Here is a 72,089-nt window from a genome sequence, read left to right on the forward strand (position 1 = left end):
GAAAACCTGAGTAATCTTATCCTCTTTCCACATAGGTGTTTTCTAAGAAACAAACCTCGTTAGGGTTCCAGTGGAAAGGCAGCCATTCTATTTGTGATCTCCAAAGACAGAATGTGAAAGACTTTTCTCTAATATAGTTCAATTTCTTAATGCAAAGATGCCAATATTCTGTTTGTTGAAGCATAGGCCTGTGTGATTTCTGGGAGTGAGAGGTGGAAAGAGAGGATAGGAGACTGAACTGTTCATTTATCTTACTCTCCCCATTACCAGCCAGGACGACACCATCTCTCATACTTGGTCTCCTGGCATTCCAAACATCTGGGATTCTGAGCGATAAATCTATGTATTTCTCTTCAGTGTTCTTCTCAGTTGGTACTTTAGGGTTTGCCTTCCCTACTTTGCCAAATCAGTTATCACACTTTTGTTTTCTCTTTTCCAAACATTTGTTGGAATCTTTTGTCTACATCTAACTTCTGTCCTGTTTTCTTTGTTCTTGTGGGTTTAAACATTTTTCCATTTTGTTGTGGTTGTTGTTACTCTTATTATCATTATTATTTAATTTAGATCATAGGAAAAAAATGAAAAACTAATGCGGACTACCATTTAAAATATAATTTTAGTGCATTTATTATATTATTTATTTTTTAAAAGCCAGGCACTTATAAAAAGGTTATAATGTTCTTTTTACAGAGGAAAGGCAATATGAAAAATAACTATAAGGAAATGCAACAAAACAGTGATAACATATGGAGAGCTGAAGTGCAGAGAAACCATTTGAAAGAGTTTATGAAAGTCCCACTAACCAGCTACTGTTAAAATTTTATTTTCCACCTCCAACTGCAAAGGAGAGACTAGTAAATGCAATATTTTAGTGGAGTCACCATAAATAATGTCAAGTCTCTATTACTAAGGAAGAAAGGAACAATAGGTACAACCAGCAGACTCTGTCATAAGTATATACTGTGCATCCAGCTCTGCGCTGTATATGAGGAGTAAAAAAGAAATATGATACATTATTTATATCCTCAATAAGTTGTGGAAATTAGGTTAAAAATCCACAAAGAAAAACAAAAACAAAAACAAAAAACCCAAACCAGGAAAATAAGTGTCTGATACCATTTTATAAAATATATACAGGAATGCTTAAGGCATAAAGAAAATAAATGTTGGATGAAAATAATCAGGTCAGAATTCTTGAAAAATATGAGTCATGAAACAAGACCTAAAAAGTTCCTCAGAATAAAACTTCATTTTCTGAAGAATTAAGAATACCTAGCTGTTCTCTAACTTTACTTACACACACACACACACACACACACACACACACACACACACACACAAATGTGCTTAATCCATTTTGTCCTTTGTAAAAATTGAAAACAATTTTAACTAAAACTTTATAATAGAAATACGTCTCCTTGACTTATTCATTTCAATAGTTCAAATGTCAAATCTTTTTAGTTGCTTTAATTAATTTATTCCATGTATTGCAAAAAATAAATAAAAGTAAGATTGCTTTCACTAAAAATAATATAATATAGGGGTGATAGAGAGTATTTAAATTATCCAATAGGGTCTTTAAAAAATTGTCAGGACCAAAATATGTAGATTGTTTCTTTTGTTTTCCTCCCCTATCCTTTGAGCAGTTTGTCAGTTTATACTAACCTCTTCATTGCATGCAGTGTATATTTCTATGTCTGTATTTTCTTCGTTTTGTATTATAATTCTCTAATGAATCTATTTCCCTTACTAGATTATGCTATATTTATAGGAAAAGACTAGAAAATCACAGAGAAGGGGGAGAGAGAGAGAGAGAGAGAGAGAGAGAGAGAGAGAGAGAGAGAAAGAAGAGAAAGGAATGGGAGGGGAGGGGAGGGGAGGGGAGGGGAGGGAAGGGAAGGGAAGGGAAGGGAAGGGAAGGGAAGAGAAGAGAAGAGAAGAGAAGAGAAGAGAAGAGAAGAGAAGAGAAGAGAAGAGAAGAGAAGAGAAGAGAAGAGAGAAGAGAAGAAAGAAGGGAGGAAAGGAAGGAGGGAGGGAGAGAAACAAGAAAGCAGCTCCTGGGAAATTAGACAGTTAGACTTCTGTTTTTAGGAGAAATGATCTGATTCCGCAGAGATATCTTGCTCTTGTCACCCCATTCCAAATCATCAAATAATTGTTGACGACAGTTTGATTTGAATTGAAGGGATCTAAAACAGTTAAATGAGATACTGAATAGAAGTGTTTATTCTCTCACTCTAGAAGTAAGAGAGAATAAACCTTACCAGTATGGAAAGCATTTCCTCTGAGATCAGGAATAAGACAAGGATGGCCACTCTTACCCCTGTTATTCAACATAGTATTGGAAGTCCTAGCCAGAGCAATTAGTCAAGGGAAAGAAATAAAAGGCATCCAAATTGGGAATGAAGAGCTAAAATTGTCACTTTTTGTAGATGACATGATTCTTTATCTAAATAAACCTAAAGACTCCACCAAAAAACTATTAGAAACAATAAACATACAGTAAATATAGTATGCAATGTATATTTCTATGTCTGCATGCTCTTCATTGCAGGATACAAAATTAGTGTACAAAAATCCATTGTATTCCTATATACTAACAATGAAATTTCAGAAAAAAAAATGAAAGAAAACAATTCCCTTTGCAATTGCACAAAAAGAATAAATACCTAGGAATAAACTTAACAAAAGAATTGAAGGTCCTACACACTGAAAACTACAAGATTTTAAAAGAAATTGAAGAAGACACAAAGAAATGAAAAGATATCCTGTGTTCATGGATTGGAATAATTAACATAGTTAAAATGATCATATTACCCAATGCAATACACAGATTTAATGCAATCCTCATCAAAAGTCCTATGGCATTTTTTTTAAAGAAAGAGAACAACAACAACAAAAATCAACAAATTCATATGAAACCACAGAAGACCCCCAAAAGCTCAAGAAATCCAGAGAAAAAAGAGCAAAGCTGGAAGTATCACACTCCCTGACTTCAAATTATACAAAAAGTGACAATACTGAAAATAGCATGGTATTGGCAGAAAAACAGATACACAGACCAATGGAATAAAATTGAGAGCCCAGAAATAAACCTATATATGTGGGCAAATAATTTTCAACAAAGGAGCCAAAAGCAACAACAGAGAAACAGAAGTCTTTTCAATAAATGATGCCGGGAAAATTGAAAAGCCATATGCAAAAGAATGAAACTGGACTGCTATCTGTCACCATATACCAAAATTAACTCAAAATGGATCAAAGACCTAAACACAAACCTGAAACAATAAATTGCACAAAAGAAAGCATAGGTACTAAACTTATGGATCTTGATTTTAGAGAGGATTTTATGAATTTGACCTCAAAGGCAAAGGAAGTAAAAGATAAAAATAAATAAATAAATGAATGGGACTATATCAAACTAAAAAGTTTCCTCATGCAAAAGAAACAATCAACAAAAAGACAATGAACCAAATTGGAGAAGATATTTGCAAACAACTTCTCTGATAAGGGGTTAATATCCAAAATATATGAAGAACACATACAATTCAACAACAACAACAACAAAAATCCAATTGAAAATGAGCAGAAGAACTGAATAGACATACAAAGAGACATTCAAAAGGCCAACAAATATAGGAAAAGATGCTCAACTTCATTAGCTATTAGGGAAATGCACATCGACCATGATGAGATTCCACCATACACCTCTTAGAATGGCTATTATCAACAAGACAAATAATAACAAGTTTTGGAGAGGATGTGAAGAAAAAGGAACCCTCATACACTGCTGGTAGGAATGTAAATTGGTACAATTACTATGGAAAACAGTATGGCGGTTCCTCAAAAAATTAAGACTAGAGCTACCACATGACCCAGCAATGCCTCTTCTGGGTATCTACCCCAAAAATTTGAAAACACTTATTCATAAACATATACATACCCCAATGTTCATTGCAGCGTTATTCATGGTGCCCAAAATATAGAAAGCGCTGAAGTGTCCTTTGGTAGATGATTGGATAAAGAAGATGTGCTACATATATACAATGGAATATTACTCAGTGATAAGAAAAGATGAAATACTGCCACTTGTGACAACATAGATGGATCTTGAGAATATCATGCTAAGCAAAATAAGTCAGATAGAAAAAGTCAAAACCCTATGATTTCACTCATATATGGTATATAAAACTGAAATCAACAAACAAACAAGACAAATAAACAAAAACTCAGACACAGACAGCAACACGGTGGTTACCAGAGGGAAAGGGGGATGGGTGAGAGGTAGAAAAGGGTAAAGGGGATCAAGTATATGGTTACAAAAGGAGATTTGACTTTGGGTGGTGAATACACAATGCAATATACAGATGATGTATTATAGTACACTTGAAACCTATATAATTTTATTAGCCAATGTCACCTCAATAAATTTAATACATTTTTAAAAAGTAATTAAAAATGATAAAGATCAACATTAAATTGTTAAAAATTAAAATAAGTAGTCCCTATTGAATGAAATGTATGAGATAGTTGAATTTTAGAGACTACTCCTTAAAATTATTAAGTTAGGGATCATTAAATATATCACCTATTCTGATTTTGCTGTTCTGACAAACTAACTTTTCCTTCAGGGAGACTTGTGACTCCATAAATATTTCATGGCATTCTTTACATCTTCATTTCTCAGAGTGTAGATGAGTGGGTTTAGCATTGGGGTGATGGTGGTATAAAACACAGACACAGCCTTATCCAGTGGAAAAGTAGTGGATGGACGGAGATAAATAAAGATACAAGGGACAAAGAAGAAAGTTACTACAGTGAAATGAGACCCACAGGTAGAGAGAGCCTTGCGCCGGCTCTCTGCAGACCGCTTCCGAAGACTAAATAGAATGACTGTGTAGGAGGCCAGAAGCATGAGGAAACACCCCAGGGAAATGAGACCACTATTGGCAACCACCAACATATTTACCAGGGTAGTATCAGCACAGGCAAGTTTTAGGACTGGGTGGACATCACAGAAGTAGTGGTCAATGACCTGAGCATTGCAGAAGGGCAGCTGGAAGGTCGGGAGGGTCTGCACCAAGGAATGGCCCAGGGCTCCTACCCAGGACAGTGATGCCAGCACAATACAAGCATTGGCACTCATGATCGTAGTATAACGGAGAGGTTGACATATGGCAGCATAACGGTCAAAAGCCATGACAGTCAAAATAAAAATCTCAGCACTACCAAAAAAGTGGAAGGTAAACATCTGAGTTACACAGCCCCAATAGGAAATAGTCTTTTTCTGAGAAACAAAGTCTGCAATCATCTTGGGTGCCGTGGCTGAGGAATAGGCAATATCCACAAAGGACAAGTTACTGAGGAAGAAATACATGGGTGTATGGAGCCGGGCAACAGAAAGGACTGTAAGCAAAATGAGCAGATTTCCTGCCATGATCACGACATAGAAGAGGAGGAATAGGGCAAAGAACATCAGCTGCATTCCAGGATCTTGGGAAAGACCTAGGAATATAAACTCAGTGACATTGTTGACCACTTCCATGGGGACCCAAGCAGGACTGGTGGGGTGGCTCTGGTTCTCTGCAAAAATAAATAAATGTTATAAACCATTGTAAGCATGGTAAGTGATTTTGTGTTATATTAGACTTATAGTTCATTTCTTCCAAAAAAGAATCTAGAGATTATGAGTTTTTTTCTATTGGGTTTAATTTTTTTCCTAATCCTCCTTCCCTCCCTCTTTCCTTCCCTCCCTCCTTCCCTCTTATATATTAGAAATTCTCCTTGGGATGAAAAAACTTAAATCAATTATTAAATAAATTAATGTTTGAAGCTAGAGATAAAAGCAACATGTTAGAATTTGAGATCTAATGTTTAAAATTCCTAGCTGAATCTATTTAATATAATATGTACAGATCAACTTTAGAAGAATAACATTCTACTTAATCAAGTAAGAAAGAATCCATTTCCAGTTTCTAAATTAAGTTGGAAGTTTGATACAATTAAAAAGTAAGTCATTTTTAGTGACTGAGAACAACATATGCAGTAACTTCCTGCTTACCAAAAATCTATGCTTATTAACCAGCGTTAGAGGAGTTTGATTCCTAAGCTTGACCTGCATGTGAAAATTCAACTTTGCTTGCCATGAGGAGTGGTCAAACTACACAGAGAAATATTTTTTCCTATGTTGCTCCAAAGAGTTGGAAAGTGTAAGGATTATTGAAATCTCTATTATCCTCAATGAATATTCTTTGAAAAAGCCCCAGATAACACTCCATCCTTATAAACATAAATAAGAATTAGGAATAGAATTTTCCATACAGATGATATTATAAATGATAGTCAAAAAATAAATGTCTGATAGAGTTTTACAAAATATATACAGGAATGCCTAAGGCATACAGAGAAAACTATTGGATAAAAATAATCAGGGAAGAATTCTTGAAAGAGATGAATCATGAGGCAAGATCTAAAGAGTTTCTCAGAATAAAAATGGCTTTTCTGAATCATGCAAATTACCAGTTATTTTCATCTTTATTAAGAGCATCTCCTTTCTGCATGGATAGTGGAAAGAACACTGCTCAGAAGCTGAATGATTTAAGTTTGAACACCCTCAACAACCAGTAACTTTGGCAAAATTTATTTATTTCCTCTGAATCTCAGTTTTTCTCATCTACAGGATGGATGATAAAGTTATTTACCTCACCAAGCTATTACATAAATAAAATGAGATCATCAATGTAACTTTTTTGTATTCATGAAGCATTTGCTTTATAACTTGAATCTATGAAGTGGGATCACTCTAATATGTAGAATGTGTAATTTGATCTGGTCAGCTATTATATAAAAGTTAAATAGACAATTAATAGAAAATATTGAAATTCATACATAATTTTAGTATCTGCCCATTTTCATTGCAGAGATACTGTTAATAGTTAACATTTATTAAGCACTTTACTATGTACATGTACAGGAATGTATACTAAACTATTAGCATATGTTACTTCATCTATCCTCCCAGCAATATTATAATTCTTATCTCCATTTTACAGAGCAGAAAAGTTTGAAGAGGTTAGGCAAATCAACCAATATAACATAGTGAAGGGTCGGTTATTTGAATTGTTGCATTCTGATTCCAGAGTCCATGAAATGCACAACCCCATAAATAAATGAAATATAGATAGATAAAATGACAAATAGAAAGATGATAGCTAGGTAGACAAACAGATTAGATAGATGATTGATAGATGATAGATGGTGATGATGATAGATAGATGATAGATAGATAGATAGATAGATAGATAGATAGATAGATAGATAGATAGATAAATAGACAGATAGATAAAGTCATTAAAAAGTACATTTAAAAAATCAATTGCTTCTTATGTGTGAAGTCCTTTGATTGGAGGATATGATCCATGTCCTTCAATCTTTGAATATTCTGTAACACTATAACAGTAAAGCCAAATTATGCTCAGTTATCACAAATTGGTAAAATTATACGGGTTGAAAAAATATTTAGATAATAATAGAAAACACTTACATTGTACTTACTATGTGCCATGTGTTGTTCTAAGTGGTAATAACTCATTTAATTCTCATAACAATCTTAGGAGCTAGCCTATCATCATTATACCCAATGTAGAGATGAGGAAACTGGAGCACAGAGAGAATAATCTGCCCAAGGTCATAGAGCTAATGATTGGCAGAGGTGGTATTTGGACTTGGCAATGGGACTTCAAAATGTATTTTCTTAATGAATGTGCATACTGCTGAGTCTGAGGGCATCAATGTCACCATTCCTCCTTTCCCATTTGAAAGGATTAAACCTTCTGCAATAACCAAAAGATTCCATTTCTGCTAATCATGAAGAGTATGGCTTATTTTTTTAACTAGGTCCAGTACTTAGAGTCAAAGACTACAATTGCAACTAGCAAAATCATCACAACATACACAGTTTGTGCCAACTTTGCTCAAATTAAACTTATAATAAGAATACAACAACAAGTGATGTGTGTTGACAATCAAATAGAGGAGAGCCACACATAAACTCATAATCACAGCTCTCTGACATTAAAGTAAAGAAGTACAAAAGAATCAAGGACGCCTTTCCAGAGAAGGTCATCAATGAGCGGAATGTTGAAAGGTGAGTTAGAGTTAACCAGAAGATAAAGAGGATTTCAGGGTGTGGGCACAGAAGAGTGGACAGGGCAAGGAGGACCTTCCAGAACTAGTGATGACATATATGGAGAAAAGGGATGTAAATCATCATAGCATCCTCTATGGGGAATGCCAACAGGTTGATATGATTCAGCACAGAATCTATGAAGGGCAGTGTCAGGAAATAAGGCTAAAAAGGAAGAATTGCTCATATCATAAAGAGTCTTATGAGTTAAGTTAAGGAGTTGGATTTATATTGATTGATTTGGGGGATCATGAAGAAAAGTTTATGCCTGAGGCTGGAGGGCAACAGCAATGGGAGACAGTGGAGAGTACTTGTTAAAAAGAAGCCTGAAACCCAGTTTGCTAGGTTCAAATTCTAGCTCTACTGCTTGCTAACTACCATTATGACTTCAAGAAAATTACTTAACTTTCCTTGGCCTCAGTTTTTTCAAGTATAAAATGTAAGTAAGAATAGTACATGGTGAAGGGATTAAGAAGTACAAACTGGTAGATACAAAGTAGTCACAGGGATATAAAGTACAGCATAGGGAATATAGTTAATAATATGGTAGTAACTATGTATAGTGCCAGGTGGGTACTAGACTAGTCAGGGGGATCACTTCGTAAATTACATCAATGTCTAACCACTACGCTGTTTACCTGAAACTAATAAAAAATAATATTGAATGTCAACTGTAATTGATTAATTAATTATTTTAAATATCAAAAAAAGAATAGTGCATACCATGTAAGTTTTGTAAATATTAAATGTGTGTTACATAGAAAGCACCTGGCACACTGTAAGTAAATGTGTAATTTTCATTGTCCATCTAAGTGATTGCAGAACACGCTACCTGGAAGGAGAGAGCAAAGCCTGGATAGGAATCATCTTAGGATACTAATCTCTTACCATGTTCATTTCCTAATTCCCATTTATATGTATTTCTATGCTTGTCAAAATCTTAGAAAATGCATCTACTGTTGACTCCCACACTCTCAAATATATTCTTTGACTGGAGTAGTAACAGAGTATAGTCCATATCTTCGCATGGCTTTCTTTAAGACTTCAAGCAAGGACACATAATGATGTTTGGGCAGCTGCTGTATTATTCCTGAATGGTGATGATCTAAACTTTATCTAGGATCCCTCTCTGGGGCCCACAAAATTAATCCAAGTCTAAGAGCCAAGATCTTTCTACTATCTTCACTGGGACAAAGAGCTTGACTCTCAGCTCTGCCTCTTACAGGCTGTGTGATATTAACACAATTTTCCTCACTTCTATTAACCTCCAAGTCCTCCCCTGTGAGACAGTAAGGACAGCCATGGTAAGGATCAAATTGATTAATGGACATAAAAGCAATAAGTGATCTGCAAATCTAACTCATGATCATTTTAGTGGTAGAATTTCAAAAGCATTAGCATCTTACATGTGAACTCTGTAGACCAGAGCCTCCATGGAACGGATTATCTCCGCTGGTCCTTCCAGGTTCTTAAGTCGAATTTGATCTCTCTAGGTTAATACCAAAGAATATGTATATACTAGTTATAATGGAATTGATACTGTTAAATAAATAAGTTTGCTCCTTTATTTAACACCATAGCCCATCTAAATTATTTCAAATCGAACAAATAAGAAAACTGCAGCTCCTTGAAATCCTCTGGGAAAAAGATTTAGTCTTAGTTTCTCCTGTGAGTGATTTGCAAAGGGCAGAGATCAAACGTTCTGGATTTCATTCCTAACAGCTAGCTTCACAGCAAGCTCTTTGTGCAATAGTGTCTGAGCAAGTAAAGTCTGGAGAAAATCTGCAAATAAGTTATTGTAACAAAATGTAGACTACATTTCACACAGCACCAATATTTATTTATCTTTTCACATAAGAAATATTTATTGAGCATATTCTCTGTGCCTGGTATTGTGCTATCAATATAAAAAGATGAATAAAACCCTATTCCTCATATAAAGCCATTCATTTTAGAGTAATACCTTTAAATAACCTCCTCAAATCCCCTTAGATTTATGTAAAGTTCTACATTTATATGGGTAAAAAGGATCTTAGCGATCACTTGACTTTATTCCATTCATTTTATTGTTGATGAAAAAATGAAGTGCAGAGAGGAATTGAATTATCTAAGTTTCACTGTTAGTGGTAAAGTTAGGATTAAATTCCAATTGAAATAATATTGATACACACTTTAAACTGTGACAAACTACTTCCTGAATTACTTAATGGAATTACTAGAACAGACGTTGTAAAGCAAGTGAAAGATTTGAAAATTCCTCTTCATCCTTGAAGAAGATTTGAATCAATAAAAATTGCCCTTTTCTCTTTTACCAGTTGTTAATTTGTCATTCCAGTTGGAAAACTTACTCCAGCTGTCTTCTTGAAAGTGTTCCCACGACGTGGATTTGGACAACCTGAGATCTTCTTGGATCAATAAAACTTTCTGAGATAGAAATGTGATCTATATCCAGATATTCACACTAAAAAAAATGAGCTCTGTATGGTGATACTTCTTTTATGTACATGCCACATTTCACAGAAAGGATAACACCTACAACCTCAGAAGTGGTCCTGAGTTTGTTCATCTCTCTCTCTCTCTCTCTCTCTCTCTCTCTCTCTCTCTCTCAGGATTTTATGAGTTTATAGCCATGCCATGTCTTCCGATCTAGCTCTGCAAGAATTTCTGTGCTGCCAAGAAACCTGCTGCCAAGAAACCATCAGCAATCTGCCTCATTACAACCCTGAGGGAATTACTAGGCCAGTGATTCAGAGCCACTGGAGGGTACTGTTAGGCAGAGGAAGTGCAAGTGTAATCCCCACTAGATAATTCCTTGTAAAAAGTATATTAAAGGCTACTTGGTAAGTAACTAGTTAATAAATATTGAGGCCATTTCTACAGTTTTGCACAATTTACTTGAGAAGAGAGAGGGTGATGCTCAGTATCATTTTATTAAATCACTAACCCAACAACAAAATATTTGTTTACAAAACTATTAAATATTTTACTTCATTTTAAAATTTGCTGAAGCTCAAGTTAGCAAGCAAAATATTTAATTTAGTGGAGCTGTGAAGATACTGCCTCAGTCCTATTACATCAATGGGTTTCTACGAGATTTATGTGAAGAGGGCTTGACTGAAAATGAAGGTTACACCTCTGAAATTGAGTATAAAATTTACCACTGAATTACACTATAAACTTACAGGTCAAGCCTAAAATTCTGGGTGTTCGAATGGTACAACCATACAACAGGAAAAATATGGTAACCAAAATAATATTCACCTTGTTAGTAATTTTCTGAGGCAAAAAGGATTATGTTGCAGCGTAAAGTGCTTTCTGTTGTTGTTGGCAAGTTCATTGTTCTATGACTCTCTAGGTTATCAATAAAGGTGCTATTTAGACAAGGAAATGGCTACCGTGGCAGTCCTGGGTTCACTGGGTTCTCTACTCAAATTTCTTTTAAGATGAAGAACTATTTCACATGATTCTCCTTTTCTCTCTTTTTTCCTTATCTTGTTTTTTCCTTCTTTCCTTCTTTCTTTCTTTCCTTCCTCCCTTCCCTCAAAACTATATTTATCCAGACAGAACAAAGACAAACGCTGCATAATATCACTTATCCGTGGAATCTAAACAAGCCAAACTCGTAGCAACAGAGAGTAGAATGGTGGTTACCAGGGGCCGGGGGAAAGGAGAATTGGGGAGATGTTAAAGGGTACTCACTTACAACTAGAATATTAATAACTTCTGGAGATCCAATGCACAACATAGAGATTACAGTCAACAATACTGTATTACATACTTCAAAGTTGCTAAGAAACAAGATCTTAAATGTTCTCACCACAAAAATAAACAATAATCACGAGACATGATAGAGTTGTTAGTTAAAGCTTATGGTGGTAATCATATTGCAATATATAAATATCAAATCAACACTTTGTACACCTTAAACTTACACAATGTTATATGTAAATAATATCTCAATAAAAAATATTAAGCATTTATTCTTGGCTGGGCACTGTGCTGGATAGCCTAGATACAAAGACCAGTGAATAATGGGCAGCCCAATAAGTGAAAAGGAAAAGGGGTCAAATATATGGTGAAGGAAGGAGAACTGACTCTGAGTGGTGAACACACAACGCGATATACAGACGATGTATTATAGAAATGTACACTTGAAACATAATGTTACTAACCAATGTCACACCAATAAATTTAATTTAAAAAATTACAATATGGTAAGTGTTATGATGACTAAAGTATAGCATGCTATGAAAATTCACATAAAGATCAGTTAACAAGACTCTATAAGGACAGGATCAGAGATGACTTCCAAGAAGTTAATACTCCTAATCCGGTATTGAAGGTGAAAGTGGGTAATTCCAGCCGAGAAAGCAGCATGTTCAGAGGCATAAAGGTATGGGGAAACTGTAAATAGCTCAGAGGTTCATATAATGGGACAAACAGGGACAGTAAGTGGGGGCTAGGACTGAGACTTGGTCTCAGAACAAGCTTAGTCCCTAGAACGAGGCCCAGGATTTAGAACGATACTGTAGCAACGTCAATAATATGGGGATTCCTAGGTATTATCCTAGATTTTCTTATCCCCATTCACACCCCATTCTCCCACAGATTTCCATCATAATATTTGTACCAGAATGTGCAACAGGATAGAACTTACAGATGAAAACAGAGGAAGAGATGGGTAGGGATTGGAAGTCAAACAGTTATGCACTTAAGAGATAGGAACCAGACTGCACCCTATTTACATTATAGGTGTTACCATTTCCTCTAAGTAACAGAAGCTCACCCAGTGCTTGTATTTGTTTATGGAATAATTACAAAAAGCTTCTTAGGAACATAAAGAGCATAAGGACAATAAATCAATAACTAGCATGATAATACACCAAAAATAGATAACTTGGGTAAACCTAATCATTAAAGAAAAACTATTGAAGTATAAATATGGAGTTTAGTTAATACTGTATCAATATTGGTTCATTAATTGTGACAACGTACCAGAGTAATGTAAGACGTTAACAATAGGGGAAATGGTGTGAGGTATATAGAAACTTTCTGTACTATTTTGAAACTTTGCTGTAAATTTAAAACGATTGTAAATTTTTTTTAATTAAAGTTATTTAAATTTAAAAATTATGGCATAAAAGCCTTGAAAGCATGATGTTAACCTGAACATTACAATAAAAAACTTAAAATGTGGGGGTTTTTTTACATAAAAAATATTTTTGAGGATGTATATACTATCTCCTAATATGAAATGTCTTATATTGAGGCTGGCTTCAATATGAATGGGGGAGTTATTAGGGATTTTACTGTCACTAATGGTAGGGGTTTGCAGTCAAAAGCTCTAGCTCTGTGATTCTGTCCTTTGGTTTTCTAGGATCAAAAAACTGTACAATCTTCCTTCAGCCTTTATTTCCCTTTTAATTTAATGGAACAATTAGCAATAATGGTAACATAAGCAGTAAATATTTATTGAGTTCTGACCACAGGTAGACACACTTGCTGATTAGAGCTTTACAAGCATCACTTTGTTTAGTTTTCCTGAGAAGCCTATGAGGCAGATATAATCATTGTCCTCATTTTACAGTCAAAGGGGTATCAGAGGTTCAGTCACTTGCCCTCAGGTAACTGGTGGAGTTGAACCATGATGAGGTTATCTGACTCCAGAGTCCACTCTTCTGACCTCTCTGTCTACTCCCCCCAGTCATCTGGGCTCACATGTTCATAAAATACTATTCACCTGCCTCTAGTGGATATTGAGAGACTTTATAATTAGGTATTTGGGTTAGCTATTGATGCTTGGGGAAACACCCAAGTGGCAGATGTCTACCACATTTCCAGGAACATAAGAGGCACTCAGCAAATAGCTGTTAAATTAATGAATAGATAATACATTAATAACGAATTAATGAATTAATAATGAATGAAAACATCCAAAAATCCCTAGTAGTTATTTATTTGAGGAATATCTTCTAGGAAATGCTTTCTCTAAATTAGGGATAAATATTGTGATAACATGCTGACTTCTCTCCAATAATGCTTCCTACAGTAGTTTCTAGGACCCTTAGAGGGAGAAATATGGCAATGGGAAAACCTTCTACTTCTAAAAACTCCCACTAAGTGACTCCTTATAAAACTATATTGAAAGTCACTTGGTAAATAACTAGTTACCAAATATTCAGGCCATTTTCACACAGTTTTGTACTATTGGGGCAAGGGAAGGGGAAGGGTGGTATTCAGTATCACTGTATTGGATCACTAACCCAGCAACAGCAACAAATAAAACCCTACTTCTCCTTGTTATTATTGGCCATCTTACTATTTTCTTACTATATTTCCCTTACTATTATTGGTCCATTGACAACGTGTAGCTTGTAGCTAGACTATAAATGTACAGCCTTAGTTCCCGTGTGTTCTGCAAACATGAAGTCAATAATCTTCTCATGATTCCATAAATCAGACTTTCCTCTGTCTCCTTCCAGTTATTTCAGTAGCCCAAAGGACCACAAGAGCTGGAAAGAAGGGGCAGACCCACCCGCGTATCTGTGGGACTCAGAGCAAGAATACTAACGGAGCCCATGTACCCTATCTCTAAAAGCTATAAATCAAGGTAACACAATTTAAATGCTCTCTCTAAAACAAAGCTTTAAAACATACTCAGAGATTAATGTTCTCATACTCTTGTAATCACTGGAAGTCCAGTTTCAAATTTAAAATCCTCAGACTCCTTCCTTGAAATACACACCAGACATAACAGTGTGGGAAGAGCAAGCTTTGGCCCTCAGTTCTCAGCCTGCCTCTTCTGCTTCCAAACCCCAACATAAGAGGTCTGTCATGTAAGAATGTGGACTCTGTAGCCCAGGCATCCAGACTCTGTCCACACAATGTACACACAGTGCCCCTCAGGCAAAGGTGCACACACAGTGGTATGGTCCAATCTCAGGAGGATGGGCCCAGGGAAGAGGCTCAGGCAGACCCTGGAAGTGGGCTCAGAGCATTTGAGCAGGGAACGCTGTAGATACTATCAATAACATACAGTCTGAGAAACAGAAAGATTAGCAGCTTATTAATAAAGGGAATTTTAATATAGATAGTTGATTTAATATAGATAATTGATCATTTTAATATAGATGATTTAATATAGATAATTGATTTAATATAGATAATTGAGATAACTTTAATATAGATAATTGATTAAGCAAGTATCAGAGGAAAGAAAAGGCAAAAGGGAATATACAAAATTCATACTTTTCTGAATATTATGCTACCAATCCCAGCTATCAACAAGACATTTAAAATGATTTCCCAAGATCTTAAATTTGGCTATGAAAGGGGGATATTAGAAAAAGGGGGTGTTCAGCCAACTGATGAAAAAAGAAAGCCTGGAGCTTCATGTTCCCACGATGTGCCTGGCTGACTCTCGGCACCATTTACCTTCTTGTCAACCCACACACTACCCTCTGTCTGGCAGTCTCCTCCTGTCTGCTCTTCTGCATATTCACTGTAGGCAATGGATCGCTGTGGAAATGTTGTACAGTGAAGGAAAGAGGAGAGTGTGATGTGTATGTTCCAGGGATGCCATTCTCAACCTCGCTCATCCTATTAAGAAATCATCCAAGTGGTTGCCTTGTTCCTGGTCTGAGTCCTTCTGTAGTAGTACATATATACATATATACATACATACATATATACATACATACATACATATATGTATACATACATACATACACACATACATGTATACACACTGTTGCTTAAACATAAACTCACTAACTGCCAACACAAAAATGAAAATCCTTTCCTTATTCCAATGTAAAGAAAGCTCTTAGATGATGAGAAAGTATTACAAATTTCCTAGTACATCCTACTATTAGGTGGAATTTTAGACATTTTTTTTCCCTGAGGTATGTTTTCAGCTAAGTAATCAGAAAGGTCTCTCCATAGCAATTGATTAGGAAATAAAGTGAACAAATATAAAAATATTCCTGGAAGTCCATCATTATATTATTATTTGGGAAATAAAATAAATATCGTTCCATAGCCATAAAGTTGCAAAGAACCTTATATCAGAAATCAGGAACCTTAAAAATAAATGTTTACATGAATTTTTTAGGGATGTCCTAGTTTTGGAGCTCCTATGCAAGTATAGTTGAAACTAAGCAATTAGTCTATATACTCATATTTGGGATAAATACTCTTTTTGGGGAGAAAAAATTATTAGCCTAATCTTAATTACCTAAAGTTACTAGTTTTCTTCACTGAATACTTTTTCTCAGTGATCTTGGGGAAGTCACTCAAATCTGCGTTCATTTCTGAAAATGAAGTTGAATCATATTACCTACTCCTCAAAGCACCTTTGAGACTGAGAGGTAATAACTATGAGAACCTCAAGGACAGGTACCAGGTCGGGAAATGCCTTAAAACAGAGCTCATTTCTTTCTGTTTTTCTTTACAGTTCAGAGCTCTTAAACATTATAATCAGGCGAGCCAGCTTATCAACTTGCCCCCACTATAATGTCACTCAAAGAAAAACTCAAGGGGAAATGGGATGCCTCTTCTCCAGCAGCATCTACAGCAGAACACTAAGGTCTGACATCACCCAGCTCTCCCAGACTTCCTTTTCTTCACACAGAAACTTTGCTAAGGGCATATGTTCATTCAAATGAGTTATTCAACTGCATTTCTAAAATTTGGCATGAGACAGAACACAATTCCTGGGTGAGCACTCATACACATGATTAGTGATGTTTTCAGGCTTCATTAGGGACAGGACGAGAGGGAGTCACACAGCTTCAAAAGAGGCTCAGACGAGACATCAGCAGAAACTTCCTGACACCAGGAATTTAAACCCTGGAGGAGCAGGACACAAAAGGAGATGTAATATCTCTTCTCATTTGAATAGAGTTTAAAAGTGAAATGAATTGAATAAAGGAAGACTACTAACAGACAAAGGAGAGAAGAGTTGATCTTTCAAGGTGTCCTCTTGACTCTAGTACTCAATTAATTACTGTTACCATTTGTGGGACAGTGAACACTCCTGAGTTCCCTGCTTACTGTTTAACACCCGAGAAAGTCACTTATGGCTCACATCAAGAGCAAGGCATTATAATTTTTATGCTGGCTTCTCTTTTATATCAAAGTCACCAAATTGGTTTTCATGCAGGAACTCAGGTACAGAATGAGTTGAGTGTCCCAAGAAAGAGTATATTTTCTAAATCACCTCTTCCTGCTCATCCTTTAACATAGCAGCAAGATGCCATATGCTTTCCTCAGCTTCTTCATGGCTGTCTTCATATCAGCATTTCTGAGTGTGTAGATGAGGGGGTTCAACATAGGCGTGACCACTGTGTAAAAGACGGAGACTACCTTATCCACAGGGAAGCTGCAGAAAGGCCTCAGGTAGATGAATACACACGGCACAAAGATCAGGCTGACCACTGTTAAGTGGGAGGCACAGGTAGAGAGTGCCTTGCTCTGGCCCTGGCGGAAGCGAGTTCTCAGCGTGATGAGGATGACAGCATAAGAGAAGAGCAAGACCAAGAAACAGACAAGAGACAGCAGACCACTGTTTGAGACCATCAGCACCTCTACCACATAGGTGTCCATGCAGGCCAGCTTGATGACCTGTGGGACGTCACAATAGAAGTTATCCAGTTCATTGGGACCACAGAAGGGCAGCTGGATGACCAGTGTGACTTGTGTGATAGAGTGGATGAAACCCCCACACCAGCAGGCAAAAACCAACTGAAAGCACAACTGGCGGTTCATGACTGTCAGGTAATGCAAAGGATTACATATGGCAACGTACCTATCGTAGGCCATAACTGTCAGCAGAAACATCTCACTGGCTCCCAGAAAGTGCAGGAAGTAAATCTGGGCCAGGCATCCTGAAAAAGAGATGACCTTGCCCTGCAGTAGGAAATCCCCTAACATCTTGGGCACAGTGACACAGCTCAGGCATAGGTCAATGAAGGACAGATGGCTCAAAAAATAGTACATAGGAGATTGGAGTAGGTGAGCATCAGCTTGCACTGTTACCACTATCAAGAGGTTTCCCAGAACAATAGTCATGTAAAACACCAAAAATATTAAGAAGAGAAATAGCTGCAGCTCCCAAGAAGATGATAGGCCCAGAAGAACGAATTCTGTCACCTCAGAATCATTTTCTTTTTTCATCAAGTCGAGAATACCAAGTGACCTGGAAAAAGAATTAAATTGGAACAAGAGAGATTTAAGTTAACCAGAGAGTAAGGGAAGAGGGGATGGTAGAAATGGGAAAAGGGGATCAAATATATGGTGTTGGAAGGAGAACTGACTCTGGGTGGTGAACATACAATGCAATAGATAGATGATGTTTTATAGAATTGTACACTTGAAACCTGTCACCCCAACAAATTTAACAAAAATTGTTTTAAAGTTTGATGTAATGTTTAAAAAAGAGAGATTTAAATCAGACGAAAAGCAAAAAAAAAAAAAAAAAGTTATCAGATTTTGACCTGGTGTTCATAGAATCATTTTCCAAGGTTAAAAAAATACTTAAGCAAGTTCTGTGAGGTAGGAAATGTATGTTCTTGTATAAATAGAGCAAGGAACATCATTTTGTATCTCTTCCAACTGTTTATTCCTGTAATGCTTGTAAATTTCATTTACAACAAACTAGAAAGGGAGACAACGACCTGGCATAAGGTGATGAGAACATGAGAATCATTCCAATTTTTAATAGACAGAATTATATTCTTTAAAGAGTTCTGCAATGAAGCATCTAGATCCAATGCCCAGCTCTACCACTCACCAACGCAGTAACCTCAGGCAAGCTATTAAACATGAGTTTTATTCTTTGTTTATTCAATCTAATATAGGGATACTAATATCTCCCAAAGTTATTTTGAGAAGCCGTAGTATACTATGAACAATATACATTTACACACAAAAATGACTAAATCCCTCAAAGTAAGGGAATATTTCTTATTTATCTTTGTACTCACACCACAATGCTTACTGCCTAATAATTTATCAAATTGAAGGAAGACTATATAGTGCTGTGAATTGCTATATTGTACAAAGGTTAGTAGTTGTAAATGTATATGTTAGAAAATAAATTATTTAGGAAGGATTGAAAAGAAACTCATGTTCTTTGTCTTTATTTTTTATCCCAGGCGACAGAGGTTTTAAAGTTTGTAGAGATTGGATAAGAGGAAATAAAACTTTTACCTTTATTTTTTTTCTTTAAAAAAATGTTTTTATCATATTAATTTCAGGCATACAAAACAACATAATGATCAGACATTTACACCCCTCACAAAGTGATAATACCCCCCAAGTCCAATACTCCTCTGACATCGTAGCTGTTACAGTGCCATTGGCTATATTTCGTATGCTATACATTACCTCCCGTGACTATTATACCGAGGGTGCCAAAAAATTTTATACACATTTTAAGAAAGGAAAAAAACTATTAAAATTGTAATACTTAATATATATCAATAACAAAAGATGAATACAAGTTAAATGTGACTTCTGCAGTTACAAGAGGTGTTCAAAGTGGTTACCCTCAGCGTTCAGACACTTCTGATTACGGTGAACTACTGCTTGAGCAATGTTGACCAAAGTGTCCACATGTATACATTTTACATATATATATATATATATATATACACACACACACACACACACACACACACATACATACATATATGTATGTATATATATAATTATATGTATATAATTATAATCGACATACAATATTATTCCACTTGAGCTTCAGGTGTACAGCACAGTGATCAGGCATCTACAGTCTATGACGTGATCCCCCTGATAAGTCCGGTACACATCTGGCACCCTACATGATCTTTACAACATTGTTTATTATATTCCCCATACTGTATTCCCCAAAGAAATCCAAAACACTAATTCAAAAAAATATATGCACCCCTATGTTTATTGTAGTGCTATTCACAATAGCCAAGCTATGGAAACAACAAAACTGCCCACCAATACACAATTGGATGAAGAAATTGTGGCACATTTATACAATGGAGTATTACTCTGCTCTAAAAAACAATGAAATCTTACCATTTGCAACAACATGGATGGACCTAGAGGATATTATGTCAAGTGAAATAAGTCAGCTGAGAAAGAAAAATACCATATGATCTCACTTATATGTGGAATTTAAAATATTTACCTTTAAAATTTAGGGAAGCATCAATCTCAGGATAAGACGTGCCTGAAATATACTAAACATTACCAAAAGAATAGACCAAGGGCAATGATTTATATCATTACAGCATGCACAAAAGAGGCTCACCCTGACTCATTTTGTAGGAAAGGATAATAAGAGAAATCAGAATTATACTGTTGTTGGGCTTTTCAGCAGCCATAGGTACACTTAAGATAAATAAAAGATACACAAAGGTGTTGTGTTATACATTTCTCCTGTTTTACACTTGCATTCACCCCCAGCATTGAGTGGAAAATCATGAAACACAAATAAAAGCTCAGGAAACATTGATACATTCTTTTCCATTAATGTGATTAAGAATTAGCAGATGCTGTCTATCCAAATTAGGACATCCTCAATCTAGAACGAGCTCTAGGCACGATATGAAGTGAGACAAAATTTGTGTTATTCTGTCCTCATTCCTAGTTACCTACTCCATGTTGTACTTGGTTCTCTCGAATCATTCAGAGAAAGTTATCTGGTAGTTATTCATGTTAGCTGTCAAGGATTTACATAGGCAATGCAGAAAAATGCTGAATTTCAAAAGGAAAATTTCTTAATACCAAGAAATTTCCCTCTACACAATATTTCAAGATAAGCAAACAGGAGAGAGATTTTGGGGCCAGAAACATTTGAATGTCCCTTTCATACTACATATGTGACCACTCTCTTCACCAGGTTATAGAGCCAGGATATGAAAATCTTTATGGAAAGATCCAATGCAGCATGACGGGAAGATGATAAAATCAAACTCTTTAAATAATCAAGGGCTATTTGTGGATAGTGGGGCAACTACTCTCTAGTTTTTCTAAGCAGGGAACCAGAGAGATGTGTGTAGAAAATCCTAAGAAAGGGAGTAAAGTTTTCCTCATGAGAGTTGTTGCAGATTTTTTTCAAATAGACCATACTATGTTTTGCTATTTTGTCTATTTATTTTTGTCTATGTTGAACTAAAAGCATTCACAAAAGGAGAAACAACAATGATGGACATTTTGTAGTTGGAGATTAAGTGCCATGTAAACTTCTTTTGAAGTTATCTAGTGTGTTTTCTAATTTTTTCTGAAATACCAAGAAATAGACACCATTCATTGGAGATGGTGCCCATCAGGGTATTTCCCATTGAGAAGGGCATAATCTTTCTGTTCTAAACATATTTAGCTTTGTTTGAAATATTACACTTTAAATTGCATTTGGGGGAAGTGAAGAAGATTTAGCAAAAAGCAATTGAAATAATTTAACAAATGGAAAATTGGACACAGGAGGGACTGTGATAGAACCAGGTAGTCTTAAGACAACAATGCATGAATCCAGTGCCTTCTGTTATATAAAGTTGATCCTGTCTTATCCAAACCTTGTAACCACCTTCCAAGAAGCCGACAGTCCTAGAATTCCCTGATGCTATGGAAATTTCATTGTTTTGTGAATGCTTCTAAGTGTATAAACCTCAAACAACAAAATTACAATGGTTTCTTAAATTTAAAAATGATGAATGTTAGAGTATATACAGAAAAAATTACAGACAACAGAAGGTATAAAAATGGTTTCAGAGACAGAAAGAGGAGCAAGGGAGATGAATGGAGCTTTGAATAAATATATCCAAGAAACTTACATCATTGCTTGTCAAGAGCTATGTGGGTTTGAGGAAGGAATATGTTTCCCTGCTATTCATCCCACAAGCCCTTTCTTCATAATTTCAGGCCCAGCAAAATAAAAAATTCTCAGATGACCATCACAGTTGCCCCGTCTGTGCCCTAACTGTTTCCTTATAAATCAAGCCCTAATTGAGGACTGGCTGTATAGATTGGAAAAATATCTCGTCCCCAGGGCTCTAGCTGTGTCTGAGGCTTTTGCAGTCCTTACTGCTCAGCCTAATGAACGCTGGGATTCCCTGGGTTGCTGTTGATTGAGTTGTCTGAATCTCAGTTCTTGCTGGATAGCTGACCTTAGGCCTTGCATGTCCTGAAACAGTCAGACTTCATTTCATAACACCACCCACCCCTTTTGCCTACCTTGGATTGATGAATTTGAAACTACAAATCCTACCAATTTTCCATGTATCAGACTGTATCTGAGTAAAGCAATTCTCATTGGCTTTTAGCTTCCTGGAGTGGGCCAGGCCTAATGATAAATACCAAGTTATCACTGGAAGCTGGAGAAATGGAAACACTTCCTTCAAGGTATTATAGAGCCTTAATACAACAGCTGAGTCTCTTGGTGACACCTCAAGCAACTTACCTAATTGGTGCCTGTGAATGGGTCTTATATAGAAAAAACAGCTGTAGTCATTAATAATTGAATATTTTTTATAAATTGTTGCTGTCAAAGCATAATTTTTAAAATGTTATTAAACACAATTCTCAAACAAATAGATGATGAACAATGTCAAAAACTGCATTTAACTCTTTCATGAGAGACAGTAGGATGACAAAGCCAATTCAAAAGGGAATATAAAAATATGACTTTATATAATCAGAGTATAAAAAAGAACACTGAAATAAAAATTTTAAGTTATATGTAAACCAGCAGTTAATGTCCTGAAGGGAATACAACCTTAAACTTTGGGATTATCTTTTCTACCACACTAAAAAATAAATAACATCATTTAGCAGTTTTTTATTACATCTTATTATGTAACTGTATGATGTCTGAGAGCCCATAACTAGTAAATACTAAGTTAAACAAAATTAGATACCCCTATAGTTAGATGACTCTAAAATGGGATTTCTAAACAATATTTTAACATGACATTAAAAGGTCACATTTATACTTGGATTTCATTTAGGATAAAGACAGGAAGTACAGCCTAACACCAGAATAATATCAGTCATTTCTCTTTCTCAGAAGGAGTTCTCGTGGCAGTCCAGTTGTTAGAATTTTCCCTTTACCTACAAAGTGACAGCTCAGGGGAAAAGATGAGACATTCATAGGTGGGTGTAGGATCCACCTTGGTTTAGAAGAGTCAGGCCCCATAGGAGTCAATAACTCCTGTCACAACTCTATCAGCTTAGCTTTCAAGATTTCTGCTAGAGACATGCACAGCCACTGGAATTATTGCTCTCAGGAAAGCCCAAATTTATCACCTCTCACCAAGAATTCATAAGTCATTCATCATCTTACTCCAGACAAAACATTTACCAATCAATTCATTTTTACTTAAGAAATATTTTCTAGAATAGTTGATATACCACTATTAGATTTTCAAGGAACAGAGTTAGAAAATAACCAAAGATAAAAAAGAAAACCTCTTCAATAAATGGTGCTGGGAGAATTGGAAAGTCACATGCAGAAGAATGAAAACTAGACTGCTATCTGTCACCATGTACCAAAATTAACTAAAAATGGATCAAAGACCTAAATGTAAGACCTGAAACAATAAACTGCATGGAAGAAACATAAGTACTAAACTTATGGACCTTGGGTTCAAAGAGGATTTTATAAAGTTGACCTCAAAGACAAGGGAAGTAAAAGCTGAAATGAATGAATGGGGCTATATCAAACTAAAAAGCTTCCACACAGCAAAAGAAACCATCAACAAAATACAAATGCAACCAACAGAATGGGAGAATATTTTTGCAAACAACGCCTCCAATAAGGGGCTAATATCCAAAATATATAAGGAACTCATATAATACAACAATTAGAAAACAAACAACCCAATTAAAAACTGGACCGAGGACCTGAATAGACATTTCTCCAAAGAGGACATACACATGGCCAATAGACATATGAAAAGATGCTCAACATCACTAATCATCAGAGAAATGCAAATAAAAACCACAATGAGATATCACCTCACCCCAGTTAGAATGGCTATCATCAACAAGACAAATAGTAACAAGTGTTGGAGAGGCTGTGGAGAAAAAGGAACCCTCATACACTGTTGGTGGGAATGCAGACTGGTACAGCAGCTATGGAAGGCAGTGTGGAGGTTCCTCAAAAAATTACGAATAGAATTACCATATGACCCAGCAATCCCTCTCCTGGGTATCTACCCCAAAAATCTGAAAACATTTATACATAAAGACATGTGTGCTCCAATGTTCATTGCAGCTTTATTTACGGTGGCCAAGACATAGAAACAAGCCAAATGTCCTTCCATAGATGAATGGATAAAGAAGTTGTGGTATATATACACAATGGAATACTATTCGGCGGTAAGAAAAGATGAAATCGGACCATTTGTGACAACATGGATGGATCTTGAGAGTGTAATGCTGAGCGAAATAAGTCAGACAGAAAAAGCAGAGAACCATATGATTTCACTGATATGTGGTATGTAAACCAAAAACAACAAAAAAACAAGACAAACAAATGAGAAACAAAAACACATAGACACAGACAATAGTTTAGTAGTTACCAGAGGGTGAGGGGGGAGCGGGGTGGAAGATGACGGTAGGGGGAACAAATATATGTTGATGGAAGGAGAACTGACTCTGGGTGGTGAACACACAATGGGGTTTATAGATGATGTAATACAGAATTGTACACCTGAAATCTATGTAATTTTACTAACAACTGTCACCCCAATAAACTTTGAAAAACAAACAAACAAACAAACAAAAGAATTAGGAGTAATTACTTTCGATGTAAATGGATTAAATGCTGCAATCAAAAGACCTAGGGTGGCTGAACGGATAAGAAAACGAAACCCTTACATATATGTGTGCTATCTACAAGAGACTCACTTCAGATCAAAAGACACACAGAAACTGAAAGTAAAGGGATGGAAAAGGTATTTCATAAAAATGGATTTCAAAAAAACCTGGGGTTGCAATATTTATACCAGACGAAAAAGACTTTAAAACAAAGGCTATAACAAGAGACAAAGAAGTACTCAATAATCCCACTTCTGGATATTTATCTGAAGAAATCTAAGCACTACTCCCAAATGACATGTGCATCTATCTGTTCATTGCAGCATTATTTACAATAGTCAAGATATGGAGACAACCTGGGTATCCATCAATGAATGAATGGATAAAGAAGTGGTGGTACATATATACAATGGAATATTACCCAGCCATGAAAAAGAATGACATCTTGTCATTTGCAACAACACGGATGGACCTAGAGGGTATTGTGCTGAGTGGAATAAATCAGACAGAGAAAGACAAATGCTGTTTGATTTTATTTACATATGGAATCTAAAGAACAAGATGAATAAACAAAGAAAACAGAAATAAACTATAAATACAGAGAACATTTTGAGTGTTGCCAGATGGGAAAGAAGTTGGGGGGATGGGTGGAAAAGTAGAAGAAATTAAGAAGTACAAATTGGTAGTTACAAAATAGTCATGGGGATGTAAACTATAACATAAGGGGTATAGTCAATAATATTGTAATAACTGTATGGTGTCAGATGGGTACTAGATTTATTGGGGTGATCACCTCGTCAGTTAAATAAAAAAATGTCCAATCACTATGTTGTACACCTGAAACTAATATAATATTGTATGTCAACTGCAATTGAAAAATCAAAGAATATATTAAAGTCAAAAAAATCCTTTAAAAAAATGTTTCTTTAGTCTTGCATGAGGACTTCTGTACTGGAAAGACCACCTGGACTGTAGTTACAGCTCTGCCGCTTTTACTTCTATGACCTCAGGCAAGTCACTTAAATTCTTTGACATTCAATTGCTTCATAAGTAAAATAAGGCTATTGAGCCCATGTATATCACATGGCTAAGGATCAAATAAAAGTGTATGTTCAGGTCTTATTATTTTTGCATCAATACCATTTGTTTCTCCTCTAATCTACTTGGTACTAAGTAAATTGCTGCCTGGTTTTGGAAGTCGCCCATTCATAGCTAAGGGCTCCCCTTCAAAGAAATTAGAAAACTGAGCTAATCATCCACAGCAGAAGACTTGGAAAGTGTCACCATTTCTCTGTTGAGATCTCTTGCAAGTTGCAGGCTCTTCTTGCTGGTCTATCTGTTTCTTCCTCTACTGGTTTTCTCTCTGCAGGGAGGCCAACTGAGCACACAACTTGAGTTCCCTACTTAACAAAATGCTTTTGTCATATTGTAATCACAGAACAGTTTCTCCAGTATGTCCCAGATCATATTGTGTGTTGGGTGTATCAGAGGGCCCAGGTCTGGAATTGTTGGCTGTTGCAGGATTTGACACTCCTCCTCTTTCCCCTCTTTCCCTAGAAGTAGGAACAAGGTTGGAAAGACCTCTGTTCTCCTTCACTCTCCTCTCTCTTACTGCTGACCATGATGAGCCTTGGCTTGATGAACTGGCCTGGACTGCTCCCAATCACACCATATCAGACAGCTCCCTATTGCCTACCATCTCCTCTTACATCCCCTTCTGTTCCTGGGCCACAGGATTGCACCTTTTTGTATCGTGCTCCAATGTTAAAGACCTGCCTCAGACCCTAAGAGCAGTGCCGGGATATAGAGGCACTATGAGTCCAGGGCACAGTTCCTATCCTACCAGCTGATGCCTTTGAACGTCTCCCCACACTACAGTTTCTGAGACTACAGCTGGGCATTATAAGAATTACATCTGGAACATTTCAAGGATTGGACCATCTGCAGCATCTTTCCTTGAAGCATCATGCTCCCTGTTGTCGGAGTCTGTTTCTCTCTCCAGATACCCTGGAGCCCCTCAGATTCCTCAACACCCTTTCCTTCCATGGACACTGCCTGAACTATAGCCAGAACATCCAGTTGCCCATCAGCCTTAGTTGTCTAACCCTGACACGCAGCTGTCTGACAGAGCTACAGAAACTGCAAGGACTCTTCCCAAAACTTGTCCCTGATTCCTCTCCTACAACCAGCCCCAGCCCTTGGACCCCTTTCCCGGAGGTGCTGGATCTGTCTGCCAACCTGCAGCTGAGCAGGCCAAGCTCTGCATGGCTTCCAGCTTCATTCCCTGAGCTTGGATGACACCCCACTAGTGCATTAGACCTCCTAAGCTCAGAGCTGCTCCACTGGGACTGCCTCTCCCTTGTAGGAATGGGTTCAGAAACACTGCCTGGGAATGACTGGCTACTTTGAGTCTCGTGCACTTAACCTTGGAAGGAACCAAATCCAGAACTTACAGGATGGGGATCTCCTAAGCTGCAGTTCCCTGGAACTCCTCAGCCTTCCTGCCAATGCACCAGTTCAGTTACTTCCCTCCAGTTTCCTGAGTGCCCTGCCCCAGCTTCAGTGGTTCAATCTGTCAGTGAATAAGCTGGGCCCAACCTTGGTGTCCCAGAAAGGCTGGTCAGCTCAAATCTGAGCGTGCTAGATTTGTCCCACAGTGAACGATGCATTCTGCCCTGCAAGGCCTTCTTCTCTCTTCCTCCAGAGCTCTGGCTGAGTGGTAATATCTCCAACTTATTCAGTATGAGCCTGGAGGGACTGAGGTGGCTAAAGACCCTAGACTGTGTTGGAACCAAATTAAGATGCTACAGCCAAGTTGGCTCTCCTCTCTTCCTGCCCTCACCTCACTGAACCTCCTGGGCACCCATTTAGAGTGTATCACAGGCAGACAGCTCCAGGGTCCCCAGAATCTGAGTCATCTGCTGCTGGGTTCTTCTAAGACATGGAAGATCTATCCTCCCTGACCTCCAGTACTGCTCAGCTTGGAGGTACGGGCAGCCGCTTCCATGTTTAGGCAGCCACTCCCAGTGTTTAGGGTCCCCAGTGGAGAACACTTCTTGTTCTTGGAGAACCAACCTTACCTTACAAACTATGTTGCTGTATCTGGACAATACCACAGTCCATTTCCCTTCCCTGCGTCTTCTCTAGCGAGGCTGCAACCCCTACATCTTCTCTAGCCATCAGTACTGGAGACTCTTCCCACAGCTTCCTCTCCTGGGGCACTTGAACTTTTCTGGTCTGATCCTGAGGGTACAGAAAATCTGCATCTATTTGGATGCCCAGGCTGTGAGTGCTGGAGCTGGGAGATTTGGATTTCTTCTGCGAGCCAAGATCAGTGAAGCTGGAGATGTTACTGAAGGAGCTGCCTCAGTTATAGGTACTGGCAATGAGCGACCTGAACCTCAGGAGCCTCTCTGTCTCCTTCAGCTGCTGCTGCCCAAGTCCAAATGGGCCCTGGGGCTGGACAGCAGCCTCCAGGGACTACTCCCCCAGATGCCTCAATATGCTTATTTCTCAGATATCACCTTCATCAGCTAGTGTGAAGTTCTTGGGTGGGGCCTTGGGCAACACAGTCCCCAAACACCTCTCTGTATGTGCTGGAGAACTCCGTCTGCAAGGCCAAAGCCTGGGATTACTCCAAGACGCCATCGCTCTTCTTCCTTTCTGGTCACTGCCCACATGATCCTGAGTTTCTGGGCTTTCTAACAAGCTTCACTCTGGTGTTCCTGCTGACCTTCCTTGCATTGCTTGACTGTCCTAAACGGCCCTGGCTTCACCAGCTCCAGGCCCCATTTCCTGCCTGGTGGTGGAAATTGGGTGGGCATCGCCCCAGAAGCCAGTTCCATGATGATGTCTTTGTATCCTATTGAGGGCAGGACCGAGCCTGGGTACTGGAAGAACTGGTTCCCCCCTTGGTCAAGCCTCTTCTAGATGGCAAGGGTTTAAGGCTATGCCTGCCTGAGAGGGTCGTTGGGGTTGGGCAGGATAGAAAGGATGCCATGGCTGCCAGCATGGAGAGCAGCACAGGCACCCTCTGTGTACTCACCTCTCAGGTCCTGGGAAGTTCCTGGTGCAACCTAGAATTAAGGCTTGCCACCTACCGCTTGGTAGCCAAACCTGGGACTTCCGCTGCTTTTTCTGGAACCCATTGATCAGCAGCAGCTGCCCAGCTACCGCCACCTTGCCTGGTGGCTGCAGAAGGAGGACTATTTTGGTTTGTCCCAAGAGAGAGTTGAGTGGGATGACTTCTGTGAGCAACTCCGGAAAAAGTTAAGGAAAGCTGGGCAAGAGAAAGGATTTGAGGCTGTGAAAGAGAGATTTGGCCATGCAGGAATAACTCCCAGAAGGGGCCTGGATGCTATCACATCACTGGAGGGCAGTCTGTAGGCAAGGCTCATTTCAAGCCTACTTTCCGCACTAAAAATGACACATGAAGAGACCAAATCCCAATGGGATAACATATTAGAAAACACATAGAAACAATATATTCATTGAAAAAACAGTTCTAATATTTGTTAGTCCTCCCAACACAAGGCATACCCTAAAAAGGAATACACAAAAATGTTTTCTAGAATTAAATCTGCATTTTTTATAATAAATTCATTCTGCCTGATGGAAGTAATATATTTAATTGTTTGGTTAAAAAAAAAATCTACTTTATTCTAGCAGAATGGGACAAGAATCAATGAGGTATTTGTCGGCTTGCTGAAGCTAGATTGAAACCATGTCAGCAATTCACCAAAGGTCCAAAAATTCAGAGTTTTCCTAACTCATGAGGCTCTCACAATAATAGTATTACATGGGGGAGAACAAGAGTTTTAATCCTATATTACAGGTCGGGATCTAAGCACACAAAGATGAAGTGATTTACCACCCTGGCACAACTGTTATAAAGTTTGGATCTGGCCCTAGTTGCTCTGAGTTACAACCCAGTACTCTATGTTCTCCCCTCTCCTATCTTCAGTTCTCTCTAACCAATGATAACTTACCTTGCTACAAAGTTGAATTAGCCAAGCATGTGGGAAACGTCCTCCCCTTCATGCAAATCTATCAAAGCAGTATCACCAAATAAAACCTGTGTGTGCTACTGCCATCTGGTGGTTATATGTTCAGCCCAGAAATCGCCAGAACCACCTACACAATCCTTGCAGAACCATCTTTGGTCAAACTAAGGAGCCACTCAAATTTTGGCTTAAAGAGTGAAATAACTTCACACATTTTTCTTTTCAGGAAAAATACCAATTTCTTCAATTAATGGAGTTGGACTATTTGTAGTCGCAGCATAACTCTGGGTCTTTGCTGACCAAGCTATAATCCAGAATTCCTTTTCTTCCTTTGTCTGCTGTCAGTCAATGACCCTTGGAAAATACAATTTATTTTTGTCAGTGTTAATATTTCCCATTAGATTTTTTTTTAATGTCATCGAAGTTACCTGGAGAGTTCATTTCTTTTCTTGACACATCTTACATGTATATCATGGAATTTCAGGATTGAAAGAAATTTGCTTCTGATGCTTAAGTCCCCTGTACCACAGTCACAGCCTGTATCTGATAAAAATCCGTGATATAAAGTAATCTTCTGGAGCAGCTTGTTCCATCACTGGATAGGTTTCTGTGTTAGAAAGTTATTCTCCATATTGAATTACAATGTGTTTCCCTGTAACTTTTAACTATTATATTTAACTCTGTACTTTGGGGATTAAATGGGACAAATTGAATCGCTCTGTTAAATGATCACCTGTAATGACGAGTGGTGAAAAGAAAAGGGAGGGACACACGCCAGAATGGGGTTAATTAATTTATTTAATATAGCTAATCAATTTAGTTAGCAATATCCAATAGCAAAAGACAAAGGCAATGAATAGAATGTGCTAATGACAGAAAGTAAAGGTGGTTAAGACTAAACTATATACATTGATAACAATGTCATGTCAAAGGAGTATATATACATATAAGTTTAAGAGACCTCAACTATGTTTACTATTGATCAAAAATCACTTGGCCAAATACACAAATAACATTAATAAGGCATATCTAAAAGTAGTAATAAACTTTATAGGATAGTAACTATTACAGTGGATACCAAAAGCTCACCAAACTGGGCAAGAACAGTCATAAATCAAAACCTTGCCAGTTCTGTAGCTGAGAGAAACTCAGGCATCTCCCACACCGCTGCTTGCTAGTTCCCAAGAATGTTGCTGCTGTTGGCATTGTCGTTGTTGTTGTTGTTGCTAGAAGTCAAGGCGTCTTCTGACGTTGTAAGCTGCAAGCTTCACACACGTTTTCTTGATGCTAACAGGGTCTCAAGAAGGCTAACCGTGGGGCACGACACTGGAGAGGTCTGGAACCAGCCAGATCTCACCAGGTTCACGGCTGGAAGTCAGGACATCCCCTGGTGTTGTAAGCTGCATTGTTGCTGGAAATCTTCAAAATTTTAGAATGATGAAAAATCACCAATGACAAATGACCAAATGATGAAATAATAATTACACTGTCAACTGAGATCTGACTTATATATTTTCTCAGATGTACCTTATAGCCAAGTTTATTGCTCCTGCCTCCCCTTCCAGGAATGGCCAGTTCCAGGAGGGTCCAGCAGTTACTGATAGGAATGCTGGCCATCCGGCCTAAGGGCCAATTCATCTGGATAAGCAACAAGGCCTGGTGATGTTCCTGTCACGTTGTCCTGATATAGCTTAGCTACTTCTTCACTTCATCTGCTGATGTGGGCGAAACAGACAGAAAGCAACACCATCTCGTATCTCACCTACTTCGGAGAATGAGACCAAAGGGGGAATTCACTCAACCCCTGATCATAGAATTTTTTTAACCCTAAGCTAACCATCACCTCACAGCACAGACAGAACAGTAGCTTCATCTCACATCTCCCCTGTTCGGGAGAATGAGACCAAAGGGGGAATTTACTCAACCCCTGATCACAGCACAGAAATTAGCTCACATGTAGGAATAGATAAAAGCTAATAGACAAAAGCTCACATCAACAAATGAAGGCAAATTTTCCTCAATATCTACCCTACAATTCGGCCTCAAAATTTGTATTCATTGGTAATAGGTGATCATTGTCACTCATATATGAGTAACATTCCAGCACACCTGATAAAACTATAAACAACATAAAAAATTTACAAAAAGCTAACCATCACCTCACATGCAGTCTCTCATGTGAGGAAACAAAAAACAAACCAAAAAGCTAGCCATCACCTCAGATGTAGTCTCTCATGTGAGGGTACAAAGAACAAACCAAAAAGCTAACTATCGCCTCACATGTTGTCTCTCACGTGAGGGAACAAAAAACAAACCAAAAAGCTAACCATCACCTCACATGTAGTCTCTTGTGTGAGGGAACGAAAAACAAACAGACAAAAATTTACATCAACCAATGAAGATAAATTTTCCTCAACATCTTCCCTACATCACCCTTTCTTTGTCCCAATAGTCTTTTATTCACCAATTTAAGTATTCCCCATTCTTTCCACTGTTACTTATTTTCCATACTTCTCAGCCCCTCTAAATTTATTTCCTCCAAATGCACTGCAGTTTGGCCATGTGCTTCTTAAATTGTGAGACCCAGAACTTATGAAGGGCTCTATATCTGATCTCTGTACAATCAAACAGGATTAAATCATTCCCTCCATTTATATATTCTGAAGTCATATTACTAGTTATGGCAATCATAATATTGATTTAAATGTTGAATTTACCTTTCTTTGGCTGAAGTGAGATTAAAAGAACAAATTCACATAACAAGTGAGGCAACAGTTTACAGTCAAGTACTAATGGAACAGTTGTTAAATCCCAAAATCCCAACATTACCACAGCATACTTGGGGCTGGTATATGTGTAGAACTGTGGAAAGAATGGAATAGACAGAGAAAACCTTTAAAGTGTTTTGTAAATTATTTGCAATAACTAACCTCTATCTTTATATTCTTTGACTTTGCAGAAGCCTTTGCCTTTACATTTTAATTCCTAAATCTAGTATTATTTATTTTAGCAGGGAAATATAGCTGCATTACTATAAAAATATACAGATGCTTCCATACAGCTAATATTATGATCCAAGGCTTAAGACCAACTTATTCTTCAGCTTAGATCCAGGCCTTATCATCTTTTCCTTTTTCCCTGGAGGTTGGACCAATTTAGAACACAGTTAAATAAATACTTTCTGAGATCTGGCCAAAACTTTCACATTGTTATTCCTAGATGAGGCCACTGGGAGAAGGTAAGTAGTCCAGGAGGGTCAGAAACAAACCTTGGCACATTTACTAACAAGTGTATGGGTGCCTGGAGCTCAGTGGTAACCCCTGCCAGCCCTCCAAGCTGGGCTATCGAAGACAGGAGAGGCACAGCTCTGAATTTTTTATAATATCTTTTTTGCTTTCCTCTACACGTGTTACATTTTCTCCATATAAAATGTAAATTAGGGTGGAAAAGGTGAAAGGGATTAAGTATAAATTTTCTGTTATAAAAATTGTCATGGGGGATATAAAATACAGCATGGGGAATATAATAGTCAATAATATTATAATATGTATGGTGCCAGATGAGTACTAGACTTATCAGGGTGATCACTTCGTAAGGTATATAAACGTCTAATCATTATGTTGTACATCTGAAACTAACATAATATTGCATGTCAACTGTAATTGAAAAATAATTTTTAAAAATAAATAAATAAAAATAAAGTTAGTCTACGACTGAAAAAACAAAATGTAGTTTAAAATAGCTTCCTCAGAATGAAAGTAGTTATAGACTCTAAACTATATAGCACAGCTTCCAAAATCAGTGCTGGTCTAACTAAATGTTAGGTTGTATGTATTTTATTTATAAATATATAGGTGAATATATTTAATAAAAATAATAATGCATTAATTTAATTGAGATGTTAACGGAACCACAATGACAGCTTTATGCTATACCTTATTACTTAATCAAGTCAATATATCAGATTTCGTGATCCTGAATATGGGGCAGAAGAAAATAGCAGGCAATAAGAGAACATTTTTCTATTCAAGTACATTGGCTAACCACAAAGGGAAAAATGTCAGTTACAGACTATAAGCACATTTTCTTTAAGAGGGAGAAATCTAAAATAGTTCACTAACTTATTTAAAAATAAGAGGAAATGATTATAAAGCCAATCAATAAAAATATTTAAAGATATGGAAAATTAGATACAGAGACAGACTGAGAGAGAAGACAGCAAAAGACAGTGTGTGTACGCACACACACACACCCTTCCAGCATGATTCTAACTTAGCAACAATCAGAAAGCACAGAGCACAAAGAGGAGTGCGTAAAGGGGTCATAAAGAAAGACGAAGTGATTCAGGGAGAGAGGTAGCTTCGATGGACTTGTCTTGAGTAGGCTCCTATCATGGATAGCCTCCCATTTACTTGGACGGGTGGTGAATCCCCATAACAAATAAAGCCCTTGTTGCCTGGCTTTTGTTTTTAGCACACTGGAGAGTCCAGTCTTTGCATTTTCTTTTAATTTTTTGTCCTGACTACAAGCAGTTGTTTTCTTAATTGGCTACTCTTAGGTCATGTGCACTGATTCAGACAACAATATTCAATGAGCACCTGTAATATAGCGGACACTGTCTTAGATTCTGGGAACATGCCAATTAGCAAAATAATGTCCTCCTCTTATTTTCAGGTGGTTGAGACAGAAAATACATACTATGTATATAACACAATGTCACGTAGTGATATGTGCTTTGAAGAAAGCTAAAGCAGGATTGGGACACAGAGTAGCAAAGATGGGCTAAATTAGGGAAGGCCTCCCTTTGAGTCTCTGATTTTTACCAGAAATCTGAATGAAGTACATTAAGGCACGTGAATATTAGTGAGGGGAGAGAGGGATATTATGGGCCTTGATACAGGCCACACTTGACGTATTGGCTGGCTGGGGTGGGGTTAGTGGAAGGGAGAGTGATAGGAAATGAGGAAGGCCTTATTGGTCTTATGGGCTGTGGTAAGGTATTGGGATTGATTTGTGTGTGTTTAAAAGACTGAGAGCAAATACGTGACATGATCAGATTTCTAAAACTACCAGTCTAGCTACAATGTGGGTAATAATCTCTAAGCATATAAAAACGGAAATAGTTTTTCCAACATTCCCAATAGTATGTGGAAAGAAATACTATCTGAAACTATGCGTGTGATATTATTAAAGATTACAATTGTAAACAAACTCTTGCTTGGTGGCTATACATTCTTGCAATGTTTTCTTCTAGTTACACAGAGCTTGAACAGTACAATTGTTTAAACCTCCGTATATCCTTATATAGATTTGGCCCAACTTGGTGTTTCTGAACTAGTTTGAAAGCCTCTGAATGGCAAGAGAGCATCTACTTTATTTCATGTAAGGCTGAGGACACAAAACATAGGCATGTGTTTGATGGACCAGGATTGGCATGGTGATCGCGATGGTAAGGCTGTAATACGCACCCACACACCCCAGTTCCTTATGTCCTCGAGTATCACAGTGAAACAAAGAACAGTAAAAATCTTCACGTAATCTAAAACTATGCTGCTAATTGAATTATAAAGAAATTCAGAGAACATTTTGAGAAAACTTCTGTAGTTATTTGTGACATGGTAATGTCTTGTTATCACAGTTTTAGGAGCTGAAAAATGAAAAATTCAGGAAGAAATAATCACTCTGAGCCTGTGAGTGAACTCATTCTTCTTGGATTCCCTCGTACTTAGGAGATTCAGATCCTCCTCTTCTCACTCTTCTCTGTGATCTATGTACTGGCATTAATTGGAAACCTTTGCATTATCTGTGCAGTGTGGTGCGACCACTATCCTGCTGGCCAATTTTTCTTTCCTAGAGATCTAGTATGTCATTTCTACCATCCCCAATATGCTAGCCAGTTTTCTCTCTGAGATCAACACCATCTCTTTGTTTGTCTGCTTCCTCCAGTTCTACTTCTTCTTCACTGTGGGCACCGCTGAGACCTTCTTCTTGTCTACCGCAGCTTTTGACAGGTATCTTGCTACCTGCAGGCCCCTGCACTACCCACTCCCCTGTCGTGAAAGTTCAACACTGCGTCATAATGTGTGCCTGCAGCTGGATGTGTAGCTTCTCCTGTTTTCTCCTCCCAGTTTATCTCATCTCCCAGCTTCTTTTTGGGGACCCCAGTACTATTCATTATGTTTTTATATGACCCAGGACCCCTTATGAAGTTGCCCTGTGTGTCAACTCCTGCCATTGAGATCACATGTGGCATCTTGAACTCAGTCCTCATTTTCTCCACCTTCCTCTTTATTACAGGCTCTGACACCTGGTGATCAGAGCGGTGCTGAGGGTCCCCGCAGCAGAGGCTGGTGGAAGGCCTTCTTTACATGTGGCTCCCATCTGGTCATGGTGTCCCTGTTCTATGGTTCATTCACGGTGATGTATCATGTAAGCCCAACAGCAGGCAATCCAGCAGGGATTCAGAAAATTGTGACGTTATTTTATTAACTCCACTTTTCTTTTCTTTTTTTTAATTAAATTTATTGGGGTGACAAAGGTTAGTAAAATTACATAGGTTTCAAGTGTACAATTCTGTAATACATCATCTGTATCTCACATTGTGTGTTCACCACCCAGAGTCAGTTCTCTTTCCATCACCATATATTTGACCACTTTCACCCTCTTCTATAACCCGCTGCCCCCCTTACCCTCTAGTAACCACTAAATCATCGTCTGTGTCTATGAGTTTCTGTTTCTTTATTTGTTTGTTTCATCCCTTTGTTGTCTTTAGTTTTATATCCCACATATGAGTAAAATCATATGGTTCTCAACTTTTCCTGTCTGATTTATTTCACTTAACATAATAATCTCAAGATCCATCCATGTTGCCGCAAATGGCACTATTTCATCTTTTCTTATGGTATTCCATTGTGTATATACACCACATTTTCTTTACCCAATCATATCGAAGGACACTTTGGTTGTTTCCATGTCTTGGTGATCACAAATAATGCTGCAATAAACATCAGCATACATATATCTTTAATGAATAAACATTTTCAGATTTCTTGGGGTAGATGCCCAGGAGAAGGAATGCTGGGTCATATGGTAATTTTATTCTTAACTTTTTGAGGAATTGTCACACCGCCTGCCATAGTGGCTGCACCAATCTACATTTCCAACAGTGTATGAGGGTTCCTTTTTCTCCACAGCATCTCCAACACTTGCTATTATTTGTCTTGTTGATGATAGCCATTCTAACATGTGTGAGGTGATATCTCACTGTGATTGATTTTGATTTGCATTTCCTTCATAGTTAGTGAAATTGAACATTTTTTCATATATCGCTTGTATGTCTTCTTGGGAGAAGTTTCTATTCTTGTCCTCTGCCCATTTTTTAATTAGACTGTTGGTCTTTCTGTTATTGTAACTCCTCTTTTCAATCCCTTGATCTACAGCCTCCAGAATAAAGAGATAAAGGAGGCCCTGAGAAAACTGTTGAGGATTATGACCCTTTGTCAAAGACAGCCTCTCAAGAACTAGAATCCATATATGTGTAGGACAAATAATGATATAAAATTGTAAGAAGTTAATGATCTTAAGTAAATCTGAGAAACAAATATGTTTCTTATATTCCCTGGAATATATTTAGGGATGCATTTCAATGAAGCTAATAAGATCTTACCAGAACTTGCCTAAATCATTTATTTGTACTAGGCTTTATTGTATCAATATTCCTATGTACATTGCATGGAAACAAGAAAATACCAGACATCCTCAGGTATTTTTTAAGAAAAAAAAACCACATATAGCACAAAGGTCAACTGGTCAGTTTCTATCTTTTGCAGATTTAGGTAAACTTGTTTCTAACTCCTAGTTTCATAGTGATTAAATGTCTGGAGTACCTACCACTATCTCCTTACACACACACACACACACACACACACACACACACACACACACACACCATACAAACACGTTCACGTGTGCTTCTCCTCCCATTCCTGAATCTGCTTGATGTCTCATTTTGATCACATCTATCTGGATGTGAGACTCATCCTCTTCAACATTTTATCCAAAACCAAACTCATTCCAGATTGTATGGGTTTATTAACCTGACTACAGGTTGGGATTAGGGAGAGTCAGAGGAAGGGCCACCATGCTGAACACCCAATCAATCTTTCATATTATACCTGGTACTGCCCTTTTTCTACCTTCCTCTTCCTCTTCTCATCACCCACAAGAGTGACCAGAATATCTTTCCCTTTATTATTCAGAATAATTTTGTCCATATGTAGGCCTTTTGGGGTTTGAGATTCTTCCTCAAGTGAGCTTACCAAAAATCTTCTCCTTAGCAAACCTAATTCTTTAACAGGATCATGTGAAAATAGTTTTCTCCAACTGGTTACTTTTTTAGGTTCTTGTAACTTGATACATTCCTTATTTATCTTAGTACCACCCAGGAGCACTCAATGCAAAAGAGTAAATGTACTGAAACAAAATAGAAGTGAGACCTGAAAACAAGATTGCCTGGAAAAAACTAAATGAAATAATAATGCATATTTTAAGTGCTTTATGATTTTTAAAGTGTTTTTCTCCCTATATGTAGTAGAATGAACACTAACCATGCCAAGAGGATAGTGTGTGTGTGTGTGTGTGTACAAATGAGATTGTATGGACAACGTCTGAAATGAGGTATATTACTCTTCAGTTAATTTTCAAAGTGGCCTGGAAGCATCATATTGCATCTTAGTAAATATATCTTACACTGATGGCACAATCTCATCTCTTAGTGATATTGTGCCCAGTTCCTTAGGAACATAAAATACCAGATTCACCAATTTACCTTCATTTTAGCTATGCAAGGGAGACGAAAGTCAGAGTCTATATAGTTTAATAGTATGACTTAGTTTAAAGCTTGGTACAAGGCCATTGCTAGTCTACGAGCCTTTTGTGTAAATAACAAAAATCAGAAAGCAGCCCTTCAGCTTCAAGTCTTGACCAGAAGTGCCTTTATTCACCGCTTTCTCAAGAGGGACCCAAACACATCAGAGTGCACATCTCTGTTCTGTGGGCACAAGCCACGTGACAGTCACCATTCCCTCTATTGGACAGGTTCTCTTATGACAGGAACAACCTGCAGAGCCTTATATAATATCCCTTGGTAGGAGAGGGAAGAAATGAGCCACCAACATTCTCTCAGAAGTATTGAATGAAAGGGGAAGGAAAGTGTTGAATCCTCCAACTCTCCTGAAAGAGGGAGAAGGAAGGGATTAAATATAGCACACCAATACTCATGAATTATCTTTTGAATTGAAACTCAGAAATTTGCCCTAACTCCATTATTTATTTTTCTGTCTATTTCTCTTTACCAAAGACTAGTAAATATCAAAAGGTGATTAAAATCAATAAGAAACTTTAAAATGGTGACCAGATGCAAAGTAAATATACAAAAGGTAATAATTATGAAGAAAATATAATGGAAGAAAAATGCCATTCATAATAACAACAAAAATATAGTTCTAAATAAACGTAAAATAAATTCACCAAAGAGGAGTGAAGCATATGTCAAGAAAACTGCAAATACCTTGAAACAGCAAAAAAAAAAAAATATATATATATATATATATATATATGAATAAATTGATATATTTACCATGCTCTGAATGTAATAAGTAAATGAAAATTGGTCATTTCATCCCAAATACATTTAATGAAATTAAAATAATATTGAAATTATAATTACCCAAATATTCAGTAATTAGAGATTGATTACGTAAATTATCATATATCCAAATTATAGAATATCATACAGATATTTAAAATCATGTTTTGAAATATATTTGATGAATTGGGAAAATACTAACAATGAAATGCTAACTTCAATTTTTATTTTTCCAAAGTAAAAAAGACTTACATAATTGTTTCCAAATTTATTTTATAACTAAGAAAATACAAGAGAGAAGTATATAAAAAATTTCATGGTTGCAATCTTTTAATAAAATTATGGCCAATTTTGTTCTGCTTCTTGATGTGTTTTACAGATTTACTGTGGTAACCTTGTTATTTTTTCTTACAAAAAAAAGTCAACTTAAAACTCTCAACTTGGCAGTGTTAAAGAAGGCTTATTCTTTCTTTCTAATTCTTCCCTCAGACTGAAATTGGGGTTGGGGGGACCTTGCTTCAGGAAATGAAGCTGAGGCAATATAGTGGGACTCTGGTCTGGGTCCACGTGCTGTTAGATGAAGCAGCCACTGAAGAACATTCAGCAGCAAAATCTGGAAAGAATTTGGGTTGTAGAGCCTATCCCCAAAACTAAAATTGGTTCAGAATCAATACACTGAACACATACCTAATTCTTCAAGGACAAAATGACATATACATAAAATACACACATACACAAGCAAACTTGTTATTATTTTGTATTTCCTGTAAATGTTCTTTGAAAATTTACTTGCTGCCTAGAGCTCATGTAGGATATAAGATTCTGTGTCAGTCAGCATGTATTGTTTTCAGGGCTTCATCCATGTCCCCCCAGCAGCACCAGTGGTATGAACTCATCACATAAGTAGACCAAGTGCAACAAGAGTTTCCACTTTTTGGTTTTGTGCTCTCTCCTCAAACCAGTTCTCTTGTACATCAGATGAATTTCCTCTTACCTATTTCAATTCTTCAAACTTCCTCGTGTAAAATCAGCCCTAGGGAACAATATGAAGTTGTAAATAAAGTAAATATCAACCAATAAATAAATTGTTAAGGCCACTGTAGTATGTATACATGATAGAATGTTTTACCAGTATTAAAATAGTTTTAAATATTGCCCCAAAAAATGCGTAAAGACCTAAAATATTCTATTAAGTGAGAAAATGAGATTCAAAATTGTTATAGTATATTAGAACTAGATTTGAAATGGACAATGGGGAAAATGCAGCAAGGTATTAATAACAATTTGATTTAGATGGACTAGTAATGACATTATTTTTTCATATTTGCCAATTTTTTTTAGTTCTATTTTCTAAAATAGTCACTGAAATTGTGTATAATTTTCTGACATAGTTGTGGGGAGCCATGGTTACGGCTATTTGCATGCCTTAATGGCTCTGTTAATGCATAACCTGTTTGTGCTCCTGAGGCATTGTCTTTGCCTGCACCTGGAGGGTGCTTACAAACTGCTAAGGTATGAAGTGGGAACAACCAGTTTCAAGACATAGTGATGCTAATCAGGATAATTGATGGATTCTGTCATGGGACAATCGTTTTGGGGAGTTTCAATGATTATGTGAGTTTCTGGGAAAAAGTTAAAATATCAACTGTTAATGATGTAATGCATTTTTGTGATTGTGAGCTTGCACGTACTCAAAAGGTATAAATTTAGCAGAGAAAATAAACCTGGTGCTTCAGGACCACTGAAGACCGGCCGCATTAGCATATGTGTGAGTGCCTCCTTTCATTCCCACTCCCCTTTTCAGGAACTGTTCGACTCGTGGCGGCTGGCTCGCCACACATAGTATAAACAACAATGAGTCAAAGAGCAAATGTCCTACAGTGGAATACAACTTTAAATGATTAAAACCTTTATATAAATGCAAAAGGTGTTAATGGTGTTATTTACCATTGAGATGAGATGAAAGTGCACCAGAGTGGGAAGAGAAGGTGTTTTGGAAGAGATTTAAGCTCATGAGTCCCACTTCCTTTGAAGGTGTCTCCCTGAGATAATCTCCTTCTCAGGGTTCTATCAGCCTGGTGTATAGGAAAGTGACCCACTTTGTATATTTCAACAAGCTCAATTTCCTCAATATTGTGTCTTTATCTTTCCCTATATCCTTTCAGGCCTATCTATCTATATATCCAATAGGAAACTTTTCTGATTTTCCTCTTGAATTTCATCCCATAACACAATGTGCCTGAGATTGTCTTTAAGATGTTCAGCACAAACTAATGGTATTATTGGTCCTAAAACCGCATTTCACCCTGGAAACCCAATTCTATTTACATGATTTTCATAGGACCTCCCTGAGCTATGAGCTTAATATTGACAAAATGCACATTATTTCCCAATCATACACATACTCAAATGTGCTGAAACTAAATTACCAGGATCTAGTATTTGGATTCCGTAGTACCATATATTTTCTCTTTACCACAATTTTCTTTTCCTCTTTGAAACCTTTCTTACCCATTTATTCTTTTTTTTTTTTTTTTTTTATTCACCTCCCAAGCATTTAGGGCTTCCTATATGCTAAATGCTAGGCCCAGGCTTAGAGAAAAAGAAGTGCAAAATACGTACAGACTTTAGAGACTAAAAAAGACAATGATGACATATAAAGTATATAACATGACTGAGAGAGTATCCTCTAGAGCAAAACTACATGAGTTTAAATCTCAGCTCACACTTAACTAGCTGTTAGCTTCAGTAAATTACATAACCATTTGGTGTGTCAAACCCTCATTTATAATGGGGATTAAAATTTTACTCTATGTTGTGAAAATGTAGTGAAATTACATAGAAAATAGAGTTCAGCACAGAGTAGTAGTCATTAAAAGTTAGTTATGGTGTCAGATAGGAACTAGACTTATTGGGGTGATCACTTCATAAGGTCTATACATGTCTAATCACTATGTTGTACACTTGAAGCTAATATAATATTGTATATCAACTGTAATTGAAAAAATACATTTTAAAAGATTTTTAAAAGTTAGTTATTATATGAAAACAAGTTAATGTTTAGTGGTGCTATTGTAAAGTCTGTGTCAGTACTAAAGGAAGGAAGCGAAGTTCACTTTCTAACAGAGATGAGGTCATGCTTGGGCTGGCCTTTGAGAGAAGAACTGGTACAATGGGAAAGACAAAACTAACATAAAAACCAATGACAGCTAAAAGGTGCAAAAGAACATGAACACATGCTAATCTGTAACCATTGAGAGGATTAGTAGATATTTGGTCCGTCCAAAACGTCCATAGAGACATTTGATCCACACCAAAAGGTCCTTGAAATTTGGTACAATCAAAAACATCCATGAGTATATTTGACTCATGCCAAATTGCCTTGATATTTGGTCCTGTCAAAAAAGTCCACACTTAGAAAATGTTCAAATAGCCAATAATATTTCTCTGGCATGGAACAAATGTCTCCATGGATGTTTCGGACAAGAGAAAATATCACCAAATATCATTGACTTTTGGACAAGACTAAATGTTCAGAGAGGCTCGTTTAACATGCTCTTTCAAAATATCCAGAAAACATAGTTTAATTTTAAGAAATGTAGTTCACACTGTAGAGCTTGTGAGCATGGCTTCTAATACCAGGTTGCCTGAAGTCAAGTCCCAGCTCTGCCACTTTGTACCTGTGTAAGTACAGCAATTTTTTTCAATCTCTATGTGCCTGTTTCCCCACCTACAAATGAGAGTTATAACAATAGGCTGTCTTATAGGATTATTGTAAGTTAATAGTTGCAAAGTGTTTAGAACACAGCCTGCCTTTAAAGAAAAAGGGGAAAAAATCTTTTAAGAATCACATGTGATTTATAAAGAAAAAAATACAGAAAAGATAAAAAAAATTCACCATCTTTAGCTAGACTGACCAAGAAAGAAGAGAAAAACTCAAATAACTAATATCAGAAAACAAAGTGAGGACATTAATACCAACTTTACAGAAATAAACAAAAAGATCGTAAAAGAGTACTATGAACAGTTGTGTGCCAACAAATTGTATAACCTAGATGAAATGAACAAATTTCTAAAAACATGCAAACTACCAAAATAGACTCAAAAAGAAATAGAAACCTGAAAAGACCTGTAACAAGTAAAAAGATTAAAACAGCGATTAAAACTTTTAGATGTCCACATCAAGGCAGAATGAGAAGATCCCTTTGTTTCTCCCCTTAAAGTTACAAGTTGGACAACTATAATTCAACAAAAGACCACTGCTTGAGACATACACACATCTGAGAGATCCATGCATTGAGACATCTGAAGATGGGCATATTGGAATAAGCAGGGGAGGTGGGACAGGGGAAGGACAGAGACAGGGGCCACAGACACAGTCCAGCCCCCACTGTGGCCCCAGCTGAGGTAGTAGCAGTGGAGGAGTTGGGCTGCAGCCTTCACACAGCAGCCTAGAGAGTAGGAGGAGTAGAAGCAACATTACAGCCTGAGTAGCCACTGCCCATTGCAACTAAACTCAGTATCAAAGACAGAAATGCAGCACAGCAGTGTGACAGCCATGGAGTAACAGCCATCATTACTAGCTAGGAGACAAACTTGCAGAGCCATGAACCTACCTACTCACCCTTACCCATCACCCACCCATAGTGGCAGAACCAGTAGAGGCAGAACTCAGTAGAGGCAGCAGAGACACCTCAGATAGCACAGCACTCTTGGAGTCCTCTGATTACAAGGAGGAAGCTCTAGGAACTCACACATCCAGAGCCCCATCATTCACAACAATGCACCCCAGGGGCAGTGCCCTGAGACCTAGGTGACTCGGACACTGAAGGGACACCCACCACCTCAGGGAATAGGAGCTGACTAAGGTGACACCGCCCCACCAAGATCATATGTGGGGTATAAAACTGATAGCAACAAATGAACGAGACAAACAAACAAACAAACAAAAACTCATACACACAGACAACAGTTTAGTGGTTATCAGACGTTAAGGAGGGAGAGGAGATGGTAAAAGAGGGTAAAGCAGGTCAAATATATATGTTGATGGAAGGAGAACTGATTCTGGGTGGTGAACACACAGTGCAACATATACATGATGTATTACAGAATCGTACACTTGAAACCTGTGTATTAATAATTTTACTAACCAATGCCAACCCCAGTAAATTTAACGGAAATTATTTTTAAAAAGTTAATGACAAAAAAAAATTCTCAAGGCAGCCCGGGGGGAAAAAAGACTGTAACCTGCAAAGAAAAGCTCATTAGACTATCATCAGATTTTTCAGCAAAAACCGTACAAGACAGGAGTGTGGAATGAAATATTCAAAATATTGAAAGAGAGAAGCCACCACCCCAAGAATAATATATCCAGTAGAGTTGTCCTTTAGATATGCAAGAGAAATAAAGGATTTCTCTGACGAACAAAAGCTGAGGGAATTTACAAGTCCTGCAATACAAGAAATATTTAAAGGAGCTCTTCTACCAAAAACAAAAAGACGAAAGTACACAAAACTTTGAGGAAGATGGCAAAGACAGATAGAAACAGGAAATTGCAACTCTGTTTTAAAATAAGTCATTAAACAACTATAACATAAAGGATAAAGGGGGGAAAGCATTTTAAAAAGTGTATAACTTCTTCAATTTGTAAATAAATACACAGCATAAAAAGGAATAATTTGTGACAACAAAAACATAAAAGGGGAGGAGGAAAAGGACTGAACTTGCACAGATGAATGAAGATAATATGTAATCATAAGAAAAAGGACTACTGCGTATATGAAAATTTCTTTTACATAAAAAAAATGTTAACCACAAAAAAATCTAGAACTGAGACATACAAAAGAAAAAAAAATGGAAATAGAGGGGAAAAAGTCATAGAATACCACCAAACTAAAATAACAGACAGAAGGGAAAAGAAACAATGGAGACACAGAACTACCAGAAAACAAAAGATAAAATGGCTATAGGACATTATATATCAATAAACACCCTAAATGTAAATGGACTGAACTCACCCATAAAAAAGTACTGGGTAGTATATTGGATCAAAAAACAAAACAAAACGATACGCTTCCTTCAGGATACACATCTTATCTGCAAGGACAAATATAGACTCAAAGTGAAAGGGTGGAAAATGACCCTCCAAGCATATGGCATCCAGAGAAAAGCAGGTGTAGTTGTACTTATATAAGACAAAATAGATTTCAAGATAAAAAGGTAACAAGAGATAAAGATGGACATTTTATAATGATAAAGGGGGAAATTCATCAAGAAGACATAACACTTATCAATATATATGCACCCAATCTGAGAGCAGCAAAATCTATAAAGCAATTACTAACAGACCTAAAGGGAGAAACTGACAAAAATACAATTATAGTAGGGGATCTAAATACACCATTGACATGGATGTATAGATCATCCAAACAGAAAGCCAATAAAGAAATATTGGCCTTGGGGAGGTCAGGTCGCTCAGCTGGTTAAAGAGCAGTGTTCATAACACCAACATCACCGGTTCAATTCCCACATGGGCCAGGGAGCTGCACCCTCCACAACAAGATTGAAAAACAATAACTTGACTTGGAGCTGATGGGTCCTGAAAAAACACACTGCTCCCCAATAAAAATTTAAAAAAAAAGAGTACAATGAAGTACAGATGCTATACAAAAAAAGAAATGGAGATAATAGGACTGGGTGCAAGAAAGGGACCATTCTCCCCAGTTTATACCACTCGGGCACACCAGCCTCCCTGCTTTTCTCCTGACATGACAAACACTCCTACTTCTTGTTCCTTCTGCCTAAAATCTCTCTTGAAATCCTCTTGGTTTGTTCCCTCACTTTTTTAAGCCTCTGCTCAAGTGTTAGGTTTTCTGTTAGGCTTTCTTTAAAACACTATTTAAAATTACAAGTCCTACCCCATATCCAATCCATCCCACTCCTATTCTTCATTTCTCTCAAATGAAAAAAATTTTTAATTTGCTTATTCATTTACTGATTTTGTTTATTTTCTGTTGCTCCCCACCCCCTACTGAATTGTTCTAGGCAGGATTTTTTTTCTGTTTTATTTACCCTGTTTCATCCCCATTGTCCATTTAACATTCTGTAAACATTACTGATTAACCCTATACCAGTCTTAGCACTTAAAATGTTGTTTTTCTAATGGCAATCAAAAGAATTGCAACTGAAATGTCTCTAAATAACAAATTTGAAAATATTGGTGGGGAAAAATTTTTTTCTTCTTCTGCAAAATAGAAACAGGGAATCTAATGGTACATCTTCCTATTGTAGCTATTATAACAATCTCTATAATTATTCCCTAGGAACCTTTTGCAATGCCTGGTTAGTAGAAGCAAAAGAGAAGATAAGAACCTACCTCTGTAAATGCATTGTACCTCAGGGAATAGCAGCGCTTTGAATTTCACTGTAAATAAACAAAATTCAAAAACAATCTTATCTGTTGAACAAACACTTTAAAAATACCAGGGGAGAGGGTCCCAAATCTCGAAAGGCTGTGATGGAAGGAAATAAATATAGATAATAATACCTTCATCTGGGCTTTCATTTTGTCCATAAATATGAGCTTTGAAGCTGGGGGAGAAAATCTCTTAAAATTCTCTATTTGCAACTCATGGCAGGTTACAAACTGGGTCATCCAATTCTCCACAAGTCATTCACATGCTTTTCACTCTGTGGAGTAACATTTTATTCCCCCTCTCTGACTTTTCTTCTCCGCACATATCCAAGAAGTGAGTTAAAAACTTTGCATGCCCTATTACAAATGCTGAATTTTCTGCATAAATGGAACTATTGTCAATTGCTTTCTTCTTGTTCTAAACATGTAAATATCTGGTTAATATAAAATTCAGACAGAAAAGTTTGAAAATATTAATTTTTCTCTTATTTCTCCAAGTCTTGGAAAATACGTTTATCTAATTTCTTTTTCCTTCTTAAGTATTAATGAGTATTGTTTACAAAGAGGCCTGGGGATTTTGTGTGAAAATGATTTTGTGTGATAAATTTCTGGAGGTGGATTTATTATCAATTTTGTTACTAGTTCAATAGAGAAAACATAACAAATCTCTGATTCCACTCATATCTCTCCAACCCATATATTGCTCTCAGTTTCACGAATTGAATGTGTCTTGGTTTTATGTGAAATAATTATTCCTTAAATGACAAAACTGTTCAGTATCTGTGTGCTTTCTGTTTCTTGTGTTTATAGGATCTTCTTTGGATTGTGACTTATACAGTTCATATTCCCAAGAAATACTGTAACAGGAGACTCAAAGAGGGTGAGTACTGACCCTGATTTGATATACCACTGTTAAAGTCCCATTATCAATGAAAATGACTGATTACGATAAGAGTAGGGTACCAACATAGCAGAACATAGGTCAGAGTATAAAAGACAAAAATTAAATGACTTTAAAGAATTCAGTCAAATGAGTTATGAAGATAACCACTAAGACCTGTGTAGCAGCCAAGTGAGATTTTTCTTCAATAAAAGCAGCGGAATGATTTGTGGGCATCCCATAAGTTAGGATATTTTTGAAACATTCATATCAATTGCCTCTTCCATTAGTATTGTATTTTTTTTCTCTTTGCTTCTGTATATTTTGTACTCATTATAATTACTTAAGTACCAGTTAAATGTCCTTAAGTTAAAGGCACTCTATTTTTCATTTCTAGTGAAAGGCCAAGGTTCACTGGCTCCACAGCTTGCTGTCTCTAAATAAAATGACATTTATTTATTCTTTCTCAGATATTATATGACAACTTCAGCTGAGAAAATCATACACATATTCAGGATAAAAGTCCAAAATAATCTTTTTTTAAAGTAAACTTACTACACAATCACAACAGATCAAGGGAGAATCTATGTCTTCTCTGACCAAAAAAAAAAACCTCTGATAATTTGAGAAATTCTGGTACCTACCCTATATTGCCACCTGGTATGATGTGATAGGTTTGGGAAACAAATAGACTTGAACCACCAGATTGCATTCAGACTTGACACATTCTAATAACCCATGAGCAATGAGAATATAAACAGCAGTTCTTCTACTTTAGATGCCAAACATGGTAGCCAAGAGTAGGCTCCTGAGGAAACAAGATATGAAAGCTTTGATTCAGTAGCAACAAACTGGGGGTGGTGGGGAGAACAGGAAAGAGTGAAGCAAGGTATTCCTTGTTTCAAGATTCTCTCAGAATAAAATGCCTAAAATGCATATAAAAATGTACCAGAGGTATGTTTAAAAAACTGAAAAAAGGCCAAACATTGAAAGCAATATAGAAATGCAGTGCATACAAATCAAAACACTCTTCTCTACTTCACAATTTTTTTACAGCAAAATTCGCCAACTCTAATCCTATTCAATAGTCTAGTCACTCAGAGCAGTTGTTCTTCCTAAATCAGGAGCTCCACGTGGCATATTTAGGTCTCACATTCATAGAGTGTTTCAAAATTTTCAACCAGTGCATTTTAGGTACCAAAATATGGGACTCTTCCCCAGGATGGAGAGAGAGAAAGCATTCCTTATATACCAAACATGTTTGGGTATGATCATATAATATAGCATTTATGGCATCACTGTACAATGCCATTAACAAGCACAAAAAAAGAGTATTCCCTGTGCCTTCTCATTGCATCTCAGTGAGACAGAAACATTTTAAATGTCGTAATGGAAGTAATATTTCATTTGGTGTTATTATCAGTATTACTAATTACAATAAATTAGTTTTGCATAATGCTTTACAGAGAAATTTCACACACAGAGATTTGTATGTACTATACTCTATATAGTAAACATATGAGGAAATACACAAATAGAGTTTAAGTGACATATTCAAAGTTGCAAGTCTTGTACATCTTTGTGTTATCTAGTATCCTGACCTAGTGTAATGATTGCCCCAAGCCATTTTTTTACTTATATTATTTGCATGTTATCAAAGTGAAATCACACTCTTGGAGAACAGGTTGTGATGACCACAGTTTTGTTGCTTTAACAGAAACCTCATTTTTTATAAAAATTGTAAAGAAATTTGGTATTTTCAATAACAACTAGCATATTCCTTTAATGTGCAATAACCAATGTCTTCCAGACTTATGAATGTGTCTGGCAGGGAAACCAACTCTGTGAGCCACTTTATCCTGATGGGCTTTCCTTCGAGCCCAGAAATGCAACTCGTCTACTTTGGGCTCTTCTCAGCAGCTTACACATTGACCCTGATGGGGAACACAGCGATTGCCTGTGCTGTGCGGTGGGACCGACGCATTCACACCCCCATGTACATCCTCGTGGGGAATTTCTCTCTCCTGGAAATATGTTATGTCACCACAACAATCCCTAACATGTTGGCCAACTTCCTCTCCACAAGCAAATGCATCTCCTTTGTGAGTTGTTTTGCACAGTTCTACTTCTTCTTCTCTTTCGGGTGTGATGAGGGCTTCTTCCTTTGCATCATGTCCTTTGACAGATACCTTGCCATCTGCCGTCCTCTGCATTACCCACTCATCATGACTAAACAGCTGTACACTGGCCTCATCATCTTTGGATGGTCATGTGGGTTCATCCTCTTCCTAACCCCAGTTGTTCTCATTTCACAGTTGCCCTATTGTGGCCCAAACATCATCAACCATTTTATATGTGATCCTGTCCCATTGATGATGCTGTCCTGTTCTGAAGACACCACCACCCACTTCATTTACTCTACTTTCAATGCTATTTTCATGATTGGCACGTTCCTCTTTATCCTTTGTTCCTATGCTCTGGTAATTCTGGCTGTGCTACGAATGCCCTCAGCAGCAAGCAAACGCAAGGCTTTCTCCACTTGTGCTTCTCATCTGGTTATCATAATCCTGTTTTTTGGCTCTGTTATGGTGATGTATGTTAGTTCTGGATCAGGACACCCAGTGAAAATGCAGAAAATTGTGACCTTGTTTTATTCTGTGATAACACCCCTCTGCAATCCTGTAATTTATAGCCTCAGGAACAAGGAGATGAAGGCTGCCCTAAAGAAAGTCTTTGGGACTGAAATATTTGTTCATAAAACATAAATCAGAAGTCACAGTGAACTAAGTTTTATCACAACCTATCTTAATAAGATATAAGCAAGATAGTTTCCTAGAGAATTCAATAATTCGGTTAGGGAAACCTGTCAATAAAGCCCATTCTCATCTTAAATATCACTCACTACATGATGGGTTAGTCTCATTTTAGAAATAAAATTGTCTTAAGAAAATTGGACTCTTTAAATATAACTGAGTTTCTAAAAGGAAATGTTATCATAATCAGCTTTGTATTTCAGAACTGGAGCAACATATAAGGAAATGACATAGATATAAACTTATTTGGGGATTAACACTGTAAATAAATTCTCCTCCACTGATAGTTACTAAAAGGAAGGATTTCTGTATGAAGAAAGTCCAATCATGCAGGTGTGACCTTATCACTCTACCTCCCAAGAGGGGTACAAATGTTTACTCTAAGGATTTTAAAGAAACAAGCATAGCTTTTAGTACAGTTGTCCATTGATATCCATGGGGGCTTTGTTCTAGGACCCACCTCCCCCAGCCCTTGTCCCCCATGCAGATATCAAAACCTGTGGATGCTCTCAAGTCCCTTATATAAAATGGTGTAGCATTTGCATATAACCTATGTACATCCTCCCAAATATTTTAAATCATCCCTAGATTACTTATACAATCATGTGCCACATAACATTTCAGTCACCAATGAACCACATATATGACAGTGGTTCCATAAGATTATAATAGAGCTGAAAAACCTATTGCCTGGTGACATTGTAGCCATTGCAGTGTTGTAGCACAATGCATTACTTACATGTTTGTGGTGATGCTGGTGTAAACAAACCTACTGTGTTGCCAGTTACATAAAAGTATGGCACATGCAATTATGTATAGTACTTGATAATGATAATAAACTATGTTAGTGGTTTATGTATTTACTATTCTATACTTTAGAGTATCTCTTTTGACTTATGAGAAAGAATTTGCTGTAAAATCATTATGTAGTGTTATGCTGGCAGCAGTTTCGTACATCTCATGTTTACCACATCTCTTGATTAAAACATTTTCTCTTGTGCTGGATTTAATCTCGCATTGTTTTGTACAGTAACATGCTGTACAGGCTTGTACCATATAGCCTAGGTGTGTAGTAGGCTAGAGCATCTAGGTTTGTGTAAGTGTACTCTCTGATGTTCACACAATGACAAAATCACCAAATGATGCATTTCTGAAATGTATCCCATCATTAAGTGGTACATGACTATAATACCTAAAGCAATGTAAATGCAATGTAAATAGTTGTCATACTGTATAATTTAGGAAATAATGACAAGGAAAAACAGTCTATACATGTTCAGTACAGATGCAACCATCATAGGCCTAAGTACACAGTACATATCAGCAACAACGTAATTTTTTTTCCCAAATATTTTTGATCTGTGGTTGGTTGAATCCACAGATGCTAAGCCTGTGGATATGGAGGACTAACTTTCGTAGATAAGAGAGCACCAAGAATAAGAATAGGAATTTAGTGGCTATTGTTTACCTCAAACAGGGTTAAGATAGATGCTAAATGCTGTCGCTAGTGCCAGGCTTAGGGCTGCTCAGCCAGAGATACGGTCTTGCCAAAGCCAGATGCTACTTGTTTGGGCTTTGTGAACCTTTGAGAGGTTTTATGAAAGTCCACAGAATGAGTTAAGGCAGGTTGCTTGTATGGAAAAGCCACTGGAAGTGGTTTGGGTGTGCCTTGAAGTTGGGTGAGGTGGGGGCTCAGGAAATCACTAGGGCAGAGCAGATGAAAGATGATAGTCAATTTGATGGAGACTCAGATATGGCATCTACATGCAGGGAGGAGACAGGCTCAACAAAGAAACAATGGCTTCTGCCAACTCCTCTCAGAAGCTACAAACGTCCCCACAGCCAATGGTAAGTGCAGCCCTGACATGTTATGGTGTCAGTATAGATGGGTAAATGCATCAAACATTTATCTTTCTCGGAGACATTCCCTATGCACTTCAGAGACTCTGGAATCAAGTCTCTTTCTACAGTGACTTTTCCTCCTCTCCTTCTTAGTCTCCCTGATCCTTCTTGCTTTCTAAGATCACCTCTCATATGTGACATTTGTACCCAAGTCCTTGTCTCAGGCTCTGCTTTCAAAAGAGCCCATATCGGCCGGCCCGGTGGCTCAGGCGGTTGGAGTTCCGTGCTCCTAATGCTGAAGGCTGCCACTTAAATTCCCACAGGGACCAGTGGGCTCTCAACCACAAGGTTGCTGGTTCAACTCTCACAAGGGATGGTGGGCTGCACCCCTGCAACTAACAACAGCAACTGGACCTGGAGCTGAACAGCACCCTCCACAACTACGATTGAAAGGACAACAACTTGACTTGGAAAAAATCCTGGAAGTACACACTGTTCCTCAATAAAGTTCTGTTCCCCTTCCCCAATTAAAAAACAAAATCTAAAAAAAAAAAAAAAGCCCAACTGGTAATATAAGTGGCCCGAGAAATCAAACCCTCAATATGAAATCCTGAAAGACGGCAGCAAAGACTCCAGTGCAGGGGATATGTCAGATGGTGATAACCCCTAGCACAGAAGAGCATCATGCTTGCTAAGACTTTCACCTGTGATAAAATGGGAGGAAGCACAGGTGGAGGGGAAAGGACTGGATATGCAATAGCTCTAGCACTAGAACGGACAGAGACAATGGTAATTATAAGAACTGTAGAATTGGGTGACTTTCATTTCCTTGACGTATTTTAGAAAAAAATGAAAAATTCAGATCAACTAATTATCAAGTCAGAGCACATCTCCCCTATAATAAAAGACAAGTTCTTATATTTTGCAACTCCTGCTATTAAGAGGCACAGGACTTGGTGGGACTCGTGATATTTAGGAGGCAGATTAAACAAAATTTGTTGAATATGGCTCTGACACATTTTGTTGAATAATGCTCTGACACAATTTATCGAGTAACTGACTTGAAAGACTGATGATTTTGAGTGGGCCCAGAGCAAAATGAAACTTGTGTAATAGGTTCAGGCTGCTGCCTTGCTGCTCAGGCTACATAGATAACAGTACGATGTGATAAGCATCATTAGAGTTGTAGAGCATTTTCTTAGACTCTTAGAAAAAGGCCATGCTTTTTATTGCATAGAAATACTCATTGTTTGCAAAGGTTATCCTGATTTCCATTGGTGGGGGGGGGTAATCAAGTGGGTATGCAAACAGAGCTTCCCATAATAAGCTGGATATTGTCACATCCACAAAGTCATAAATTCAGTCAAGACCAGCAGCAAGTCATAATGCATTGGAAATGATTCATTAATGAATGCCTCCAGGCAGGTTCAGAGGACACATCACCTATCTCTGCTGTACCAATACCTCGTCCTTCATTTATACCTATGGCTTCATCCGGTGTTCCCAACAACAATTAAATAACGGAAGAAGTTCAGTCCTAATTCATGCATAAGTTGACTCAATATGTTCATGTGAGCCAACAATAAATGGCTGCTGCATTCAGCCTAAATCAGAGGTTGACTCTAGATGATGGTGAAGGCAAACTCTTCCAGTGTACAAGTAAACTTAGTTGTCCAGTTATATGATGGGGGGGGGGGGAAGCCCAAGACAAGGATATGCATGGGCTCTTAGGCTGTAATAAATGGCTTTTCTAGTCAGTCAGGGATCTGGAAGATTGAAAAATTAAAGATAGGAAGGAGGCAGTGGATGAAACTGTGGGAACGCATGTAAAATCTTAGTATTTCATATCAATGTTCACCACAGTGGGTGAACTTGAAAGCCAAGTGGATACAATGATTTATACTTCATGTCAGGCAGCTTCTGTCATCTGTCATCCAGGTGCTTGTACAGTATGTTCACAAATGGAGGAACCATACTGGTAGGATTGAGGCTCTGCATAAGACCCAAAATATGGGTCTCCTACCAAGGTTGATCTAGTTATTGTAACTAACAAATGACCAGCCAGCCAGCAGTAGAAACTGATGCTGAGCCATCAGTATGGTACCATTCATCGAGAAAGGCAGCCAATCACTCGGTGGCAAGTTGGTTATATCAACTCCTTCCTGTATGGAGAAGTAATGATTTATCCTTTCTGAAATTCCCACTTATTCTGAAGACAGGTTGCCCTTCCCTTTCTATTCTAGTATTTTTTATTCACAAATAGAGATATTTTTCAACTCTACATCTTACATGTTATAAATATATAATCTCAATGTATGGATATGGTCGTAAGCACAAGATCAAATTATAAATGATGAAAACAAAGGGTGATAAATATGAGTAAATTAAAAATAACTTTGGTTTAAAAACTACATATATTGAACAGGGAAATACCAAAAATGGTAAAGGTTAATATTCATAAAATATAAAGAATTCTTTTAAATCAAGAAAAATGATTTAGATACATAAATAGAAAGGAAAGGGAGAAAGGCTAAATGACCAATAAAATATTCTTTTAAATCCAACCTCATTACTAACAAACTAAATACACATTAAAATAATGAAACATTACTTTTAAATATTCATAATGGTAATTTTTAGAAAGAAGTATAATTGTGTGTGTGTGTGTGTGTGTGTGTGTGTGTGTGTGTTTGAAATGTGATGAAAATGAGCATTCTGAAAATCTGCTGGTGAGAATGTAAGCTAGGACACCACTTATGGACAGCAACATAGCAATATGGCAAACAAAAGCCTAAAGATTATATATACATTTTGATCAGCTAATCCACTTAAAGTAATTCATTGTAATGGAACATCATCGCAGAATTATAATAGAAAAAGACTACAAACTATCTAAATGTCCAACAGGAGAAAACTGCTTAAACAAATTATGCTGTAGCCATAAAATGAAATACTATGCTCCTATTAGTGATTAGGTAGACCTAGATTTACTAACATGCCAAAAGATTCACTCTAGTTTCTATATTTTAAAAAGTATGTTTCAAAGCAACGTGTAGGATATAATCCAATTTTAATGTAAATATAAATAGAACAATAAACACCAAATAAGTTTACACCATTTTTTGTTCTGACTTTTTAGGTTCCTATAATGATACATAGTCTAACTTGCACAATTTAAAAGGTATTTTAAAATAAATCAATATTTTGGGAGAATGTAAGAGAGGAAGAAATCATAAAACAGTGCTCTAAAGACAGTGTGAACATAGATGAAACAGTGGAGTGAGTGAGGAGAATTATGGGTATAACCGAGGCATTTTCAGCATAAACTAGAGTCTACCTGAGCCACTGCCTCCAGGCCTATTAAAATTTTATTTCTTCCCAACTCCGGGTTTCACCACTCAGGCTTGAGAATAAGAATCATATCAATGATGCACATGAAACTCTCAAAATTCCAGAAAATTTTCAAAATTCAATTAATTCACTTTCATTTGGAAATTTATTGTTTAATATACAGGGCATGTATGGAGGAAACAAGAGGCAGCATGGTGAAATTAAGCACTATCTATACCAACTCCAAAATTTTAGATATCACCGATCTAAAATCAGGTATGAAATGACCAAGTATGTATACTTGGCTACTTTTTCTTCTGCCCAAGTTCCACAAGGGACGTACTAACCCTAAGAACCCTTACACGTGGCCTAGGGAAGACGGTACAAAGATAGGGACCTGGGTGTCGTGGGACATACTGCCCAAAGCAGAGCTTGGTCCAACATAGCCCTTGGGGCTTAGCTGCCATATTTGCCACAACATCCTACCTGCCAAAAAGAGGGCCTGACAAAGTCAGATTTACCCCAAGTGCATGACTTCCTGCCAATGGCTTTTCGGTCCAGTACTGTTTTCTTCCCAGAGTTTGAATCCAAATACTTAATCAGGACGTGGTTTCTCTTGGGTATTCCTAACTTAAGCAACAACTTCCAGGTCCAAAGTACATTTTCTCTTTAGTAATAAAATGTCCTGTTTGGCTTAAGTTTAGCATTGTCCAAAAGTTTAGCAATATCCAAATTGCCTTTGTTTAGGCCACCAAAAAAGTGAGCTTTATGAGCTCAGCTACCCACCAAAAAGCTGAGTGGGAGAAGAGAGACAATGAGATCATTGGTGACATCACAGAGCTTCTGTTGCCATGGCACAAATTCTAGGAAGAAAACAAAGAGAAAGGAAATCAGAGAATGGAAAGAAAAGAGAGGAAAATATAACAATGAAGAGTTAAAGAATAACACATAAGTCTAAACTTACTTTTGGGGAATTTCTCTGAAATATCAAGAAAAATTTAATTTTTTTCAGAATAACTGTCTTTCTTGGAGAAGGTGACACATCACAGAGGACTGGTTTCTGAGGTACTTCTGAAATGAAAAAGGGAAAGAACTGATTTGGAAGGTCATATACTAATGGGATACCAACATAAGTATTACTCATAACAAAATATTTTTAAGAGATTATACCGAGATTAGACAGCCATCGTTAAAGTGACAAAGAATCAATAGTTTTTCAAAAGCAAGTCATTTGGGGAGAAGGTTTAAAAGGAGCCTCCAAGAGCAATATAAAATCATCAGTGAGTCTAAGATTTCTGGATACATCAGTGATGCTTCCAAAATGGAAAATTAGAGCATTCTTAATTTAGCACTAGGAGAAAAAACAGAAAGTTGCAGGCAGTGGTAAAAGGACCTGGTTAACGTTACTCAGAAGTATATACCCCCAGTTACTTTCTAAGGAACTGGTGAACATTGAATAGAGTGGGCTGCTCCGCTGCCTTTGTCAGCTTGGATTAAAAACATTCTGGCTAGCTGCTTCTACCTTAGACCTCTGTGCTGAAACGACTAAAGCTTGGAGAAAAGAGAAGGAGCCTAACATGAGTTATAGTGTCTGACAGAAGAAGGTACCATCTGAACCTGGTCTGACCCCCATCTGCCTATGAACCATGCCCAAAAGTTCAAGTATACTTCACAATCAGTGTGAGACTGCCAGGTATCTACTGAAGCAGTGAAGAATAGGAAGGCTCTAACGATCTGCCCTTGCACAGTTTTTGCTGGAACATTTGCCAAAGTAGCTCATTACCCTGAAAATGCCTTGTGCATAAGGATTGTTTTAAATAAATCTGTGTTCACAGTGGGCACTCATTTTTCTGTGAAATTTGTTGTACCAAGATAAACAGGAAATTATGTCATAGAGACTAGTTCCTGAAGACCTTAACATGTATAGTATTTGAAGTAAAAAATATTAAAAGAAGCCATAATAATAATATAAGTTTTCCAGAGTGACCAAAAGTCATAACAATGACCAGGAAACAATAACAGGTAGAAGCCATAGGCAGATTAAATAAAATTTTTCACTTCAGGCATCCTATTTGCTGAAAGAAAATAACCAAGCTGAATTACAGCCAAATAAAAACTCTTAGCCTCTGTGGGCTTCTGTTTCATCATTTTAAAATAGTAAGACTATCTTCAAAAGAATTTTGTGACTACTATGTGTTAGATAATCCATGTGAAATCTGCTGGCACAGCAATCGGCACATAGCAGGTATGAAAAACTATCATCTAAGCATGGTAACACTGGGTAGAGTGTTTATAGCCATTGGGATGGAGGGAAGATCATTTAAAAATGTAAAAAGACATAATTCTTGGGTTGAAGGTATGAGAGGAAACTCTGAGTGTTAAATGAGACCCCAGGTTTTCTCTTTTTTTAAATTTATTTTAAGTTGACATACAATATTATATTAGTTTCAGGTGTACAACATATTGATTATACATTTACATAACTTATGAAGTGATCCCCTGACTAGCCTAGTACCCACCTGGCACCATACATAGTGATTACAATATGATTGACTATATTCCCTAGGCTATACTTTACATCCCTATGACTATTTTTTATAACTGCCAATTTGTACTTCTTAATCCCAGGTTTTCTTACATTCATGAAGTCTGAAAGCCACTGGACAGTTCCAGCAGGCATCAGTTTTTGCTTCCAGGAGTCTGCAAGGTGATAGAGACCAACTTTTAATAGCACTATATGAAGTGATAAAGATGGGCAAGGAGGCTACTTTTAGTGAATGATTGAGAAGATACTCCAGATTTGGGGATTTGTTGAAACAAATTTTAAATGTCATCGAAGACACATGCGAGGGAAGGTTGTTCCAGGAGCCCCGAAGCAACTTGGTGACATCCAACATGAGGCTGTTTTTTAAAATCCAGAACTTGTCTGGAGGTATCAGGTGAGCTGTAAACCAGAGGGACCATTTCTAGGCAACAGTCTCATGGATTCGGTTTTGAGTTCATCACTGGAAGTAAAACACACTTGGGGATTGAGTGATGCACCATGATTGTCCCTGCTGCTCCTGAGGAATGGCCTCCAGGGACAGTATGTGACCAGAAAGAAATGTAAAATAAAATGAAGGGAGAGTTTCTTGGCACACTATTGCTTTTTGTGTAAAAGCTAAAGAGAGTCCCTTGTGAGGCTCAAACTGTGGCAGTGTTATCAGGAATCCAAAGGATGGCACACCCAGGATATCTAAGAGGGCACAGGTGGGAGACCCTCGACTGCCTGCGTGTAATGTTTCTACAAATAGAGGATTGTGAATTTTCATTGGCATTTTTATCTCTAAATATATATTTACATTATATAGAAAGTAGTATGCAAAATAATATATAACTTTTTACAAAGACTTCATCTTCTTTGCAGAACATCTCAAATGTCTATCCAGAATATACTATTTCTTTCAAATCCCATAGGAAAATCTGAGCTAACACTTCTCTGTTTTGCATTATCTTTCAGATACAAGATGACAGAAACCAGTGGCTTCATATCACTTCTGAGGAGATCAAACATTTGTAAGTAGTGGGTATTTATTTTCATTAAGTGTAATTAAGAGTTAAGAATCCCTATTTTTCAGTGAAAGGAAAAATCAACATGAAGTCCTAGATAAAATCCACAATGACCCAAGGCAGGGATTAAAGGACCCTCAGCAATGAACATCAGAGCACATATATCTTTATGGATAAATGTTTTCAGATTTTTTGGGTAGATACCCAGGAGAGGGATTGCTGGGTCATATGGTAATTCTATTCGTAATTCTTTGAGGAACCTCCACACTGCCTTCCATAACGGCTGCACCAGTCTGCATTCCCACCAACAGTGTATGAGGGTTCCTTTTTCTCTACAGCCTCTCCAACACTTGTTATTATGTGCCATTCTAACTGGTGTGAAATGATATCTCACTGTGATTTTTATTTACACTTCTCTGATGATTAGTGATGTTGAGCATCTTTTCATATGTCTATTAGCCATCTGTGTGTCCTTTTTGGAGAAATGTCTCTTCAGGTCCTCTGCCCATTTTTTAATTGGATTGTTTGTTTTTCTGTTGTTGAGTTGTATGAGTTCTTTATATATTTTGGATATCAGCCCCTTATCGGAGGCATTGAATCTTTCAAATTTTTGTTTAAGCACACATTACTTTGATAATCAGAATTTTTAAAATTATAGCAATGATACCCAGCACAGAGGGTGTTCCAAGAATTAAATAAAACAGTTTATTTAAGAATTTGTAGGGCTGGCCCGGTGGCTCAGGCAGTTAGAGCTCCATGCTCCTAACTCCGAAGGCTGCCGGTTCGATTCCCACAGGGGCCAGTGGGCTCTCAACCACAAGGTTGCCAGTTCAATTCCTTGAGTCCACAAGGGATGGTGGACAGCGCCTCCTGCAACTAAAATTGAACACGGCACCTTGAGCTAAGCTGCCGCTGAGCTCCCAGATGGCTCAGTTGGTTGGAGCGCATCCTCTCAACCACAGGGTTGCCAGTTCGACTCCTGCAAGGGATGGTGGGCTGCGCCCCCTGCAACTAGCAATGGCAACTGGACCTGGAGCTGAGCTGCGCCCTCCACAACTAAGACTGAAAGAACAACAACTAGAAGCTGAATGGCACCCTCCACAACTAAGATTGAAAGGACAACAACTTGACTTGGAAAAAAGTCCTGGAAGTATACACTATTCCCCAATAAAGTCCTGTTCCCCTTCCCCAATAAAAATCTTAAAAAAAAAAAAAAAAAAGAATTTGTCACAGTGGCTGGTGTGTGAGATGAGTTAGCAATAAGTATCGTTTTCCTTCCCTGCCAAGTAAATTTTCAGGGTAAATAGTTTAGTTTAGTATTTAAGAACTCAGATTTGGAAACAACTGAAATGCCCCTCAATAGACGATTGGATAAAGAAATTGTGGGAAGAAAACCAAGATGGTACAGTAGGTAAACGCTGTGCTTTCCTTCTCTCACAACCACATCAACTAATCTACAAAACAACCATTATTGAGAATCACATAAAATCAAGCTGAACTGAAGCTTTTCAACTAAGGATGCACAGAAGACATCACCTCCAAACTGGTAGGAAGATCAGAGATGTGGAATGGGCTGGTCCCACACCCGCATGTGACCATTAAAGATCGGGAGGGATATTTCAGCTGTGGGGGTCCCCCTCAACCCCCAAAGGAGTGAGAGATCCTAGCCCCATCCCACCCAGGGTTCCAGTACCAGGGAGAGAAATCCCCATAATTTCTGGTTGTGAAAACCAGCGGAGACTGTGACTGAGTGAGACAGTGCGGCTGCACTCCCAGATGCTCCAGGTGCTCCTCTTAAAGGGACTGCGCTCAGACTTACCCATCAATGGAATCACTGGCTCTGAGCTCCAGCACTGGGGCAGTGGCTGGAGAGGTGGCAGGGACGTATGGTGGTGAACTGAGTTGTCTGACTTGGGACCGGGGCTGGAGAGGCGGCTTTCTCCTGGATGAAGGAGCTGGCAGAGGCCATTGTTTCTTTGCTGAGCCCTCACCCTTCCCACATGTGGACACAGGTGGCTGCCTATCTGAGCCTCCACCATTTGTTCGCCATGCCCTGGCAATTCGAGACACTGCCCTGCCCAACTTCCAGGCCACTTCCAGTGGCTTTTTCATGCAGACCACCTGCCTTGGCTCAAGCTGCAGACTTTCCTAGGGTCTCTAAAAGGTTCCCAGATAAGCAGCATCTGGCTTGAGCCTGTCCTGTACCTCTGGCTGAGCAGCCCTAAGCCAGCACTAGTGGCAGCCGGCCTTGGTACACGGCTTGGCCTCTCAAGGTGCTTCCAAGCACAGCATGGGTGGCAGCCATCTGAGGAGTTCTTTCTGGCTCCTGCTAGGTGGCCCCAGAGGGGGGTAGGGGGGACAAGCTGTGGCTGAACTTGACCTACAGCGGAACCCCTCCAAAGTGGTCCTAGGGCTGGTGCCCCCAGGGGCCAGCTTCAAAACAAACTGGAGCATCACCCAGCCTCCTCCTAGAATGACACACCTAAGGGGCAGATTGGGCAGGCACCAGAGTCCTGCTGAGGCACATCCTGCTCTGTAGGGTCAGCCCCTGCACAACAACTCTTCCACTGTAGCCTAGGCCAGTCCTCACAATGAGTGAGCCCAAGGGGTTAGTCTCTCCCATTGATGTGCAATTATCAACCAAGGCTCAACTACAAGAGGAGGGCACACACAACCCACATGAGGGACACACCTGTAGAATGTGACTCACGTGACCAGAAAGACTGTGCCACTGAACCCCACAGCACACCTACTACATAAGGTCACTCTACTAATACTGGAAAACATAGCAGCCCTACCTAATACATAGAAACAAACACAGTAAGACAGACAAAATGGGAAAACAAAGAAACATGTCCCAAATGAAAAAACAGAACAAAGCTCCAGAAAAAGATCTAAGTGAAATGAAGATGAGCAATCTACCAGATGCAGAGTTCCAAACACTGGTTATAAGAATGCTCAATGATCTCAGGGAGAACTTCAACACAGAGATAGGAAGCATAAAAATGGTCAGAGAGATAGGAAGCATAACCATGAGAAAGAACCAGTCAAAAATAAAGGGTACAATAATGGAAATGAAGAATATATTAGGTTGGTGCAAAAGTAATTGTGGCTTTTGCAGTTATTTTTAACCTTTTAAACTGCAATACTTTTGCAGCAACCTAATATTACAGGGAATCAACAGTATATTAGATGAAGCAGAGGAAAACACCCAACCAGAACAGCAAAAAGAAAAAAGAATCCAACAAATTGAGGAGAGTTTAAGGTGACTCTGGGACAATATTGAGCATATCAACATTCGCATTATAGGGTTACCAGAAGGAGAAGAGAGAGAACAAGGAATTGAAAACCTATTCGAAGAAATAATGACAGATATACAAGCCCAGGAAGCACAGAGAGCCCCAAACACGATGACCCCAAACAGGACAATAACCAAGATACATCATAATTTAAATTAAAATGCCAAAGCAAAGGTTGGGCTGCCAGTTAGCTCAGTAGGTTAGAGGATGTAATCTTAACAACAAAGTTGTCAGTTCAATTCCCACATGGGATGGTGGGCTGTGCTCCCTGCAACTAGACTGAAAACAGTGACTGGACTTGAAGCTGAGCTGCACCTTCCACAACTAGATTGAAGGACAACGACTTAACTTGGAGCTGATGGGTTCTGGAAAAAACACACTGTTACCCAATAAAATTTAAAAAATAAAATAAAATAATAAATAAATAAATATACATAAAATGCCAAAGGTTAAAGACAAAGAGAGAATCTTAAAAGCAGCAAGAGGAAAGCAGTTAGTTACCTACAGAGGAGCCCCAATGAGACTAGAAGCTGACTTCTCAACATAAACTTTTTTTTTTAGTTTCAGATGCACAAGACAAAGTAATACTTAGACGTTTATCATTTATATCCCTCACACTATGTGAACCCCTCTCCCCTCATCCACTATCCCTCTAACATCGCACAGAGCCATTACGTTTCCACTGTCTCTATTCCTAATGCTGTACTCTGCTTATTGTAAGTATATACACATAAGTAAATAAACATATATATATATAAACTTGTAGTTGCCATTCATTATTGTTCAGCTTCAGCTTCAGGTGTACAGTGCAGTGATCAGGCATCTACATCATCCCTGAGGTGGTCTCCCTAATGAGACAAGTGTCCATCAGATACCCTACAAAATCTTTACAACATTATTGATTACATTCCCCAAATTAATTTTCAAAACCCCGTGGCCATCTTGTGATTACTGACTATTTTCTAATCCCCTCACCTTCCCCCTTTCCCCCACACCCCCCTGCCCATCTAGCAACCCTCAGTTTTTCCTCTATGTCTCCAAAACTGTTTCTGATTAGTTCATTCACTTATTCTTTTCTTTAGATTCCACATATAAGTGAGATCATATGGTATTTGTCTTTCTCTGTCTGACTTATTTCACTTAACATAATGTTCTCTAGGTCCATCCATGTTGTTGCAAATGGTAAGATTTCTTTCTTCTTTATGGCTGCATAATACTCCATTGTATAAATGTACCACAGTTTCTTAATCCAGTCATCTACCGATGGGCATTTCGGTTGTTTCCATGTCTTGGCTATTGTGTATAGTGCTGCAATAAACATAGGGGTGCATAAAGTTTTTTGAATTAGAGTTTTGGATTTCTCCGGATAGATACCTAGGAGTGGAATTGCTGGATCATAAGGCAGTTCCATTTTCAGATTTTTGAGATACCTCCATACTGTTTTCCATAGTGGCTGCACCAATCTGCAATCCCACCAACAGTGCACAAGGGTCCCCTTTTCTCCACATCCACGCCAGCACTTGTTGTTTGTTGATTTATTGATGACAGCCATTTTGACTGGGGTGAGGTGGTATCTCATTGTGGTTTTTATTTTCATTTCTCTGATGGTTAGTGAGGTTGAGCATTTTTCATATGTCTGTTTGCCATCTGTATGTCCTTTTTAGAAAAATGTCTCTTCATGTCCTCTGCCCATTTTTTAATTGGGTTGTTTGTTTTTTTGGAGTGGAGTTGAGTGAGTTTTTTATAAATTTGTGATATTAACCCCTTATCGGATATATCATTGGCAAATATCTTTTCCCATTCAGTAGGATCCCTTTTTGTTTTATTGATGGTTTCCTTTGCTGTGAAAAAACTTTTTAGTTTGATGTAATCCCACATGTTTATTTTTTCTCTTACTTTCCTTGCGCGAGGGGATAAGTAAAAATCTTACTCCAGGTAATGTCTGTGAAGTTTCTTCCTATATTTTCTTCTAGGAATTTTATGGTTTCAGATCTTGCATTTAACTCTTTAAGCCATTTTGAATTTATTTTTGTATATGGTGTAAGGAGATGGTCCAGCTTCATTTTTTTGCATGTGTCTCAACAGAAACTTTTCAGGCAAGAAGGGAGTAGCAGGAAATATTCCAAGTGATGAAAAGCAATGACATACAAATTACTTTACCCATCAAAGCTATCATTTAGAATTGAAGGACAGATAAGGAGTTTCCCAGACAAGAAAAAGCTGAAAGAGTTCATCACCACCAAATCAGTATTACAAGGACTCTTAGAGGAACTTCTTTGAGATGAGAGGTGGGTTAAGGCTGGGTGAATGGGGAAGGGATTAAGAACTACAAGTTGGTTGTTATACAGTAGTCATGGGGATATAGGGTACAGCATAAGGAATATAGGCAATAATATTGTAATAACTATGTATGGTGCCAGGTAGGTACTAGATCTATCAGGGTGATAGATGGGAATGGGGTTGGGGACAGTGTGAAAAAAGTGAAGGCATTAAAAAAACAAATTGATAGTTAATACAGTATAGGGAATATAATCAATAATGTTGTAAAGACCATGTAAGGTGGCAGATGGGCATTGGACTTATCAGGGGGATCACTTCATAGACTGTGTCCAATGCACTATACACCTGAAGCTGAAGTAGAATAATATTGAATGTCAACTATAACTAAATATATAGGTATATATAGTCACGGAATGTGGAGTACAACATAGGGAACATAACAGGTATTACAACAACTATATAAGATGTCAGAGGGGTAGTAGCTTGGGGAGTGGGTTATCACTTTATGAAGGGTTTAAATATCTAACTATTATGTTGCTTTGTTAACCTGAGACTAATATAAATAAATAAGTAACTAAAATTATGGTACATTTATACAATGGAGTATTACTCTGCCATAAAAAGAATGAAATCTTACCATTTGCAAAAACATGGATGGACCTAGAGAATATTATGCTAAGTAAAATGAGTCAGACTGAGAAAGACAAACACCATATGATCTAATTTATATGTAGAATATAAAGAACAGAATAAATGAACAAATAAAACAGAAATAGATTCATAGATACAGAGAACAAAGTGATGGTTGCTAGATGGGAGAGGGTTGGGGGATGGGTGAGAAATGTGAAGGAATTAGGAAGTACAAGTTGGTAGTCACAAAATAGTCATGGGGATGTGAAATACAGTATGGGAAATAATCAATAATGTTGTAGACTATGTAGTGTGTCAGATAAGTACTGGGCTTATCAGGGGGATCGCTTCCTAGATTATATAAATGCCTAACCACTGTACCGTACACCTAAAACTAATATAAAATGATATTGAATGTCAACTGCTATATATATATATAACATATATATAATATATTATATATAAGATATTTATATATTATATATTATAAGATATATATAATATTTTATATATATATATACACACACACATAGATATATCCCAAGGGTGTCAAAAAGTGTATACACATGACTTGTGTATTTATCTTTTGTTATTGGTATATATTGAGTATTACAATTTTAATAGTTTTTTCCTTTCTTAAAATATGTATACATTTTTTTGGCACCCTCTGTATATATAGTTAATGGATGTTAAGTATAGCATAAGGAATATAGTCAATGGTATTGTAATAGCTATGTATAGTATCTGATCGGTAATAGACTTGTTGGGGTTATCACTTTGTGAGGTGTATAAATGTCTAACCATTATATTGTTTTGTACTAACTAAACTAATTAAAAATTTTTAATTAAAACAATTTTTTTTAAAAACTGTCTCTGCTCTCAGAGAACTGAATTCAGATATTAGCAATCCCACTTATAAGATGTGACACCTTAAACAAATTAATTTATCTAAGCTTCAACGGCTTTACCTATAAAATAAAAATAATAGTAATATCTGACATATTGAATTATTACAGGAATTAAATTAGCTTATTCATAAAAGTTACTGATCTTACTGCCTGGCACATAACAAGCTTTCAATAAATATTGACTGCTAATATTTGTATGGCAAAGTAAAAGGGCAGCTACAGGCATAGATGGACTTTTGGATCCATGTAATACATTAAAAAATGAGTAAACAAAATAGGTGTCTCTTTAATCAGGGAGAGAGGTGCAATATTGCATGCCAAATGGACAGTGTAAACAGATGGAGAATCGTTGGTCCCATGTGAGAAAGGGATTATTAGATGTTTGAAATAAACTCATCCAAGGATGCGTCCCCAGGGTCATGTCCAGCCACCTGAGGGAAACTCAGCAGAGGCCCTTTAGGGAAGCTGGCTTTGACCTATCAATAGTTTCACTGGGGACAGTGGAGAATCCAAGCTTTTATTCTTCTCATTTTATTCTTCTCAGGTAGGGGGCAGGGGATGGTGGCGCGTGGAAACACACCTTTTCTAATTTCAAAAAAAACCACAATACATTTCCCCAAGTACACTGAAAGTGAATGCACCAGGGACAGAACTCTGAGATCCAGGGGAAATGAAGAGCAGGGGAAGGCTTATCTACACACAGTTTCCTTTTCCCAATCAGTGCCTGAATCAACTCCTTGAACAAAGGGCAGATTCCCATATTTTGTGAAAGTGGGACGGAGAAAAATATGTGTTATATTTTGAGTCCGGAAATGTAAGTTTGAAAAGTATCTTTCTAACTTTCTAGTAGAAAAAGAAACCATTACTTTCAAATTTTGTCAACTGAAAAGGGGGGAAAAAAGATATGTATACTGCCCTCATTTCATCCTTTTCTAACTATTGCCGTGGTTTTTGTGAGCTTTAGTCTAAACTACAGTATTTTCCTTGAAATAAAATTTACTGAAGAAAAGTAAAACCCAAACTGGAAACTAATATTTTCCTTTTTGTTTCTTTTAGGGAGTAAAAAGTAGACTTAGGATAAGGTATGACTCCTTCCAATGGGAAATGAATAACAACACAAAGCCTCTCCAGAAGCTGAAGGCTACCGTTTCTCACAATGTTGCATTCAAATATTTAAACTTAACTTCTAATCTCTGCCCTAGGTTTATGACATGGTTTTGGTCACCCAAAGTAAAATATCGCCTTCAAGATACTCTGTTGGGAATTTACCCTTTCTCCTCAACCCTGGCACAGAGTTTATTGGCTTGAAATCCAAGTAGCAAGTTAAAAGGAGATGATATCCTCTTGAGTGGTAAGTCAAACATGACACAAATAGTGGGCTTCCTATCACCTTGGGACTTTCCAGGAATAGTAAAGTTCATAAAAAGAGTAAGTACCTGCAAAGAGCAATATTTTATAATAATTATTTTTACAGATTATAAAAGTAATATATGCTACTTGTAGAAATTTTGAGATATACAGACATGTATAAAGAAGAAAACTATATATCCCATCATCTGACTTTCAAAAACATACCATTATTAATTTTAAGTTTTATTTCCTCCCTGGAATTGTCCTATTTCCTTATATTGTTTACTTTTTCTACAGAAATATATATAAAGAACTACATAAACCCTTGCTGCACAAGTATAGTGTTAAGTATAAAGAATTTTATAAACCTTTACTACTCAAAAAATCAGCAATACCTTATTGCTTATTAGAAATTTATAATCCCAAGCCCCATCCATTCCTTTTGACTTAGAATCTGTTTTTTAACGTGATCCCTGGAAATTCTTATGCACTGCTATGGTGAACATGCTCATTATTCATTTTTCTACACCTCTGATTGTTATTTAATGGGTATAAATGTTTTAAAAGCTCTGAGTATTTCCAAACTGCCGGCCTGAAAAAAAAATTTACAAGTTTATATTCTCTCCAACAGTTCTGAGTGTCATTTCCTTGCCAACACTGGTATCATTATTATTCATCTATGCTCATTTGAAAAACAAAAGAATTATACTTTTCATATTTAAATTAAAAATCTTCATCTACAAATGCAGAGGTTATAGATTTAAGTCCCACAATTTATACTGAAATTTCATATTCACTTGTTAAAATGCCCCTTACTTTTATTGAAAGAATATTTCTAATTGTTAAGACATTTCACCACACAGGAATAAAAATATGTGTCCTAAAACATCTCTTACATTGAAAAGTATACAAGAATACAGTAGGCACTCTGTAAACTTTTGTTGAGTTTTTTAAATGGCTTAGGCCAGTAATCAGCTATAAAGCCAAGTAAACTTCAGAAGGTAAGCTTGGAAAGATGGTATCTACCACATAAAGTATCCGATAAATGATAGCAAAGTGATACTTAATAGAAAATGAACTAAATTTCATGATTGACAGCAATCAAAAAATTAACACTATTCTTTAAAAAATATTTTACTGAAAATATGTTATGAAATATTCTCCTTTACGTATACAAGTACAAAATTATATAAAATGGGTAGTATTGTAGCTAGTTCTTAAATTTTCCAGGGTCAGAAATCTCAAGCCATATTATGTTAGCAGTAAGTCTAAGGAAAAAAAATAAACGGAGAGAGAGAAAGAAAGAGACAAACAGGAACATACGAAGAGACTAGTGAAATAAAGTGATTGTAAAGAAAGATGAGTTTCTCTAAGGAATTTAGTGAGCTTTTCACTGGATTAATACCTAACAAGAAGGTCTTTCCAACACCAGCTGATAGCATTGTGGTGAGAGGGTCTCCTTGCTTGCAAGGTTTATGAGCTGAAAGAAAAATACTGGGCCTCTGGATAAAGAAAGGCACGGGACCCATCATCCAAATTAAAAAATGTACAGCTCCAAAGGATGATCTCCTTTCCAAAAGAAGGGGGACAAATGTATAAAATAAAATTGACATGAAAATCACCTAAAGCAGCACTCAATTATTTTAAATAAGCTTAACTTCTTAGACCTAGGCAAATTATATCCCAGGATGCAGAGAGAATTTATGGATGCGATTTCAAAACCACTAATGGTGTCTTTAAAGAATTCTGGAAAATGAAAAAAAAATTTAAACTGAAATTGAACAAGGGTATCTGTTTAAAGTACAAAATTTGCTTCTAAATTTTTTTTCATAAACCATCTGTTTAATAACATATGCCAGAATGTTTTCCAAGGTCATTTTCATCACCTTTGTATTATTTTTAGCTTAGTCATCTATCTACAATTGTTGATAATAATAGACGCTAACCTAGAAAAATTTTTAAGTAATCTAAAAAAAACTTTTCTCATGTACTATATAATATTTTAATCAAAGACATAGGTGAAACTCAAAAGAAATTTTATAAAATTTATAGCTAATCAAAATAGAAAAGAAAGCTAATATTTGAAAGTCTTAAAATCTTAATAGACTGAAATATTTGGTGAAATTTAGCAATTAACCTCCCTCACTTCAAAAACTCAACGACACAAACATTAGATGGGGCCAATCTGGCTTTAAAGAAATTCTTGTGAACAAACTCCAAGGGCTTCTGTTAAATGAAAACTCAATAAAAATCAAAATAGTAAAGTTACTGCCCAAATAAGCTAATATCAATTTAAGTCTGCATGGGTTTCTAGAGCAAAAGAGATTACTACAGTAACACCGTATGAGAAGTTTGTGTTCAGTTTTAGTAAGATCACGTCTTCAGAAAGGTATGAACAATCAAAATAAGGCAACCAGCATGGAGGCACCCTGGAAATTATGTCATATTCAGTTGAAGAAAACAAAAATGCGTATTGTAAATTGAGATGATTCAAAGAACACATGAGTACATCCTTCAAATATATTTAAGTGCTGCTGTGTAGACTTTATTCTGAGCATCTGTATAATGGAGTTGAAAGAACATGAATCTGCCCCACGCTGCCACTTACTGCCTTCTGTGGCTCTATTATTACTGCCGTAATAGTTGGAAGAGTAAGAAGGATAATGCATGTTCAAAATCCTATCAGAGTGTGTGCACGTGATGGGCATGTAATAAGTGTTAACCCTGAGCGAGAAGTAAGACCAAGAGGCTAAATCAAGTGGCCCAAGAATGTGAGAGAGAACAAGGAAGTTTATTACAGCTTCTAAAAATGAAAGCTGTTCTGCCTCTCAGTGAGCTCTTTGTCATGGGTTATTCCAGCAGAAGCTAGATGACCAACTAACAAGAAAGTAAAAGAGACAGGCTCTTGCTGCTGGTGGAAAGGGATACTAGAGAGCTTCTAAAGTTTCTTCCTGCTCCAAGATTCAGTGAGTTCAGATCAATAAAAAATTGTGTTGTAAATCCTATTCTAATTCATGATTTCTCTGAGGCCAGTGAATATAAGCAATACATTATTCTAAGAAATAGAAGGCTAGACTTGACAGTTTTTTTTAATTTCCTCCAGAGTACAAGAGGAAACAGGTGAACATGGAACAGAATTCAATTATTCCCTTAAATGAGTCCCTAGGACATAATACACCAAATCAATTGTCCTTCATGCTACAAAAACAACTGGAAAATAGAGACTCAGGCAGGCAGTTGTAGAAACGGGATAACATATCTAACTGATGGAAAAAAATCTAATCATAAGAGCAATGATAAATCAAAGGCTCTAACAAAGGCAAGGAAATGATCACTTCTATCCCCTTCGTATGTCTCCTCAGTGTCTATAGCTGCTTCTTAGTATCTTCTCTGTTTTTTTTAAGTTCTTTTCCTTTTACTTCTTTAAATTAATGTTTTATCTTCATTTTATATAAATGGGTGAAGAGTGTTCTGCCTCAGGTTATGAATAACTTGAGAAGCTAAATACTGCAGATCACAAAAGTCAGGTAAGAGTAAAATCACTACAAATAACTAACTGCCTGCCCTGTCCTTCTCACTTCCGTTTATTTGAGAGGGATCATCTCCTCTTTTTTTAAGTGCTGCCATTAAATAACAGCTGCACTATGTCACTTTCAATGTCCAGTTGATGCCATTTTATGACCACATTTGAGGATACATTACGTTCAGCTCTTGAAGTTGAACTATGTTGTGTGGTACGTATTTGTATGCCTTTTAACTATCCTCATTATGAAAAAATAAGATAGCCATACATAAGAGAAAAGGCATAATTCTACCTAAATGGTATGATTGAAGGATGCTAGGAAGGCCCCACCTCCTTTCCTTCAGATGATTTGGTGATGTCCATAGCACCAACAGTCACTCATTAATTTGATGAATTTTTCCCTGGGATGCATGACATTTTAGACACATTTTTGCTGGAGGTCCTCTAAAATGGTGACAAAACAGTAAAATAGGTGCCAAAGACCATGGCACTCTTGTCCTGACCCTGTCACTTACTGGGTTGGGACTTCAGGCATTTAATCTTTTTAAGTGTTTATCTCCTCACATGTGAAATAAAGGCAATAATCCTTGTTACGGCCCCTACAGAGTAATTAAGAAAGCCC

The 72,089-nt window shown here is 37.3% G+C and overlaps 3 protein-coding genes and 2 pseudogenes across 3 annotated transcripts; 3 read left to right on the forward strand and 2 right to left on the reverse strand.

Moving 5' to 3' along the window:
• Window positions 1–4,627: 4,627 nt before the first annotated feature.
• On the reverse strand, window positions 4,628–5,554 carry LOC109438988 (olfactory receptor 4S2). Its single transcript, XM_019719176.2, has one exon. The coding sequence runs from the start codon at window positions 5,543–5,545 to the stop codon at window positions 4,628–4,630; it is 918 nt and encodes a 305-aa protein (XP_019574735.2). The 5' UTR covers window positions 5,546–5,554.
• An 11,868-nt stretch (window positions 5,555–17,422) lies between these two features.
• LOC109438989 (olfactory receptor 4Q3) lies at window positions 17,423–18,361 on the reverse strand. Its single transcript, XM_019719177.2, has one exon. The coding sequence runs from the start codon at window positions 18,359–18,361 to the stop codon at window positions 17,423–17,425; it is 939 nt and encodes a 312-aa protein (XP_019574736.2).
• An 8,051-nt stretch (window positions 18,362–26,412) lies between these two features.
• Window positions 26,413–29,386, forward strand: LOC109438990 (toll-like receptor 11; annotated as a pseudogene).
• A 6,051-nt stretch (window positions 29,387–35,437) lies between these two features.
• LOC141570763 (olfactory receptor 11H6-like) lies at window positions 35,438–37,527 on the forward strand (annotated as a pseudogene).
• A 12,215-nt stretch (window positions 37,528–49,742) lies between these two features.
• LOC109438991 (olfactory receptor 11G2) lies at window positions 49,743–50,708 on the forward strand. Its single transcript, XM_019719179.2, has one exon. It carries the CDS (start codon window positions 49,743–49,745, stop codon window positions 50,706–50,708), a length of 966 nt encoding a protein of 321 aa, XP_019574738.2.
• The last annotated feature ends 21,381 nt before the right edge of the window (window positions 50,709–72,089 follow it).

Source organism: Rhinolophus sinicus, linkage group LG03 (genome assembly GCF_036562045.2).
Source record: "Rhinolophus sinicus isolate RSC01 linkage group LG03, ASM3656204v1, whole genome shotgun sequence".
Taxonomy (NCBI): domain Eukaryota; kingdom Metazoa; phylum Chordata; class Mammalia; order Chiroptera; family Rhinolophidae; genus Rhinolophus; species Rhinolophus sinicus.

Coding starts and splice junctions, on each gene's coding strand:
- LOC109438989 (XM_019719177.2), bottom strand. CDS start 18,361: ATGAAAAAAGAAAATGATTCTGAGGTGACAGAATTCGTTCTTCTGGGC.
- LOC109438988 (XM_019719176.2), bottom strand. CDS start 5,545: ATGGAAGTGGTCAACAATGTCACTGAGTTTATATTCCTAGGTCTTTCC.
- LOC109438991 (XM_019719179.2), top strand. CDS start 49,743: ATGTCTTCCAGACTTATGAATGTGTCTGGCAGGGAAACCAACTCTGTG.